Source organism: Ranitomeya variabilis, chromosome 6, assembly GCF_051348905.1.
Source record: "Ranitomeya variabilis isolate aRanVar5 chromosome 6, aRanVar5.hap1, whole genome shotgun sequence".
NCBI classification, from domain to species: Eukaryota; Metazoa; Chordata; class Amphibia; order Anura; family Dendrobatidae; genus Ranitomeya; species Ranitomeya variabilis.
In genome coordinates this window covers 505,446,436-505,507,383 of record NC_135237.1, presented here as the reverse complement: position 1 = coordinate 505,507,383, position 60,948 = coordinate 505,446,436, and the positions used below count along the sequence as shown (strand labels likewise).

The following is a 60,948-nucleotide window of genomic DNA, read 5'->3' as shown; positions in this document are numbered from 1 at the left end:
AGAGCACCGATTCTAGGCTGGTGCCTAGCAATGCCAGGCATGTTTTGGACCCGCTGATTGGCACGATTGATGATTACATCAAACGCGCCAATCACAGGGCTCAGCCGCAGTGTGACCTGTCTGTGCTCTGCCTAGGATCGGAGCTCCGATCCTAGGCTGTTGCTTGGCAACGCCAGCATCACCAGGGCCGGCTCTGATTGGTGGGATCAATGTCATCAATCGCTCCAATGACAGCATAGCAGCGGTATGACCGCTCTGTAACGGTGCTGCAGGTCCTCACAGCTGAGGATTTCTGCAGAGCGGTCACGCTACAGGATCTGCTGCTGTGCTGTGCCTTGTGGTGCCACAGCAGCCTGTGACACCACAATCCCTGCTGAAGAAAAAAGATAAAACAGAAGAGAGGCAACAAGTGTAAGTATTTTGATCCCTGCCTGATCTCTCCTCTTCCACCCCAATCACCCCCCTTTTGCGTCAACCCCGTGCACACATCTAGCAGCCGCCAAACTTTGATAAGTGACGCAGTTCACTCATCAGAGCTCGTGTCTGCTGTTTTAGACACATTTCTACTTCGCTACCTCCATGGCACATCCAGCAGCCGCCAAGCTTTGATTAGTGACGCAGTTCACTCATCAGATCTCGTGCCCGCTGTTTTATACTTTTATTTTCTCCCTGGTTGCAGTTTTTTTTCCTTTAGCTTTATCTTTTGAGACAAATAAGTTTATATCAAGCACTATCTCTCACAAACTTTTCTCTCTAACAAACAGTAAAGTACTGACACAATCATAACATTCATGAAAAAAATGTCTTCCCTTTCCTCCCAAAATATAGCAAGGGAGAGGATCCCATATTTCTTTATTTTTCAGATTCATCCTCTTCCTCAGGTGCTGCTGAACCACCATGCAAAAGTTCCAGGACAGAAGATCAAGCAGCACACCCCATTACGGACCCCATATGGACCTCTCCCCCTGAAAATTATGAGCCACTGATTCCTGATTTTGTTAACCTCATGGTGGGCCAAACTAATTTGTATGCTCATCAATTTTTGGCATAAAACCCCAATTCATCATTTTCTAACTGGTCTCCTGTAGACGCAGTTGAAATCATGCAGTTTTGGGCCCTGGTCCTTCACATGGGGATCCTGAAGAAGCCAGAACTTCTGCAATATTGGTGTGTTGATATTTTATACAACACTCCAGGGTTTCGAATGGTCACAGCCCGGACACGTTTTGAGGCCATCCACAAATTCCTACATTATAACGATAACGCATGTTGTCCTCCCCGACAGGACCCCAACTTTGACCGTCTGTTCAAAGTTCGGCCGGTCATCGAACACTTTGACAAAACGTTTGCTGAAGTGTACTTGCCCCAAAGGGACATCTATGTGGATGAGTCCCTAATTCATTTCAAGGGAACGCTCAAATTCCGTCAGTACCTGCCCAGTAAAAGGGCCAGTTATGTAAATTAAACTATAAGCTGTGAGAGGATACCTCAGGGTACACCCATGGGTTTAGAGTTTATGAAGGGAAGGACACCGAGATTGAACCCCCTGAATGCCTCCCTGTCCTGGGAGTGAGTGGGAAAAATGTGTGGCATTTGGTGCACCCTCTGCTGCATAAAGGTTATCACCTCTTCGTGGATAACTTTTATACCAGCATCCTACTCTTCAAAACCCTCTCTGTGCTAGGTTCTGTAGCCTGCAGTACTGTCCTCAAAAATCAGAGGCCTTCCGAAAACGCTAATTAGGCAGATGCTCAGAAGGGGTGACAGTAGAGCCCAATGCAGCAACCACCTGCTGGTGGTCAAGGAAAATAAGATGTCTTTTTCTTGACCACCGTACACGGTGATGGCAGCGCCCTCGGTACTGTACGAGGTACTTCTGCACAGGTCAACAAACCGGACGGTGTACTGGGGTACAACAAAAACATAGGTGTTGATCTCGCTGATCAACTCCTCCAGCCGTACAGTGCTTTGAGAAAAGCCAAGGTGTGGTTCAAGAAGCTTAACATTTTACCTATTTTCACTAAAATGTAACTTTAGACTATTTTTTTATTTTCACAAGGGTAACAGGAAAAAATGAACCCCATAATTTATAACACAATTTCTCCTGAACATGTCTATACCCAATATATGGGGAAAAACCACTGTTTATGCGCATAGCAGCGTTTGGAAGGGAAGGAGCGCAGTTTAACTTGTACCTGATGTGCCTAAACAGTGGAAACCCCCCACAAGTGACATTTTGGAAACTAGACTCCCCAAGGAACTTATCTAGATATGTGGTGAGCACTTTGAACCCCCAAGTGTTTCACTAAAGTTTTATATTGTAGAGTCGTGAAAATAAAAAATATGATTCAAGACTATTCCATCAAAATCTGTGTTCCAAAATGTCACTCCTTTTCTAAGTCCATGCATGCAAACAGTGGTTTCCCCTCCACATATGGGGTCCATATTCTGCTACTTTTGTGAAAATGAAAATAATTTGGGGCTAAAACAACATCATTGTAAGAAAAGTTTTGCATTTTCATGGCTCAATGTAAAATTCTGGGAAGCACCTCTGGGTTCAAGATGCTCATCACTTATCTATATAAATTCCTTGGGGGGTCTAGTTTCCAAAATTGGGTCACTCGTGGGGCGGTTTCCACTCGTTGGGCACATCGGGGGGCTCTCCAAACATAACTTGGCATACACTAATGATTCCAGCCAAATTTTAGTCCAAAAAGTCAAACGGTGGTCCTTTCCCAGCCCTGCCGTGTGCCCAAACAGTAGTTTTCCTCCAAATATGGGGAATCGGCGTGCTCAGGTGAAATTGCGCAACAAATTGTATGGTGCAATTTCATAATAAAATTTCAAAATAAAAAAAAAAAATTCCCACAAAAATGTTATTTCACAGCTCAATATGATAAACTTTTGTGAAGCACCTAGGCATCAAGGTACTCACCACACATCTAGATAAATTCCTTGATGGGTCTAGTTTCCAAAATGGAGTTACTTGTTGGGGGTGTCCACTGTTTAGGCACATCAAGAGTTCTCCAAACTGGATATGGCATCTGGTAATGATTCCAGCAAATTTTGCGTTCAAAAAGTCAAATAGCACTTTTTTTCCTTCCACGTTACAAAAATTCCTGTGTAGCACCTGAAGAGTTGATAAACTTCTTGAATGTGGTTTTGAGTTTCTTGAGGGGTACAGTGTTTTGAATCGTCAGTTTTGGGTATTTTCTTTCATATAGGACCCACAAAGTCACTTGTAAAATGTAATGTGGTGCCTAAAAAAATGGTTTTGTAAATTTTGTTGAAAAAATGAGAAATTGCTGATCAAGTTTAAACATAACAAAAAAAAAAAAACATGTTTAAAAATTGTGCTGTGCAAAGGAGACGTGAGAAATGTTATTAACTATTTTGTGTGACATATCTCTGTGATTCACCTGCGGTTTTTTTCTTGGATTCCTATTATAGAGCAGGTGTAAACTGCTGTGGAATCCACACAAAGAATTGACATGCTCCAGAATAAGCAACGCTACGTTTCTGCGTGTTTTTTTCCGCAGCATGTGCACTGCGGATTTTATTTTCCATAGGTTTACATGGTGCTGTAAACGCAGGGAAAACTGCTGCGAATCTGCGGCGGATCCGCAGCAAAATCCACAACGTGTGCACATACCCAAAAAAAATCTTAATAGCTGTCAGACGAATAACATTTGTCTCTCCTGAGTTATCCGCACACATGAATGTTTGGCTTAGGTGAGCAATGTATTTTCAATGAGAAGAGAGTTGAAAGAGCCTACAGGAAAGCTCTGGAAGTGACTTACCTCCAGGATAACAAAAAGGCCAGGGGGTTAAAGGGAATCTGTCAGCATATTTTTGCTATTTAATCCGAGGGCAGCATAAAGTAAGTGCACAGAGCCTTATTTCAGGCATATGTAATTTACTGGGCTCTGTGCTGTAGTTTCAATACCATCTGTGTTTTATCAGCAGGAGATTATCACTGTATACTAGATGCCATGTGCTATTCAGTCCAGCTAATCTGAGAAAACATACACATTTTTATTAATAAAGATTAAAATAATACACAAAGATAAGAAACATGAAAATGATAAAAAGGTGCCTCAAACCACAACACAGGAGAGACAGCTTTAGTGTCCAATGTTAAATTAATATAACTGCAGAGACTACGGAATTATTGCTACAATAACCTGTGAGTCAGTATATTAAATCTTAATATTGGCAGGTGTAGAGCTGCAGTGTAATTGTTACCTTAGTGTGTGGAAATGCAATCATCAAAAATCACCAAAATGAATTAAGTATTCAATCTCAAAAGGTATGAAAAATGTTTGGAGACATGATGTCTCCATTCGTGTATAAAGATGAAAAGCAATTCACACACAATGGCTGTTTAAAATAAATACAGATCGAGATACATTCAGGACATCTATGTGAAAATAAATGATTGTTGCAAGGGGGAAATCCCATGATACACTGTCAGCCTTGACAAGAGGAATGTACCAAAACAACACAGGCTACCAGGAGACATAGTATGCAAGACCCAACTGTAGTACAAACATGCTGGGCTACCTGTGAATGCCAAGAGTAATGGGTCACTGCTAAGCTGCACTCTGCCTCTCCTGAACCCCGACGCGCGTTTCGCTAGTGCTTCTTCCTGGGGAGCATATCTGGATGGGGAGCATCATCACTATTTAAATAATCCCCCAACCAATGAGAAAGGTTGGGGAGGTCTTATTTGGCAACTGCTTGATAGAGTCAGACGAGTACCCACGTGGTTGTTTGTGCCGGGCCGAAAACTCACAAGTCATGGCATACTATTTAAAGAAGGAGAGTAGTAGCCTAGAATTGTCCTTTCAGTATGAAGATAGTGTAATTTTCATTATGATTAATCGCCTACTGATAATGCCGTGCCACATGGTTAGATGTAAACAAAAGGGTGTGTATGTTAAGGTATAACAACACATCTACCAATGCATCATTGGTGCATATAGACGGGAGCAGCCAAAAGAGGCCGATAGTGGCATTCTCATGAACAAATCATATAGTGTAAGATAACCAATAACACAAGTGGCCATAATGGTGCCGTAATCAGTTGCATCACCCTAGCGGTAGAAACGCTAAAGTTAGCAAGAACCACAGTGTACACCCATGTATCTATGGCCGTAGAAGGATAAGTAAAACCCCATTTGCGCATGCTAACAGTGTCGTATACGCCGGTCTCTGACTCCTGGGCATGGCAAAGTCCAGCTAATCTGTATAACCCCGCCCCCATCTCATTGGCAGCTGAAAATATATGATAAAGCTGCCAATCAGGGCTAGGGGTGGGGAAGGGGGTTATACACAACTCAGTAGACACAGCAGTGTTACATCTACAGCAAAGAAAACAGATACCATGAAAACTACACCAAGCAACCCAGTAAGTGATACATCACTGGAATCAGGCTCTCTGCCCCAAAATGATGCTGCTCTCAGATGGGGTAGTAAATACTAGCCGACATTCCCTTTTAAGAGTTTGAAAACCCCATAAACATAAGATTTTTGACCAATTCTAATTTCAATGCACCTTTGCTGTGAAAACAATTTTTAGATGGCAGTGAATTTTTAGTTAATAAAATTGCACCAGGTTTCTTCAATTTCAGGACCCATGATATCCAGTGTACAGCTTGATCCAAGTACTAGATTTTTGTTTTGTGGCAGTGCAGCTCACAGTGATACATAGTGGATGCGAGCTCTGGGTGTATAGGTGTTGCTGTCTTTACTTGCTTTCATGTACCAACACAGCATCTGTCTTGTGCTTATTTCCTCCTGGTGCTTTTCTCTGTGTAAACAGCCTTTTTCCCCTGCCCTCAATGGGACTGAAGTTTCTCCCGTCTGGACACGGTGTACAACCCCTTTCCTGAGGCTAACAAAGAGAAGGAAGGATAGGAGCAAAGCGAGAGCTGTCAGAACTGAGCTGGACTGCTGACAGATTTGAAACATTTTTTGTAAAAAAAAGACATCCATATGGACTTCTGACACCATACCACTTGATCTAAACTGCTGGGTTTTGCTTGTAATATAGACTACTATGACATATTATCTTTTTTAGTCATTGTTATACACATATGCAGTAGCTCCTATATTGCGCACCCCATGCACACTTGCTCTTCATGTATGTATTTTTTCCTGTTCCCCCTACCTGCATATTTTACTACCTAATAAAGACCTGTTAGTATTGAAAAGTATATCTTGGACTTTTGCATCATTGTCTTTTTCTCTTTGAAAAAATAGCTGTGTGGTGTGCAGTTCCACCATTGCAAAGAAAATTAAATTTTAGAGTCTAATTTATATCTTCAGTTTGATTTCAAAGAGTAACTGCCATACACCAGCATGCTTCCAATGTAGTTGTTTCTTTTACTCAATTTGTATAGGAAAAAAGAAATGAGACTAACTCTATATGTATGGAGGTATTCTTTTCGTGAAGAAATGCTTCTGGAGGTGAATTTTTCCATTCATACACAAATATTGTGTTATAATAATAAGTGATCCTGACGGTTCCGGGACAGACTAGAGATCCTGACCCGTAGTCCCTAATGGTTCCTGCATGAGATGGCCCTAACCTCAGACTAGACAATGGAAACTCAGACCTATGCTGCCTGAAAGGCCGTCAAGCGCTTCACATTGCTCCTAAGCAAGCAGAAGGCAGAGCAGAGTGCAAATTACCTACAGAAGAGAAAGTATGCTGAAATAGAAAGAGATCCCAGAGTGAGTAATACAAACATCGAAATACAAAATAAAGGATTAAGTACGTACTGTTAGAGAATATGCCGCCTACTTCCTAAAAAGAAACAGAAGATAGGTGCAGGGTAAAGAACATAAACAGCAGAGTTAAACCCTAGCTGCTCTTTCAATGACTGGCTTAAACTACAGCTGTATGGCTAGACATCCCAATGAGACTATCACCAGCAAGACATACCAGCAGAGGGAAAGTATATATAGCCAGGGCCGGCTCCAGGTTTTCATGGGCCCTGGGCGAAAGAGTCCCGGTGGGCCCCTTTAACACATACCACAATTCATAATGCACGGATACGGCAGAGAAATATAGGTATAGTACAATGCCAAAGATTTCACTTCTTACATTACATGAGTGATATCTATTGTGCATTCTACATTAGCTCAGAAACCGGACAGTATAGTCCTCTATACCGAATAATGAACCCCATATATTGCTCCAAACAGAATAACGAGCCCCATACAGTATAATGGCCCCATATATTGCTCCATACAGTATAATTGGCACCACATTGTCCTCTATACAGAATAATGAGCCCCATATTGCTCCAAACAGAATAATGAGCCCAATATTATGCTCAATACAGAATAATGAGCCTCATATAATGTTCCATACAGTATAATGGGCACCACAGAGTGCTCCATACAGAATGAGCCGCATATATTGCTCCATACGGAATTGACCCCATATAATGCTCCATACAGCATAGTGAGCCACATATAATTCTCCATACAGTATATGATGGGCCCCATCTATTGCTCCATATATAATAGGCCTCATATAATGCTCCATACAGTATATGATCGGCCCCATGCAGTGTATTGAGTCCCATATATTGCTCCATACAGAATGGGCCCCATATGATACTCCATACAAAATGGGTCCCATATAATACTCCTTACAGAATGGGTCCCATATAGTGCTCCAAAAATAATTGGCCCCATAAGATGCTCCATGTATAATGGGCCCCATATAATGCTCCATATATAATTGGCCATATAAAATGCTCCATATATAATTAGTCCCATAAGATGCTTCATATATTATTGGCCCCATATACTGCTCCATATTAAATTGGCCCCATATAATGCTCCCTATAGAATTGGCCCCATAAGATGCTTCCTATATTATTGGCCCCATAAGATACTCCATATAGAATTAGCCCCATATAATGCTCGATATATGGGCCCCTTCTGATGGTCCCCATATATTGCTCCAAAATATAAAAAAAAAAAAGAAAAACCTCTCGTTGCTTGACTTTGCTCTGCTCTGGACTCCTCACCGTCGGCGTCTTCCTGCTCGCTGTGCTGCGACTGCTCAGGCAGAGGGCGCGCACTGGTGACGTCAGCATGCCCTCTGACCTGAACGTCACAGTCAGTGGATGGAAGACGCTGCAGGGCTGGAACTGGGAGAGGTAAGTATCGCAAGTGCCGGAGCAGGCGGCTGTCCACTCGGGGCCGGCACTATAGCGCGCCAGTGTCCCCGACGGCGAGTGGGCCCTCTGCCTGCTCAGGGCCCTGGCACTTGCCCATGTGCTGACGCCGGCCCTGTATATAGCCGCACCCGAACGGTGATAGCAGAAAAATGAGTAAATGAAAAGACCCGTTACCGTAAAATGACTGAAGCAAGGATAACAGAAACTAAACACCCATAAAAAAAGGTGTATCTGCTGTGGCTCGGCAGAGCGAGAAGCCAAGCACAAGCTCAAGGGTTTGAACCCAGACACATGACAGATTGCACAGGATTTATCCACTGTGGAGTGTAAAATAAAAAATTCATACTAAAAATCCTTAGCGACAATTAATATTCTGAGAATTTCAGTTCAGCACCGCAGATGAATTAATGCTTTGGATTTCCTTCACAATGTATGAACGAAATTTCCTAAAAATTCATCCACAATGCTGGTGCTATAAAAAGTCAATGTAAGTCTGCTGCACATCCACTATTCACAATAAGTAATTTCTAGAATCACTATCCTTTAATAAATTGCTGGGTACAATTCTGAATGTGTTTTTCAGGAACAATTGGAATTGGTCCAGGTAAGTGAAGGTATTCGGTTTGAATCACAGAAGAGATGATGCTAAAAGGAAAAAAAAAAATAGAAATATACAGTACTAGGCAAATGAAGGCAGATGTGGAAAAAAGGGCTGCAAAGTTAGAATCCTTAAAAAAAATAAACTAAATAAACTAACAAAATTCAAAGTGAATTAACAAAAATAGAAAACTTAAATGAATATTTGCTGTGTCTGCTCTTTTCCTTGTGTACAGCATTAAATCATCAATTTTTTAGTAGATACACTTGCTTGAGTTTTTGAAATAACTGCAGGGAGATCATTCCAAACATCTTGGAGAACTAACCACAAATCTTCTGTGGAGGTAGGCTTGTGCAAAAACTTGTCTATTCATGAAATCGCACACTCAAGGCTGAGATCAGGGCTCTGCGGGGGCCATATAATCACTTCCAGGATTATTTTTCTGTCGCCAAAGTTATTACTGACACGGGCTTTATATTTGTGGTCACTGCTCTGCTGAAAGTAAATTTTGAGTCAATCAATGCCTTCCCAATGGTATAGCAAGATAAGTATATTCTTGTATTTCTCAGCGATGAGAACAGCCAGAAAAAAAAAAGGGGCATCATTGAGGACAACAGATGCAATAGTCTGCAAATAAAACTTGGTGCAGCAGATGAGTGACAAATCATGCTTCCCTTTAAAATCAGAATGCGTCCAGTAGAGATGAGTGAATATTTCAATATTCGGTTTGGATCATGATCGCCAAATTTGCAATATTCACCGATTAAATCACCAAATATAGCCGAACACCATACACAGCACAAAAGCCAGTGTTTCCGCCGCTGTGTGTCAGATGTCAGAGTGACCCCGCAGAGATGTGACCCACAGTAAAAAGCTTACCGCCGATCAGTATGCTCCGGCTAATGAGATACTACTCCCATCAGCCTATGGCCGGCGTCACACTAGAGAGATTTACGGACGTATGAGAGGCGCAAAAACAACACATTGCACACGGACCAATGATTCTCTATGGGGCAGCTCCTATTTGGCGTATATTACGCATCCGTATTTTAAGGGCGTAGAAAATCGCACCATGCTGCGTTTGTCAGCGTATTGCGCAAAAAGTCTGCCAAAGAAAGTCTGGGTGCGCAAAAAATACGGATTACACACGGACCAACAGTGTGACTTGCGTAAAATACGCAAGAGTTCAGCAGGTGACAGGAAATGTGCCAAGCCCTCAATCAGGAAGCTTAGACATGCAAATTAGCTGAAAAAGCCAGACAGACATCCCGGAAGTCTGCCGCACGCCTCCACGGAGTCTCCTGCATCATGGCCAATATTATTAATGTCAAAATGCTGCTGGTCCTGGTGCAAGAGAGGCCAGAAATATGGGATCAGCGAGATGCCCATTATTCCAACCGGGCCAGAAAAGAGGCGGCATGGAGGAGCATATGTGGGATCCTTTTCCCAGAATATGAGCAGCGGCCACGTGAGGTCCAGAGGCACATAAGTAAGTACACATGTTTCTCTATGAATAATATGGCAAACTGCATTACCTACATGAATTTGGGCCTTTTGTTATTTTCATTAACCCCTTTCTGACATTAGACGTACTATCCCGTCGAGGTGGGGTGGGCCCGTATGCCCACCGACAGGATAGTACGTCATAGCGATCGGCCGAGCTCACAGGGGGATCGGGGCTGAGTATCAGCTGACTGTCGCAGCTGACATCCGGCACTATGTGCCAGGAGCGGTCACAGACCGCCCCCGGTACATTAACCCCCGGCACACTGCGATCAAACATGATCGCAGTGTTCCGGCGGTATAGGGAAGCATCGCGCAGGGAGGGGGCTCCCTGCGTGCTTCCCTGAGACCCCCGGAGCAACGTCATGTGATCACGTTGCTCTGAGGGTCTCCTACCTCCTTCCTGCAGGCCCCGGATCCAAAATGGCCGCGGGGCTGCATCTGGGTCCTGCAGGGAGGTGGCTTATCAGCGCCTGCTCAGAGCAAGCGCTGGTAAGCCTGCAGGAGTGCACGTCAGGTCGCTGATCTGACACAGTGCACAGCAAAGTGTCAGATCAGCGATCTTAGACTATAACATGATGCCCCCCCTGGGGCAATATTATAGTGTGAAAAAAAAATATTCACATGTGTAAAAAAAAATTCTAAAAAAAAATATCTTTATCTAAATTAAAAAAAACAAACAATAAAAGTACACATATTTAGTATCGCCGCGTCCGTAACGACCCAACCTATAAAACTGTCCCACTAGTTAACTCCTTCAGTGAACACCGTAAAAAAAAAAAAAAGAGGCAAAAAACAATGCTTTTTTATCATACCGCCAAACAAAAAGTGGAATAACACGCGATCAAAAAGACGGATATAAATAACCATGGTACCGCTGAAAACAACATCTTGTCCCGCAAAAAATGAGCCACCAAACAGCATCATCAGCAAAAAAATAAAAAAGTTATAGTCCTCAGATTAAAGCGATGCAAAAATAATTATTTTTTCTATAAAATAGTTTTTATCGTATAAAAGCGCCAAAACATAAAAATATGATATAAATGAGGTTTCGCTGTAATCGTACTGACCAAAAGAATAAAACTGCTTTATCCATTTTACCAAACGCGGAACGGTATAAACGCCGCCCCCCAAAGAAATTCATGAATAGCTGGTTTTTGGTCATTCTGCCTCCCAAAAATCGGAATAAAAAACAATCAAAAAATGTCACGTGCCTGAAAATGTTACCAATAAAAACGTCAACTTGTCCCGCAAAAAACAAGACTGCACATGACTGTCGACCAAAATATGGAAAAATTATAGCTCTCAAAATTTGGTAATGCAAAAAATATTTTTTGCAATAAAAAGTGTCTTTTAATGTGTGACGGCTGCTAATCATAAAAATCCACAAAAAAAAACGCTATAAAAGTAAATCAAACCCCCCTTCACCCCCTTAGTTAGGGAAAAATTAAAAAAATGTATTTATTTCCATTTTCCCATTAGGGCTAGGGTTAGGATTGGGGCTAGGGTTAAGGCTACAGTTAGGGTTGGGGTTAAAGTGAGGGTTAGGGTTTGGATTACATTTACGGTTGGGAATTGGGTTGGGATTAGGGTTAGGGGTGTGTCAGGGTTAGGGGTGTGGTTAGGGTTACCGTTGGGATTAGGGTTAGCGGTGTGTTTGGATTAGGGTTTCAGTTATAATTGGGGGTTTTTCACTGTTTAGGCACATCAGGGGCTCTCCAAATGCGACATGGTGTCCGATCTCAATTCCAGCCAATTCTGCGTTGAAAAGGTAAAACAGTGCTCCTTCCCTTCCGAGCTCTCCCGTGCGCCAAAACAGGGGTTTACCCCAACATATGGGATATCAGGGTACTCAGGACACATTGGACAACTTTTGGGGTCCAATTTCTCTTGTTATCCTTGGGAAAATACAAAACGGGGCTAAAAAATAATTTTTGTGGAAAAAAAAGATTTATTTTCACGGCTCTGCATTATCAAGTGTAGTGAAACAATTGGGGGTTCAAAGTTCTCACAACACATCTAGATAAGTTCCTTGGGGGTCTAGTTTCCAATATGGGGTCACTTTTGGGGGGTTTCTACTGTTTAGGTACATTAGGGGCTCTGCAAACGCAATGTGACGCCTGCAGACCAATCCATCTAAGTCTGCATTCCAAATGGTGCTCCTTCCCTTCCGAGCTCTGCCATGCGCTCAAACGGTGGTTCCCCCCACATATGGGGTATCAGCGTACTCAGGACAAATTGGACAGCAACTTTTGGGGTTCAATTTCAACTGTTACCCTTGGAAAAATACAAAACTGGGGGCTAAAAAATAAATTTTGCGGGAAAAAAATAATTTTTATTTTCACGGCTCTGCGTTATAAACTAGTGAAACACTTGGGGGTTCAAAGCTCTCACAACACATCTAGATGAGTTCCTTAGGAGGTCTACTTTCCAAAATAGGGTTACTTGTGGGGGGTTTCAATGTTTAGGCATATCAGTGGCTCTCCAAACGCAACATGGCGTCCCATCTCAATTCCTGTCAATTTTGCATTGAAAAGTCAAACGGCGCTCCTTCCCTTCCGATCTCTCCCATGCGCCCAAACAGTGGTTTACCCCCACATATGGGGTATCAGTGTACTCTGGACCCCAAAAGTTGTATTGTCCTATTTCTTTTCTTACGCTTGGGAAAATAAAAAATTGGGGGCAAAAAGATCATTTTTGTGAAAAAATGATTTTTTATTTTTATGCTGGTTAACTTTTAACTCTTATAACTCCCTAACAAAAAAAAATTTCATTCCAAAATTGTGCTGATGTAAAGTAGACATGTGGGAAATGTTACTTATTAAGTATTTTGTGTGACATATCTCTGTGATTTAATTGCATAAAAATTCAAAGTTGGAAAATTGCGAAATTTTCAACATTTTTGCCAAATTTCCATTTTTTTCACAAATAAACGCAGGTAATATCAAATAAATTTTACCACTATCATGAAGTACAATATGTTACGAGAAAACATTGTCAGAATCACCAGGATCCGTTGAAGCGTTCCAGAGTTATAACCTCATAAAGGGACAGTGGTCAGAATTTGAAAAATTGGCCTGGTCATTAACGTGCAAACCACCCTTGGGGGTAAAGGGGTTAATATTAATCTCATTTATTTATATAGCACCATTAATTACATGGTGCTGGCATGAGAAAGGGGTTACGTACAGAGTTTTACAGATGTCATTTTTATTAAACAAATTTACAATGATATACTGTTACAGAGGGGAGAGGACCCTGTCCTTATGGACTGAAATTCTATGTATTTTCCATTATATCGTATTGTGCTGTTTGTGTTTACAATATTTATGTTGATGATATTTTTTAAGAAATGCAGGTTACTAGGCCACATTAAAATCTGTTATATCACTGACACATTGTGGTACCACTGTGCACAATGGCCTTATACATTATTTTTTTCTCTTTCATTGCAGTGGAAGATGTTATGAGACGATGGCGCAGCATAAGGGACCAATATAGGAGGGAAAGACAGCAGTGGGCCAGGAGTGGGGCAGCAGCGCCTTAAAAAAAAAGGAAATATATTTATTATGACCAACTCTCCTTTTTAGATCCCAGTATGAATCTGAGACCGTAAGTAAAAACATAAATAAAAATTACACATATGTTTTATAAAAGGAAAAATTTAAATTTTTAATTATTCTCATACTTTACAAACAGAACACAGTCAAACCTCGCTGAGAGGGAGACCGGCTCAGACTCGGAGGCCCTGATAGATCCGGTTGGGGAAGGAGAAGAGGTGGCTGGCCCATCATCACATCCTTCCAGTGACATTCCTCCTGCAACATCTTCAGTTGCACCACAAGATGCGGCAACAACTGGCCAAGAAGCTGCACCACCACCCACAGCAGCACCACATCCAGGAAGTCAGGATGATCCAGGAAACAGTAGCAGCCCTACTGTTCCACTGGAGACATCCCCACACCCTGCTGTCATTTCCTGCCGTGGCCGCAGGAGGAGAGAGCTGCAAGAAACTCGCAGGAATGTGGACATTGAGGTCCTTAATTATTTGGCCAGGGCTGCACAGGATGATGGTGAGGAAGCCTATTCGAGGAGCCTGGCCCGGTACCTCCGTCCCATACCCTGTGAGGTGAGGATACGTGTGAGAGGGTGTTTTCAAATACTTATTGATGCATGTATCCCACCAAATGAACCCTATGAATTATTTGAGTTCATTGAGAGGTGGCAGCTGTCAGCACGTAACGTCCTGCGCCTTCCATCATCTCAACAGGTGCATGCTCAACAAGTATTTGAAGCACCCCCTCCACGTATGCCTACACCTCTACCTGTTCCCACCCAAAGCCCACCAAGGTCAGCACATTACCATATGCCAATGCATGGAGGATAGCTGCGGAGACACCATCACGTGTTTCTCAACGCAAGCAGTGAATAGCCAGGCCTTTCCCCGGGAAGGAACAACCACGGGAAGGGCAGCATCCAATAAAGGAAAACATCCAATACAGGAAAACCACCTATGCCAAGCATGGTATCCATCCACAGACAGCTGTTTCGGAGTGTTTGCCCCTCATCAGTGTGGAGTAGGAATCTGGCTATTAGGAGCAGTGCCTAGTAAAAGGCTGTAAAGGCACAGATGATTGGATGTTTTCCTTTATTGGATGCTGCCCTTCCCGCGGTTGTTCCTTCCCGGGGAAAGGCCTGGCTATTCACTGCTTGCGTTGAGAAATTTGCATATTTCCCATAAGGGATGGGGGCAGTGTTCTGGATCACTGCGTTGAGAAACACGTGATGGTGTCTCCGCGGTGTTGGATATTACCATATGCCATCATACCATCAACCTTCCCAATATGGCCACTTGTCCAGACCCAGTGCTGGAGGCTGTTCCCAACCTGGTTTTGGACGACATGGCCATATTGGGGGGTTATGATGCAAGGCCTTATTTTCAACCTCATGAGGGCCATACTCAAAACCCTTATTATAGCCAATACACAACTGGCCAATATGAGCAAGGGCATCATTTTGAGCAGGGACACACATCATACACACAGGATGATGGACAATTGGCACAACAGACCAGGACCCAGAGCTTCCGCCATCACCTCCACCAACTTACAGAAATCTGTAATGAGAATTGTTTTATGAGGAATCTTTTTTATTTTTGGTTCTAAACATGTTTTTGTTTGACTCTGCTGTGATAGCACTTTGTTATATTTATCTAACAAAATAGGTTATGACATGTCTTATGAAAAAGAAAAACCATATGATATTAATTTGGTGTTTAAAAACCCAAAAAGTATTTTGCTATAATAAAAAAATATAGTCAAAAGTCAATTTCAGTTTGTTGGACAAATAATTACAACATCATACTCAATTAATCGGTTGATAAACATCTGTTACATAAGTCAATGAAACACACATAGTTAAGTAATTTAAGTAATTTATGCATTTTTTCAGAAAATATATATAGATATATATGAAAAAAGTTACAACAAAGAAACAGCATTATCTTGCCAGGGAGTAGCTCCCTGAGGAGAAACAAAATAATTTGTAAAAATATCCCTAACTTTTATGCCAGGAAGGGGATGCCGCGGAGAAAGGACTTGTGTTGTAGGCCTACCCACTTTTTGCCAACATGCCTTCAACACTGTCAGCTGAGGAACACTCATGAATTCTTGTGAAGTTGTGTAGAACACCACAAGCTTTTATGACTTCATTGACATTTGCCTCACTCAGCTGAATGGCAGACTGGAGAACACGCCATTTGGATGCCATAATGCCAAAGGCGCACTCCACCAGTCGCCGTGCCCGGAAAGTCTGACATTAAAGACACGCCACCGGTGGTCAAGGTTGCGCCGGGGATAAGGCCTCATGACATGCCTGGTCAATTGGAAGGCCTCATCTGCCACAAGTATATATGGGACTGCTTCAGCATTGGAGCCTGGGAGTTGTTGTGGTGGGAGTTCCAACAGGTTTTCATGTAGCCGCCGACCCATAATGGACGCATTGAAGACTCTAGAGTCTCCAGTTCGCCCATATGCCCCAATATCTACAATTATAAACCTGTAGTTACTGTCAACTACAGCTAACAGAACTACAGAGAAAAATTGCTTATAATTATAGATTTGGGTGCCCGAGTTTGGCGGCTTACGCACCCTGATATGTTCCCATACAGTGCTCCAATACAGTGCGGAAATTGACAACAGTCAGAAAATTCATGGGCTATTTTCAGCCAATCATCCATTTTGGGCTTCGGCATCACAAGTTCATGTAGTTTGTCCCATATTTGAACACATGTATTACGCACAATGCCTGAAATAGTGGACCGCCCTATGAGAAATTCAAGATGTAGTCCCGCATAAGATAATCCAGTTGACAGGAATCTGAAAGCAAAATTAAAATTTAAAAATGAGCTATGTTACAATGCTTTAAAAAAAAACTAGTAAACCAAAGTAATATGAGGATCAAAAAAGGCAGGAGACCAGTGTACCTTCCTAAATTAACACTGGATACTAACATTTACCATTTAATACATATTTGTATATGATTTATAAAAAATTTATTAATATAATTTAAATAAGATGCTATGAAAATCAAAATAGTACAAAAAATATCATCAACATACAGTATGTGAGGATGGTGAATACATACCGTAAGGTAAGGAGAAGACGCTCCTCTGCAGATATGCATTTCTGCATCCTGGTATCCTGATACATAATTCTTGAATGTACTGTCTCCAACAAGATATCAAATGTGGGTATTGTCATGCGACAGTACTGAAAGAATTTATCCGGATGTATCCGCAGAGATGAATATAGCTGGTGAAAATGCCTTTTACTGAGGCGTTGCTGCAAAAGTGGATGCACCCACATTCTTCTCCTCTTTCGCGGATCAACTATCACGGGGTATGGCTGGCCAAAGAGGCGTGACAAGATCCAATTAAATAACACCCGCTGAGTTGGTGTGAATTGCAGGAGGTTACACATGTTGCCCAAGTACCACCAAAACACCTACACAAGCACAGCAACAAAATGGCCATATGGGAGGGTTTCAGATGTTGCAGAGTCCTTAAATAGGGTTTATGCTGATGATTTAAATTATTTTCAATCAAGCAAATAAGGCAGAACACTGCAGCGCTGAAACATGCAAACATGAAACACGAAAATTGAACTGCATTACTGCACTAGAAATATGAAAAATGAGAGCGTTTAGCGCATAAAAATGGCCAATTTTATGTGTACCTGGTAGCCACTTTACGGCATCTCTCTTATACCAGGTCCTACGCTTTCCTTTCCTCGCTGAGAATAAACGCCTCCATCTGAATGGGTACCTATGAAAACCTCTTAGACAACATTCTCTCTCTCTCTGGAGGGGTAATGGACCTGTTGCAATTAAAACACCTGTGGCAAGGAGGCGGAGTGCTCGGTCAGAAGGCTAAATAATACATTTGAAAAAACTGACCGTCACATCCAAACATAGACTAAGTGTGAACAGGTGCTGAACCTAGAGTCACCAACTCTTATACAGTCAAGCAAATAAGGCAGCACACTGCAGCGCTGAAACATGCAAACATGAAACACGAAAATTGAACTGCATTACTGCACTAGAAATATGAAAAATGAGAGCGTTTAGCGCATAAAAATGGCCAATTTTATGTGTACCTGGTAGCTACTTTATGGCATCTCTCTTATACCAGGTCCTACGCTTTCCTTTCCTCGCTGAGAATAAACGTCTCCATCTGAATGGGTACCTATGAAAACCTCTTCTTAGACTAACATTCTCTCTCTGTGGAGGGGTAATGGACCTGTTGCAATTAAAACACCTGTGGCTAGGAGGCGGAGTGCTCGGTCAGAAGGCTAAATAATACATTTAAAAGAAAAGGATAGAAAAAAGACCCGTCCCAGCGGTCATAATCGGTGGACTTAAATAACCACCCTGATTGCTGCTACTATCACAGACTGGTCTGTTTTGGGATGGCCCCAGATATAGTGGTATCAAAACCGAGAAGGGCATTCATATGATATGGACTGCTAGTGTGGAAATTTATATTACATCATATATACCAGTGTTGTGGATAGTGCATGTATCTCTGTTGTTGGGAGTATTATCAAAGTTTGATTACGGATATTTATTGCTGCTAGATTTTTTATATATTTTTTTGCTATACGATATCCCTGCTGCATTAGGTCCACCGAGCATGTTTATCTGAAAGACTCTCTTCATCCCTATTCTTTTTACATATTGTTTTCCAACCTTATTGCAAGTGCAAATTTGGTGGTCATTTATATATGGTATTTACCTGTTTTGTCTACACTGGGTAGGTGATTTTTTAAAATATTTAATTAAAAGTTAGTTTTATTGGGAGTTTATGTTCACTAGATTTAATCTAATTCCTTTATATATTAATTTCTGTTTACACATTAAAGGTGCCAGCCACCTCTGCAGTGGATCTAGTCTTCAGCCTCTTGATAATCCAGGCTTTGATCGCAGGGTGGATTTTTGGCATGTTGTCAGAGCTCAAGTTGCAGTTCAAGTGATGGTCTGGGGTGCTGGGTTTCTTTTTATACACACACACTAATTAACCGATCATTTACCGAGCACAGGTGAGGATGTAAACTAGGATTGGGTGCATTATATGAACAGGCGACAAAACTTTTGTCTTGCCAAAATCTGACCATTCTGTGTCCATTAACTGATCAATATTTCTGCATTGATGCCAACTTATTTTCTTAACCTAAACCACATTTCGGAGGGTTTCAGGTTTCAAAGGAATAATTTATACAACCAATGGATGAATTTAACATCAGGTTATAAGCTTTTGTTTGCATAACATGGATAAGGGACATAACTTCTGTCAAGGAGTGTAGTATTTGGAAACGTCTGGCCAGAAATGATATTCATAGAAGTATTGTGACTAATATGGCAGGTCTTAAACAAAGGCAAGTGATTCAATTCTGCACGAAAACAGGAATTGGGGTGTATAATATAGAAAGTAGGTGCTCTGGACTGATGAGTCAAAATGTGAAATATTTAGTTGTAACAGAAAACAATTTATTTGCCAACACGGTAAGAGCTGCAAAATAATGAATGTCTGCAGGCGACAGTGAAGCATAGTGGAAGAGTCCTTTAATGTTTGGGGCTGCAGTTCAGCAAAATGAGTTAGAGAGTTGGTCGGCATTAATTGTGTCCTCAATGCTGAGAAATATAGGCAGATACTTAACCATAGGCTTGGACTGTCTCACTGGGGAATAGGTAAATCCTCCGGTGGGCAATGGTGTAGGGCTTGCTCTGACCGAGATAGAAGGCTCCTCCCCCACAAACCCTAGCATTGCTCAGCTAATCCACATCCATAGTGGCACGCACCCTCCTTCCCCTGCTGTGCTGATGTGAGCAGGTTGCGGGATGCAGCAAAGGGCAGGAGACCAAGCAAGGGTTAATGGTTTTACTAATACAGGGATACTCCTTGCAGGGAGGACTACAGTTAAATGGGAAGGTGAAAGGCAAGTTGATTGTGGGAAAGGAATATGCAAAGTCAATGATGATCAACAAAGGATATTGTGATAGTAGTTCTTCCTGAATCCACTCAGCTTGTCAGTCACCTTGCAGGCTGCGGAAGTTCCAGGGCAGGTAATGGCGCCAACAATGGCTGGTGTGGTGCTTGTCCAACATGAGCTTGAGGGTAACTATGATCCGTCTTCTGGTGGCAGCGGTCAGTATCCGGTACCTTTCGCTGAGCCCCTAGTCCATATACTGATGTGGCTGAGAGGGAGCAAATGGCAGCTCTGTCTGAGCCCAACGTGGCCCAGCAGATATACACCAGGCATACACCCAGTCTATTTGGTGGCACGCACGCGTTACTTGCAGACCTGGAGTGCTGGGCACCTGGGTTTGTGGTGGTCAGCGGACGCGCTGTATGTCTCTCCTCACGGACTTGGCTGTAGGTGGTGGGGAAGCTCGGGCGTGGGACTGCGCTGTGACGATGCTCGGGGAACCAAGCACACACTTCTCTCTGCACGCTCTCTTCCCACAAGTCTGACCACTTCAACTCCCTATTCACTACCCCATTCTAGCCACACACCCTGCTCCCGGATACCAAGATCGGTCCGGTCCCTTAGACTTTCCCCCCAGACAACAGAGGTGACAGCCCCGACAGTTCCAGACCCGGCACAGAACAGGTACCCGCGGTCCGGTCCTTCTTCTTAGGGCTTGTTTCCACTTGCGAGAAACACGTCCGTGTCTCGCATGTGGAAACCAAGCTCTGGCGCCGGCACTCCAGAGCGGAGCGTGCGGCTCCATGTGTTGCTATGCAGCCGCACGCTCCGCTCTGGAGTGCCGGCACCACAGCTTGGTTTCCACATGCGAGATACGGACGTGTTTCTCGCAAATGGAAACAAGCCCTTACATTGACACTAGGTGTCCCAGTCACACTGACACTTGTGCAGGACAGGTGCCACTGACAGTAACAGTTTTTCTGCACATGTGTCTGTTAGAGTCCCACATCTAGCAAGAGCACAGCAGGAGGAGAGAAGCCTGTAGCTATGGATGCAGATTAGCTGAGCAGTGCATAGCTAATTAGTATGCTAAGTGACACCTCTGCTGCAGAGGTGTCAATCTGACCAGCTTCAATAGCCATGCCCCCTCCCTCACAGGGTACAGCTGGTGGGATGGTACAACAGCAGTCTGCATACCATCACTCCTCTTGCAGGAGGAGATTGATGAAGCTGTGCTGCATTGGGCTACTGTGTCATTGCCCAGCATCCAGCAGCTGCCCAGCTTCCTTCATCTCCTCTAATGCTATCATCAAGAAGACTCTCACATGGACTTCAGCAGACTGAGTGGAAGCAGTTTACATTTTTAAATATTTTATATGAAATTGATGTGAGGAACAGTAGTGGATTTATGTGTATCAATGTTGGCGGAGGAGGACTTGGCTATATATGATATGTGTGGTGGAGGGAGACTTGGCTATATATGGATGAGGGGAACATAGCTATATATGTTTGGGAGAAGGAGTTGGCTATATACACTGGAGAAGGGGGGCTTGGCTATATATGGAGGAGAGGGACTTGGCTATATATGCTATATGTGGAGGAGGGGGATTTGGCTATATACGCTATATATGGAGGAGGGGAACTTGGCTATATATGTTATACATGGGGGAGGGGGACTTGCAGGGTTGGACTGGCCCACTGGAGTCATATCACCCGCTCTCCCCGGTTGTATAACTGGGAAGAGCGGTAACATAAAAAGTAATCAGCGCAACAGTGCTATGTTACTTACAAAGAGTGAGCCGTAGTCTGACATGCACACTGCTCTCGCTTGGTTATTTAACTCTGGGAGGAGCAGCGAGCAGGATATCTTAAGAAGAATATAATGAGGTTTGCAGGGAATGCAGGGCAAGCGTTAGGAGAGCTAAAGCCAGTAATTAAGTGAGGCTTGCAAGGGAGACCAAAAGCAGTACAAAAGGATTTTCATATGTACATCAAAAACAATGCTATAGCATTTATACAGGATGAAATAGGTGAAGTGGTCAAAAATTATGTTGCGAAGGCCGAATTTTTTAATTCCTATTTTACATCTGTGTTCTCCAAGAAATCAATTGTAACATCACCTGATCTTGACAGTGCCATTGAAGGAATAAAATGATCCACACTATCCATATTCAGAGAGATGGTGAGGGGACTCTTAGCTAATTTAAATTAATTTATATCTGGTCCAGATGAATTACATCCTAGGGTGCTGAAGAGTAAGCAAAGTAAATTGCAGAACCACTAGCCAGAATCTTTAAAAAAAATCCCAGAGAACGGGAGAAGTCCCAGAAGATTGGAGAAGGGCAAATGCTGTTCTGATCTTCAAAAAAGGAAAGAAGATGGAGCCAGCAAATTAAAGGCCAGTTAGCATTACTTCTATACCAGGAAAGAACTTTGAATAAATTATTAAACAGCATGTACGTAAGTAATTAGATAAGAATACAGTAGTTAACCACAGCCAGCGTGGGTTTGTAGAAAACAAGTCATGCCAGACCAATCTAATTTCCTTATATGATTTAATCACTAACACCGTGGATGAGGGAAATGCAGTAGATATAGTATATCTTGACTTCAGCAAAGCATTTAATAAAGTATCTCATACTATCCATATTGAAAAAATGACCAAGTATGGGATCAATAAGTCTACGGTTAAGTGAATTCATAACTGGCTCAGTGATCCTATTAAAAGAGTGGTAATAAATGGTTGCACATCCAATTTGAAGTGTTTCAAGTGGGGTGCCACAAGTCCTGACTCCAGTGTTGTTTAACATTTTTATAAATGATCTAGGTAAGAAAACTGAAGGTAAACTGATCAAATTTGCAGACGATGCAAAGCTAGGAGGGATAGCTAACACTAAAGAAGATAGGATTCAGAAGGATCTAGATCAGCTTGAAAGATGAGGAGCAGCTAATAGAATGGTATTTAACAGGGAGAAATGCAAGATTCTACATTGGGCAAGAACAATGAAAATTACATCTATAGAATGGGAGGAATAGAACTAAGCAGCAGCACGTGTGAAAAAGTGTGTACTAATAGATCACTGACAGCATATGAGTCAACAGTGTGATGCAGAAGCAAAAAAGCAAACATCTATGACGTATTAAGAGAAGAATAGAGTCTAGATCAAGTGAAGTAATTATCCCCCCTCTACTCCCTCCTTGGTCAGTCATCATCTGGAATACCGTGTCCAGTTCTGGGCTCCATATTTTAAAAAAGATTATGAGTAAGTTCAGAGAAGAGCTACGAGGATAGTGAGCGGACTACAAAGTATGTCCTACAAGGAACGATTAAAGAATCTAGGAATGTTTTGCTTACAAAAAAAGGCTAAGAGGAGACTTAGGCTGTGTGCACACATTGCGGATTTAATTGCGGATCCGCAGCGTTTTTTTCCGTGCGGAATTGCATTAAATCCACAATGTAGTGCTAAAGTAATGTTAGTAAATGTAGATGTGCACATGCTGCGGCAAAATCCGCACTGAAACGCTGCGGTATATTTTCCGCAGCATGTCACTTCTTTTGTGCGGAACTGCAGCGTTTCTGCACCCATTGACTTCCATTGTGTGGAATCAAATGTGGATCAAATCCGCAGATAAACCGCAGATGTAAAAACCATCTGCGGATTATCTGCGGATTTGGGTGTCAAAAACGCTGCAGAAGGAAGTGATGTCAGTGATGTGGAGGAAGTGGGTGGGCGGAGTGTAGCGAAAATGGAGTCGTACTGTTGCATGGGGATCGATGTGAGGCGTATAGTTGAAATGGTATGTAGTGTCTGTCTGTGTGTCTGTCTGTGTGTCTGTATCAGTAGTGACTCATTGTTGTCATTCGTTGGATGGGACTACTCCCATCGAAATCTGATGATGGGAGAGTTGTCCCATCGTCAGGCGACTGACTACAATGGCTTAAAAACACAAACACATATAAAACATACATTACATACAACATATAACATATAGTACATACTCACCACATATGTCCCCGAAGGCCACCATCCACGATCATTCCGTTCCAAAAAAAAAAAAAAAAAACACAAACTTTTCCGTCGTAATCCATAATATCGCTTGTCCCACGACGTCCTCCGGTGATACACTGCAGGAGTTAATCGCTCCTGCAGTGTATCGGAGCTGCCCGTTCGTTAGATAGATAGATAGATAGATAGATAGATAGATAGATAGATATGTTATACTAGATGGCAGCCCGATTCTAAAGAATCGGGAGTCTAGAATCCATATATACTTTATTTATTCAAATGTAAGAATAATTTGGTGGGCGGGGACCCTCGGCCTCCGATTTGGTTGGCGGGGCCCCACGGCCTCCGATTTGGTGGGCGGGGTCCCTCTGCCTCCGCTTTGGTGGGCGGGGCCGCTCGGCCTTCGATTTGGTGGGCGGGGCTCCTCGGCCTCTGATTTGTTTGGTGGGGCCCCTCGGCCTCCGATTTGGTGGGCGGGGACCCTCGGCCTCCAATTTGGTGGGCGGGGACCCTCGGCCTCCGATTTGGTGGGCGGGGACCCTCAGCCTCCGATTTGGTGGGCGGGGACCCTCGGCCTCCGATTTGGTGGGCGGGGACCCTCGGCCTCCGATTTGGTGGGCGGGGCCCCTCGGCCTCCGCTTTGGTGGGCGGGGCCGGGCCCCTCGGCCTCCGCTTTGGTGGGCGGGGCCCCTCGGCCTCCGCTTTGGTGGGCGGGGCCGGGCCCCTCGGCCTCCGCTTTGGTGGGCGGGGCCGCTCGGCCTTCGATTTGGTGGGCGGGGCTCCTCGGCCTCCGATTTGGTTGGCGGGGCCCCTCGGCCTCCGATTTGGTTGGCGGGGCCCCTCGGCCTCCGATTTGGTGGGCGGGGACCCTCGGCCTCCGATTTGGTGGGCGGGGACCCTCGGCCTCCGATTTGGTGGGCGGGGCCCCTCGGCCTCCGATGTGGTGGGCGGGGCCCCTCGGCCTCCGCTTTGGTGGGCGGGGCCGGGCCCCTCGGCCTCCGCTTTGGTGGGCGGGGCCGCTCGGCCTTCGATTTGGTGGGCGGGGCTCCTCGGCCTCCGATTTGGTTGGCGGGGCCCCTCGGCCTCCGATTTGGTTGGCGGGGCCCCTCGGCCTCCGATTTGGTTGGCGGGGCCCCTCGGCCTCCGATTTGGTGGGCGGGGACCCTCGGCCTCCGATTTGGTGGGCGGGGACCCTCGGCCTCCGATTTGGTGGGCGGGGCCCCTCGGCCTCCGATGTGGTGGGCGGGGCCCCTCGGCCTCCGATGTGGTGGGCGGGGCCCCTCGGCCTCCGATGTGGTGGGCGGGGCCAGGCCCCTCGGCCTCCGCTTTGGTGGGCGGGGCCGCTCGGCCTTCGATTTGGTGGGCGGGGCTCCTCGGCCTCCGATTTGGTTGGCGAAGCCCCTCGGCCTCCGATTTGGTTGGCGGGGCCCCTCGGCCTCCGATTTGGTGGGCGGGGACCCTCGGCCTCCGATTTGGTGGGCGGGGACCCTCGGCCTCCGATTTGGTGGGCGGGGACCCTCGGCCTCCGATTTGGTGGGTGGGGCCCGTCGGCCTCCGATTTGGTGGGCGGGGCCCCTCGGCCTCCGATTTGGATGGTGTGGACCCTCGGCCTCCGATTTGGTGGGCGGGGACCCTCGGCCTCCGATTTGGTGGGCGGAGACCCTCGGCCTCCGATTTGGTGGGCGGAGACCCTCGGCCTCCGATTTGGTGGGCGGGGCCCCTCGGCCTCCGATGTGGTGGGCGGGGACCCTCGGCCTCCAATTTGGTGGGCGGGGACCCTCGGCCTCCGATGTGGTGGTCGGGGCCCCTCGGCCTCCGCTTTGGTGGGCGGGGCCGGGCCCCTCGGCCTCCGCTTTGGTGGGCGGGGCCGGGCCCCTCGGCCTCCGCTTTGGTGGGCGGGGCCGCTCGGCCTCCGATTTGGTTGGCGGGGCCCCTCGGCCTCCGATTTGGTTGGCGGGGCCCCTCGGCCTCCGATTTGGTTGGCGGGGCCCCTCGGCCTCCGATTTGGTTGGCGGGGCCCCTCGGCCTCCGATTTGGTGTGTGCTCTGCCTGGGGCCACTGTGCTCTGCCTGGGGCCCCATATGCTGCCTGGGGCCCCTGTGCTTTGCCTGGGGCCCCATATGCTGCCTGGGGCCCCTGTGCTCTGCCTGGGGCCCCATATGCTGCCTGGGGCCCCTGTGCTCTGCCTGGGGCCCCATGTTCTGCCTGGGGCCCCTGTGCTCTGCCTGGGGCCCCATGTTCTGCCTGGGGCCACTGTGCTCTGCCTGGGGCCCCATAAGCTGCCTGGGGCCCCTGTGCTCTGCCTGGGACCACTGTGCTCTGCCTGGGGCCCCATATGCTGCCTGGGGCGCCTGTGCTCTGCCTGGGGCCACTGTGCTCTGCCTGGGGCCCCATATGCTGCCTGGGGCCACTGTGCTCTGCCTGGGGCCCCATATGCTGCCTGGGGCCCCTGTGCTCTGCCTGGGGCCCCATGTTCTGCCTGGGGCCCCTGTGCTCTGCCTGGGGCCACTGTGCTCTGCCTGGGGCCCCATATGCTGCCTGGGGCCCCTGTGCTCTGCCTGGGGCCCCATATGCTGCCTGGGGCCCCTGTGCTCTGCCTGGGGCCCCTGTGCTCTGCCTGGGGCCCCTGTGCTCTGCCTGGGGCCCCATGTTCTGCCTGGGGCCCCTGTGCTCTGCCTGGGGCCCCATATGCTGCCTGGGGCCCCTGTGCTCTGTCTGGGGCCCCATATGCTGCCTGGGGCCCCTGTGCTCTGCCTGGGGCCACTGTGCTCTGCCTGGGGCCCCATAGGCTGCCTGGGGCCCCTGTGCTCTGCCTGGGACCACTGTGCTCTGCCTGGGGCCCCATATGCTGCCTGGTACCCCTGTGCTCTGCCTGGGGCCACTATGCTCTGCCTGGGGCCCCATATGCTGCCTGGGGCCCCTGTGCTCTGCCTGGGTGTAGGACACTGGTGACATCACTTATCTCCGGACATTAGCTCCGGACATTAGCTCCGGACATTAGCTCCGGACATTAGCTCCGGACAAAGCCACGGAAGTTGGCACAAATTGCAGGAAGTAGTATTCTAGGCAATTATATATTAGATATCTATACATAAAACATCGGTGTGTCTACATTTTCTATATTTTTTTTAGAATACATTTTTTTAATGTATAACTATTACATATGAGTATGTTTTTTAATTACATTTTGTTACCCATTATAGATAAGGGACATGCCCGCCATCTGGGACCCGGCCGATGAGGCATACAAAGACAAATATGCACGGGATAACTGCTGGACCAGGGTTTTCCGTGACCTTTATCCGGATTATGATGGCTACAACTGTGCACTGCAGCTGAAAATTAGTAATTATTTTTTTACGGCCTTTCATAACAATAATTTTTAAAGGGAATGTAATGATCATATTATTGTATTCTTTTAGATAAAGATGTCAAACAACGGTGGAGGTCGGTGCGAGATCGGTTTCAAAAAATGCAGAGCAACCTTTTGAAAAGCGGGTCTTCCCCAACCAAAGGGAACTTCAGTCTGTATGAAGACCGAACTTTCTTGCTCACCAGCAGGACTTTGAGGAGGTGATTTGTTAAAAGTAAATGCAGTAATGATGAATATAATTTTTTCTTTCAAACTAAAAAATTCCTTGTCTTTCCTTTCACAGCACTGAAGGGAACATTCCGGCTCCTGAGCCCGGAGAAGACTCAACCCCAGAAACATCTGGAACATCGGAGTCAGCAGATGATGCACCAGGCTCAATCCCTGTTGTAGCATGAGCTTCTGCTGCATTATGTTCCAGTTCAACATCTTCTGGGATGGCTTCGGCGGACCAAAATGATGCGACACCAAACCAACAAACCTCTGTCAATCCGGTGCCAATAACTGGGCCCCCCCCAAAAAAAAACAAAACCAAAAAAAAGAAGATCAAACAACAAAAAGGGTCAATGATACAATTGATCTTAACAAATCAGCAAAAGAGGATTACATGGATCTATTTGGCTCAAGTATAGCGAGCAAGGCCCGGTTATTGGCACCGGATAGACAGAGCAAATTTATGAGCTCTGTGCATGCTCTTTTGGATGCGCTTGAGGAACCTGCACCAATTGCCCCCCTAGCGGACATTGTAATGAGTATCACACAGAGTGTGAGACCAAAACCACCACAGCCACTGCAGCATGAGCAACGCTATCACCGGCCTACCAGCCATTATTACTACTCAGATAGCAACTCCGAAAACTTTGGATTTGGCCCGGACTATACTAGTATAAATTAGTGAAAAGGTTGACAGTCATAATGCAGGTCCATTTCATACAGTCTGCCACACTGTTTTTGTACACCCATACCCGACTTGGTTTTTCAATCTATATAAAAATCAACTCATTTGCTATAATTGAGATTTAGTTACAATTAAAAATTTTTTTTAGAAAAGATTGAAGTTTAACTAAGCAATGACAACTTTTTTCATACCGTGTTTGAATGATTTATAAATAAATTTATATTTTCACCATCCCATAGCGTATTTATTCTACAATACCATAAGGGGTATATGACATAGCTTTTATTAACCCCAAAATTTGTTATCAATTAATCAACTCCCTAAAATTTTGCCGTTTTTTTTAAAAATAGAATATACGATGAAAAAATAACTTCCTAGGCCTACAACACATGACTGGGCCCTGATGAAGCCACTATGGTAACCCTCCGTTCACGGCACCGCACACACACACAACAATTGGCCCCCAGCATTATATAACAATCACACAAACAGTGATGGAGAACAGAACAATGTGACGGTCTCTTTTTCCCATCACTCATAATTATACTAAAAAGAAAAAATAACAGTATAATTTGAAATAAAGCAAAAAATAGTAATATTATTAATATTTTTTAATAAACGAAAAGATAATACAAATGTTTGGCCAAAAAAAGTGTAATAATTTTTCTTGGTCTTCAGTGTAGTTTTCAGTCTTCGGTTTAGTTTTCGTCCATCCTCTGCTGGTCCGGCTGCACATCACCGACACAGGAGTATTGCCAGTGCACGGAACCTTCTGGACTCATAAAGTAGTCAGTGAAGGTTTCTCTCACACACGCACCGGAGCTGGATGGTCTTCCCAGACCCACGTTGACCACTGGATTAAATACTGACTGCTGGTACTCCACATCTATGTCAGTGCTGTAATCACGAGCATAGTTGCGGAGCACACAGCAAGCCTTAATCACAGTGTCAACGGTGTCAGTATCCAGCAGGATGCGTGTGTGAAAGATCCTCCACTGACTGCTCATGATACCAAAGGTGCATTCCACATATCTTCATGCACGACTCATCCGATAATTAAAAATCCTTCGTCGGGCATCCAGTCCCCTTCGTGGGTATGGACGCAGCAGGTTGGTTGTTAAAGCAAAGGCCTCATCTGATACCATCACAAAGGGCACTGGATGTGTGGAACCCGGCAAAGGTCTTGGGGCTAGGAGCGTTCCGCCATCTTGAAGAATTTGCATCCCAATTTGTGAACGTCGCAACACCCGAGAATCCCCAGTACTACCATAGGCACCAACATAAATGGCAACAAATTTGTAATGGGCATCAGCCACCGCCATCAGGACCACTGAGAAATACTTCTTATAATTAAAGAAGAGTGATCCTGATCGTGGTGGCTGCTGAACCCTTACATGTTTACCATCAACTGCACCTATGCAGTTTGGGAAATTGGCCACAGACTGAAAGCCTGCTGCAACCTGCAGCCAAGTCTCCTCAGTTGCGGAAGGCATCACGGTGGGCTGCAACTTCTGCCAGATGACGTTACATGTGCACCTCCCAATTTGAGAGATAGTAGATTTACCAACTCTAAATTGGAGGTGTAGGGATGTATAGCTCTATCCTGTGGCCAGAAATCTGCAAGGAAAAGAAAAAATTATCAGTAATGTCACCTTCAAGTTAAAGGAAACCTGTCAGCAGTTAAGGCCACTATGCCACCGCCTTTCTGTTTTTTTCAAGAACATCTTCGAATGCTGTCAATAACTCCTAAGTCAAACTTTTTTATAAGGCCCAAAATTTAGAGCTGACTTACCTTAGGTGAAGTGCACAGTCACATGAGTTTAGCAGGTCCATCGCCTCACCGACACCATCCTGCTATGTTCATGGTTCTACTGCGCAGCCGTACTTCTCTTCATTGTGAAGGGCAGAGCAAATTCCAGCATGGTGCAGGCACGGGAAAAGTTTGAGTCCCAGCACATGCGTACTTCAGTATTTTGCTCTATCCTCAGCATGGCAGAAAAGTGCGCATGCACATTACAACAATGAAGCAAGCAGGAGGCTTGCATCGCAAAAACATAGGAGTCGTGTGAGCCACACCTGCATCACCCATGTGAGCATACGGCCCCACAAGTAAATAGTTTTGTTGTTTGAGCTGCGTGGCTACACAATCAGTTTAACAATGCAGTAGATAGGTCCGTTTTCAGCATGTTCTATAGCGGCCAAAACGGCTGACAGGTTTGTTTCACATGTCACAATACTAACGGTAAGGACAAATTGACCAGTGATATCTGTGTACAGGTGTGTAACTGTTAGGCATTAGTAACACATGGATGGCCACCATGGAAGAAGAAAAGCGCTGGTCACCAGCAGCAGGTGATAAAGAGTTCGTGTGCTGAGCCGGGGAGAATAATGCGATCCTCTTCATCACCTTCCGCCGGGGAACAGCGCTTTGATTCTTTCGTGGTGGCCATCCATGTGTGTACGTGTTTGTGTACCATGCGCCCCGGAAAATAAAAAAACAAAAAAATAAATAAATAATTTCCATAAAACCAAGCTGACCTGTGCGTACACCCAATCATTTAAAGGGAACCTGTCACCCCCAAAATCGATGGTGAGGTAAGCCCACCAGCATCAGGGGCTTATGTACAGCATTCCAGAATGATGTAGATAAGCCCATGATGCCGGTGGGCTTAGCTCAGTGTCGATTTTTTGGGGGGACAGGTTCTTTTTAAATGGTCATCTGTCAGTGTCTCCAGGACATGGGAAAACTTTCACCACACGTACCAGAGACATTGACGTGTCAAAGAGGACTTATGACATACAAAACAAAAAATCTAAAATTACAGGTTTATAAAAAGACCTACCAAACAAATCTAAATGTTGTTTAAAGGGAAAAATGCTAAGAAACATTTTTCCTTCATAATTACATGAATATAATGCAAAATAATTTTTTAAAAAAACTCCCCTTTAGCATCTGTTCACACGGAGCGTTTTGGCTTTAGTTTTTCCTTTAACATTTGTGAGGGCTCTCACGCCTACATTTTCGGAAATTGTTAGCTACATAGTGCAATACATATTCCCCATCCATTTACAATGTCAGCTTAAACATGTCCATTTGAATATGGGCTTTGCTGCCTCCACCACCACCCCCATTTTCAGAGGGCCAGCAGGTGCTGTGAAACCTGAGTTTTGTAAGCTTGACAGTTCATTTTGGATACCGGATCCCAATGGAGCACAGTCATAGCAGGTGAAGCCACTGTAAAGTGAATATAATACAGGAGTTGGGGGAGCTGTATGATCAGTGTCAGTAAACTGAATTCTACCAGACACCAAAGTATTAGAATAAAATTACGAATACAGTGTATGTAATTGAAGGGCCAGTGGATTCACCCTTAGACACAGATTTTGTACCCAGGCGTTCCCCCCAGTTACTGGGATGCTTGGCTGCAATGTGCTTTTGCATGCTGGTTGTGCTCAGGTTGGCAGTGTTCTTGCCTCTTCTTAGCTTGGTTTGGCAGATGCTGTAAATTACAGTTGTTTTGTCTGGAGGACTTTCAGAAAAATCTGCCATACAGGGGAACAACACACCCTTGGCCAGTTATCTAGCTGAGTGGGGGAAGGAAGCTCTGTGGAACAGTTGACCGAATTATCCCTCTGGTCAAATCACTACCTCTTCTTGCCTGTTTTCATGCTACAGATTCAGCCTCTGAAGCATCGGTCTGTAACACAAATTCTTTTTTAAAGTCTAGTGCGACAAGAACCGGATGCCTACACAGAGCCCGCTTGAGTTCCTGAAACGCCCTCTCTGTGTCAGGAGTCCATTTTACAACAGTCAGCCTGGTGCCCATGAGGAGGTCCCTTAACGGTGCGGTAATCATGGCAAAGTTCGGGATAAACCACCAGTAGTACCCCACAATCCCAAGAAATGCCCACACTTGCTTCTTGGAAAGCGTTTGTGGCCACTCCTGAATCGTCTCTTTTATTCAATTGGGGCTGGATTACGCCTCTTTGAATGATGTAGGCCAAGTACCTGGCCTCTTCATTCCCTATGGCACACTTCTTCGGGTTTATTGTAAACCTTGCTTTCCTCAAGGCATTGAGGACCGCCTGCACTTTTGGGAGATGCAAACTCCAGTCAAGGCTGAAGATGATGATGTTATCCACATAAGCTGCAGCATACTTCATATGCTGTGCCAAGATCCAATCTATTGCCCTCTGGAAGGTAGCGGGGCCCCCCTGCAGACCGAATGGCATCCTGATGTAATGGAAGCAGCCATCTGGCGTCAAGAAGGCCGTCTTCTCTATGGCGCTTTGCGACATGTGGATCTGCCAGTATCCCTTTGTTAGGGGTTAGACACTTTTTGATTCCTCTATTACCCTGAGGTCCAGGATCCTCTTTACATCTTGTGAAATTATCTCCCAGCGTGCTTCGGGGATTCTGTAGGGCTTAAGGTTTACCCTTACATGTGGCTCTGTTAGTATGTCATGTTCCACAACCTGTGTGCGCCCTGGCAATTCTGAGAACAGATCATGGTTCTTTTAGAAGCCAAAACAAAGAAAAAAACACCTCCACACAGCTGCAATACGTTAGACTCTGATATCTCAAACCTTTTTTGTTATAGCCGTAATGATTTTCCCCTTGTACCAATAGGGTGCTGCATCCAAAAAAGAAGTCCACAACAATCCATAGAAAAAAATGAAAGGAATGGAGCGCACGTACCCAAGTAGAATTGTCACCACTTTATTTGGACATACAACAATACTGCAGGGAGGGATGTGAAAACTGACGGACGACGGCCGTTCGTGCCCGTACCCGTTGAAGTGCCGTGGGCACGAAACGGCCGTCGTCCGTCAGTTTTCACATCCCTCCCTGCTGTATTGTTGTATGTCCAAATAAAGTGGTGACAATTCTACTTGGGTAAGTGCGCTCCATTCCTTTCATTTTTTCTATAGATCATGGTTCTGCTGCAGCAGTTCTTGCCATTGCTACTTCTGGGCTGGCGTCAATGTCTCTGCACTTACGACCTCCTCGACCTTGGCTGAGACAGGTCCCCAGGCAAGGAGCTTCCAGCTGTCAATGTCCTGCCAGGGTTTGAGCAGATTCACATAGTACATCTGGTACGGCTTCCTGCGACCGGGCTGGTGTATCTTATAATTCATATCCCCGAGTTTCTCCACAACCTCATACGGGCCTTGCCACTTGGCCAGGAACTTTCTATCCACCATTCGTATAAGTACGATCGGTTGTACACCCTTGCCTGGGCCTCCTGCACCTTGAGTAGATGTTCCTTCATGATAGGCATTACATGAGCCATTCTCTCCTGCTGCTGGGTAACATGCTCTATCACGCTTCGGTGTGGCATGACTTTGGCCTCCCAGGTTTCCTTGGTGATCTCCAGGAGCTCTCGTGGATGTGGACCGTACATAAGTTCAAATGGTGAGAACCCAGTGGATGCCTGTGGGATTTCTCCAATGGAAAAGAGCAAGAATGGGAGTAAATAGTCTCAGTCTCGACCATCCTTCTCAAGACCCTCTTGAGCATGGCCTTCAAGGTCTTGTTGAAGCGCTCCACCAGGCCACTGGTCTGCGGATGGTACATGGAGGTTCAAGCTGGGTGATCTGGAGGACTCTGCACAGCTCCCGCATCAGTTTGCTCATAAATGGTGTTCCCTGGTCCATCAAAATTTCCTTGAGCAATCTGGTCCTGTCAAAGATGTGTACGAGCTCCCACACAATACTCTTAGCTGAGGAGTTCCTCAGTGGCACTGCTTCGGGGTATCGGGTCGCATGATCCATGACAACCAAGATGTATTGGTGGCCACTTGCCAATTTAACAAGAGGCGCCACCAAGTCCATAGCAATTCTGTCAAAGGGAATTGCTCTCACTGGCAAGGGAACTAAGAGGCTTCTGAAGTGAGACACAGGGGCAGTTATCTGGCAGGTAGGGCAAGACCTACAATACTCTAGAATCTCACGCTGACAACCTGGCCAATAAAATCTCTGCAGTACCCTCTCCTGAGTTTTCTCTACCCCTAGATCACCCCCCAGTATATGTGCATGAGCCATCTCTAGGACCCTCTGCCGGTACGATGTTGGAACAGCTTTTCCACAATTTCTTCACCCCTCAATTTGGTCACCCGATACAGCAGTTTGCTAGTCACTGCAAAATGAGGGAACCTGGTGTCAGCCCTCGGCTCTTGAGCAACCCCATTATATACATTGCCGTTTTCAAAGGCATATTTCAATGTGAGATCTCGAAGCTGAGCAGTCCCGAAGTTCTCTCCTCTAAATCAGGGAAGCTGGGATCCTCAGGTACAGTCTCGTCCTCCTCTCCAGCAAGGACACAAATGGTAAACTATCACCTCTGATCCTGACAGAGATACCTCATGAGGGGCCTGGATTTGAACCGGGACACTCGGTACAGTCGCCTTCTGCCACAAGTCTCAGAACAGAGAAAAATCATGATCCAGTATGACAGGATGGATCAAGTCTCTTACTACCCCAACCTCATGGGTCTTATCAAAAGTCTGTCCCCATGATTACTCTGACTACAGTTTAGTCCTTGGCGTCTCCATGTATGCAGCGGACACCCACTTATTGGGAATTAACTGGTGGGGCAGTGCAGCACTGATTAGTGTCACCAGACTTCCAGAATCCAACAGCCTGAGGACCCTCACCCCATTGACGGAGACAGCACATGACTGGGGACCGTCACCGGGTTTACATTCCATGCTGCAGGCCAGGTAAGCATAATATGAGCACCGTCTGCCGAGACTGCAGTCCATAGGTTCAGGGGGCATATTACACCAGGCGGCTACATGCCCAGGATTGTGATACCACCAACAGACCACATCCTTCAACCCAGTCTTAGAGGTTCCCTCAGCAGGATTTGGACATCCCTCAGTTATGTGCCTAGCCACCCTCTTTAGTGAGCCCGCCCCTTTTGGATATCCCAGTACAGGAACATAGTAACTTCTGGTTTCCCCAGGGCTTTCTTCACCACCTGGTACCTCTCAACCAGATCGTCTGCATTCTGGGGGTCGCCATGGGTAACCCAGGTATTGGCCTGGGTAGGGAGTGGATGAATCTGTCCATCACCACACGCTAGACCATCTGGGCTGGAGTGGATGACTCTGGCTGCAGTCATTTTTGAATCAGGTGTAGCAAGTCAAACATCTGTGAACAGGTTGGGTTATCACCAGCATATGCCCAGCGGTAGGCTCGATGAGTCCTTACATTGTCACCCCCCTGGCGTGCCAGTATCTCAGTTTTTAAGTTCCCATACTCCTTGGCATCCTGGAGAGATAAGTCATAATATGCCTTCTGGGGCTTCCCGTCATATATGGTGCCAGCACCTCTGCCCATTGCTCCGGTGGAAGTCTCTCCCGTTCAGCCACCCGCTCAAAAACTGTCAAGGCTTCCACATCATCCCCTGGGGTCATTTTCTGCATAGCTCGCCTTACTGTTTCCAGGTTTATGCATCATCTTCCGGCCTTACCCGAACCGCCTCTGCGAGGAGCTCAATTTGTTGAGTTAGCGACTCCTGCTGCTGAAATTGCTGTGCCAACACTTTATTTGTCTCTTGGTGTGCTAGCTGTGCCTGCTGACTAGCAAGTTGGTGTTGCTGATGTGCCTGCATGAGATGTTTCATCAGCTCCTCCATGTTGCCGGATGTCTCATGCTGGATGGCGGATTTCACCCAGGACATGTAGTTGTCCTCAGCCTCTATCCGTGTACCGGAATCGCTGCCCGCACTCAATACACCACATGTGAGGGGTTGCCACTCTCGGTAGAGGCCTTCAGGTAGACTCAGGAGCTCATGCACTTGAAAACACCAGTGGGTTTACTGTGTGCAGCATAAACCACGGTGCTTAAAAAACAAAACAGCCCTCTGGGCATGGTAGAAAACAAAACAAAATTATAACATACAGTTCAGTCCTCCTTGGTGCTGGTTCCTCCCAAACATGGTTAGGGAAAACCACTCTTAAGCAGGTGTTACACTTGTGAGTGCAATGCGAGAAACTCGCGCGAGTCTCTTGCATCAATTGCCGGCACTCGGGACCGGAGTGTGCGGCTGCATGTATTTTTATGCAGCTGAGCGCTCTGGTCCAAACTGCCGGCAGCAGTGCCAGGAATTGGTGCGCGAGTTTCTCGCATTGCACTCGCAAGTGTGACACCGGCCTTAGTCCTTACTTCTGTGGGACGTACAACTTCTCCCCACAGCACCACACACAGACTAAACCACAGGTCCAGGTATATCATGTCATGTGCTGGTCACATGATTATGACATCACTGCAGGTCCTGCAGGGAAAGGGGTACGGTGAGCACCCTCTCACCCGCACTGCGCGTGCTCACATGAAACCAGTCCATTAAACTCTGTACACTGCCTTTCAGCACCTAGTGTGCTGGAAGCACAAAAACACTCTGGTTTCACATCACTGACCGCTGCATGCGCAGTGACACATACATCCCTCCCTCTACAAAGCCAGTGACTATCACAATATATCTCCACACATACATACATGTCATGTATATATTACATAATCTGCTTTACTATGTATATTGCCGTCCCTTATTACACAGTGCCCCCTTTTGTCCCTTACTTATCGTATTATATAGAACCCTGTCTTTATTTCATACCATCCTGTCTTCTTAGCTGTATAATGCAATGAAGGCTAAAGGAACATGGGAAAGCTTCTTTTCTAATGGAGGAGGCTGTAGGACTGGTCATCTGGTCACTGACTGCTCCATCAGCAGTCATTTTTATATCTAACAAAAGAGGGGACTATGCAATAAGAGAGCGTGCTGTGAATAGCAAAAATAAACTATGTAAGAGACAGCACTGTACATAATAGCAGAGGAAGCTATATAAGGGACGGCACCCTATATAACTAGAGAGGATGGTAGGCAACAAGGGACGGTGTGATATATAATAAGAGGAAACTATGTAACTAAGGACAGTGTTATACATAAGTGAGTACACTATATACTAAGGGACTGTGCTATACACAATAAGTGAGAACACTATATACTAAGGGACTGTGCTATATATAAGGCAACATCCCTGTAAGTGTGCAGTGTTGGTGTTCTGCCGGCTTTTACAGACGCATTGAGCATGTCCTATTCTGATCCTCAAAATCGGATCAGAAGAGGACATTCTCTGACACTCATGGATCTCATTCTCAGATATGTGATTTTCATGTACTGTATGTGTGAATGGACCTATAAAACTCTACAAGCCAATGTGCCGTATGATAAAAAAAAAACCTGGAAGCACATGGACATTTCACACAAATGTGAGAATGTAGAATAAGGGATTTTACAGATAACATTATCACTCCACGTCATACAGTGCAGATACAGAATAATATTTATATCCAGGCACTTACCGCTGACGGCTCGTCTGATTAGAGCCGCTTTCTCCTGTTTGTTCTCCATCTAGTCAGACCTTCATGTCAACATTTCCCAGCCACAACTCGTCCTGTCACGATGATCTTCGCAGCCCTGAAAATAAGGTCACATACATTGTATACGTACTTGTCTCCCCCTGAATACAGATATCTACCCCACATTAATATACTATTAGCCACCCACCAATATAAATATAAAGTGATAAGCAGCACTGTGCCTCCATTAACTATAATATCTAACTCCCAATAATATAAATTATTCAGTCTGAGACTCTCCCCAATTACCTGTAAGGCTATGTGCACACAGAAAATATGGAAGGTTTTCAGTACAGGAAAGTGAATGAGATCCCTGAAGTCTCATGCACACTCTGCTTATTTATTCCTTGCAGTTTAAAATCTGCATAATCTCAATTCTTGCAGCGCATTTTACCTGTTATAATGGGAAGAAATACGTAACAAAAGCATGGCAAAAATGTGGAAAAAATACATGTATTTTACACAACTTTATTTCTGCCAACACATTAGCATATGCAGCAGAATTTTCTCCTGCAAATCCTGAACATGTGCACATAAGCTTAGTCCCTGTCCTGTGTCCCCCTACCCTATTCATTATAAGTCCTTGATAGCATCATAATGAATTTGGGGGTGGGAGAAGACGCCATCAGTCACCTCTCAATTCATTGCAAGTCCCTGACAGCGTCTTCTCCCATCTTTCAGTTCATTATAAAGTGTCCTATGCACCTCACCCCCTCCTCTCCCACTCCCCAATAAATTTTAAGTCCCCAGATAGCATCACAATGAAAAGTGACATGGGGGAGGACACTATCAGGGGCTTAACACCCTCCTCCTCCACCACCCAATTCATTTTACATCCATATCCAACATCTTCCTCCCCCTCCTTCTGCTCATAAGTCCATTATAAGTCCCCCTTCCTCACATCCAAATCCCCCACACCCCTCATTGTCCTCCTCCACCTGCATCCCATCATTGTCCTCTCCCCCACCTCCATCATTGCCCTCTCCACCACCCTAATCATTGCTCTTTCAACCACCTCCATTACTACACTGTCCACCACCTCCTTCATTGCCTTTTCCTCCACAACCCCATCATTGTCCTTTCCACCACCATCACTGCCTTCTCCCCCACCACCCCATCATTGCCCTTTCCAACACCCCATCATTGCCTTCTGCCCACCATTGCCCTTTCCACAACCTCCATCAATGCCTTCTCCCCACCATTGCCCTTTCCACCACCTCCATCATTGCTTCCTCCCCACCACCCCATCATTGCCCTTTCCACCAGCTCCATCATTGCTTCCTCCCCACCACCCCATCATTGCCCTTTCCACCAGCTCCATCATTGCCTTCTCCCCAACACCCCATCATTGTTCCTTCCACCACCCCATCATTGCCTCCTCTCCACCAACCCCATCATTGCCCTCTTTACCACCTCCATCATTAACCTCTTCACCACCCCAATCATTGCCCTCCCCATCACATCATTGCTCTTTCAACCACCTCCATCATTGCCTTTTTCTCCACAACCCCATCATTGTCCTTTCCACCATCACTGCCTTCTCCCTCACCATCCCATCATTGCCCTTTCCACCACCATTGCCCTTTCCACCACCTCCATCATTGCCTTCTCCCCATCATTGCCCTTTCCACCACCTCCATCATTGCCTTCTCCCCACCATTGCCCTTTCCACCACCTCCATCATTGCTTCCTCCCCACCACCCCATCATTGCCCTTTCCACCAGCTCCATCATTGCCTTCTCCCCCACCACCCCATCATTGTTCTTTCTACCACCCCCATCATTGCCTCCTCTCCATAACCCCATCATTGCCCTCTACATACACACGTCACCTCTCAGCATGTTCCCTGCAGCCACACACACACAGACATACGCAGACAGGCACACATACATACCACACACCTCTCCGCACATTCCCAGGCATTCACAACATTTTCATCGCCAGCATTCTCTGTGGCACAGCTGCGCGCCGAATGCTGACGTCATCCAGCTGCGATACTGTATCAGACAGGAAGCACAGGCAGGAAGCAGGATGGATCCATGCAGCTCCACTCCGCTGCCATTTTGTAGGCAGCAGAGCTGCAGGGATCGCTCCCTGCCCATCGCACATACATGAGAGCAATCTGGCCAAAGGTCCCTCTGTCCAGATTGCCCTCAGTGTCAGCCACCCTGTAGGGGCCCCCCCTCCACCTCTGGGCCCCGATGCAGCCACACTGGCTGCACATACGGTGTGTCCACCCCTGCCCTAATGTGAGGATATGACCCCCACAGAGACCTGATCGCAACATCAAGTCTGTCTGGGATTATATGAAAAGGTAGAAGGTTTTGCACAAGCCTTACATTAGAAAATCATCAAAAAGTTAATTTATTTCAGTTCCCCAATACAAAAAGTGAAACTCATTATATAGAGTCATTACAGAGTGATCTATTTCAAGTGTTTATTTCTGTTAATGTTGATGATTATGACTTACAGCCAATGAAAACCCAAAAGTCATTATCTCAGTAAATTAGAATACTTGATAATACCAGCTTGAAAAATGATTTTAAAATCCGAAATGTTGGCCTACTGAAATGTATGTTCAGTAAATGCACTCAATACATGGTCAGGGCTCCTTTTGCATCAATTACTGTTAATTATTCTAATTTACTGGAGATAATGACTTTTGGGTTTTCATTGGCTGTAAGCCATAATCATCAACATTAACAGAAATAAACACTTGAAATAGATCATTATGTAATTACTCTATACAGGAGTTTCACTTTTTGTATTGAAGAACTGAAATAAATTAACTTTTAATGATATTCTAATTTTGTGAGAAGCACTTGTACATCCCCAGAAGATCTGTGGTTAGTTCTACAAGATCTATATATAAGTGGAACACACAAGCGCTAACTCATAAGTAATACCCTCAGCAGCTGGGATCAAGACAGGTAGGTGCCAACACTGTCATACAATATAACCAATAATTCTAGTGAAACTGAAACCGCGAGGATATGACAACCGTAAAAAGACTTGCATTAAAAGGATGCTCCCCCTGATACCCTTCTGGGAGATCCCTAAGCCAGACACTTTCTAAGCAAGAGTAGTTGTCTGTGTTTGGTAATCATACACTGAGGCTCCCACTGGATGTGCCTAAATGATCCTGTAACGTGTACAAGTGGTGTATATCCACTGTGATGCACCCAGGATATGCCCCAAATAACACTCCTTGTGAGTTGTAAAATGTGAGGCGTGTATAATTACATGCATCGGTAAAACTGTCTGGGGACTCACCAGGGTCTGGATGCGTGGTGCATGCGACGATGTCTGGTACGTTGCTACCTGTCAGGTCCCGTGGTGGCAGACCTGGCGTTCGGGTGGTAGGTAGAGAGGCGGGCTTGGTTCAGCCGCCGCACAGCAGAAATACGAGAGCTGCGCAGAACCAGGGAAAGCCACGGCTGGTGGTGTCCCTGGATACGAGCAAGGAAAGATGGCCAGTGGAGGTGCCTAGCGTGTGACGTCACAGAGGCTACAGAGCGGCGCTGGGACCAAAAGAGTAACGGACGCGTTTCGAAGGAACTGCATCCTTTTTCATCAGGGTTGCCTCTCTACCTACCACCCGAACGCCAGGTCTGCCACCACGGGACCTGACAGGCAGCAATGTACCAGACATCGTCGCATCCAGACCCTGGTGTGTCCCCAGACGGTTTTACCGTTGCATGTAATTGTACACGCCTCACATTTTACAACTCACAGGGAGTGTTATTTGGGACATATCCTGGGTGCAACACAATGGATATATACCACTTGTGCACATTACAGGATCATTCAGGCACATCCAGTGGGAGCCTCAGTGTACGATTACCAAACAGACATCCACTGTTGTTCAAAAGGTGTCTGGCTTAGGCTACGTTCACATTTGCGTTGTGCGCCGCAGCGTCGGCGCCGCAACGCACAACGCAAACAAAAACGCAGCAAAACGCATGCACAACGCTGCGTTTTGCGCCGCATGCGTCCTTTTTTTCATTGATTTTGGACGCAGCAAAAATGCAACTTGCTGCGTCCTCTGCGCCCGGACGCGGGCGCCGCAGGGACGCATGCGGCGCAAAACGCAAGTGCGACGCATGTCCATGCGCCCCCATGTTAAATATAGGGGCGTATGACGCATGCGGCGACGCTGAGGCGCCCGACGCTGCGGCGCAGACCGCAAATGTGAACTTAGGCTAAGGGATCCCCCTGAAGGGTATCAGTGGGAGGATCCTTTTAATGCATGTCTTTTTACGGTTGTCATATCCTCAAGCGCAGTTTCAGTTTCACTAGAACTATTAGCTCTACAAGATGTCTGGAACAGTTTCCCTGTCAAGTTCCTTGCAAAACGGAAGTTCAAGCATACATAGAGAAATTGTTGCTGTCCTGAAGACAAAGGGCATTCACACCAAATACGGATTTGATTTTCTCTTTTGTTCACTCAGTTTGCATTTTGTTAATTGATAGAAAAATGAAAATAAGCTATTAACATTTCTAAATATTCTTTCCACCCCAGCATAAGCTTTTGCACATTACTGTACAAGGTGTTATCAATAATTCATCTACTTGAATATGAAAACTATTTTCTGAGAAAATTGAACTTACTACTTTCAACGTAATCGCCCTGGACTTCAACACACATATTCTGCTTCATCTCCAGTGATCGGAAGCCCTCAGAATAGCTGGAGACTTCTTGCTGCTGCATGAACCCTGGTACTGCCTATTTCAATGAATTATCTTCAGGAAATAGTTTCCTAAGCAAAAAACTTCTTTGGGTTCTGAAATAGAAAGTGATCACTGGGAGCCAGGTCTTTCCTGTAGGGTGGATGGTTAGGCTCCTTGAAGCCATATTCCCTTATAGCAGCTTGCAATTTGCAGGTTTGGAGACTTGGTGCGTTGGCATGAAGCAGTAACACACCTGCAGACAACTTCCCATGTTTCTTTTTGATTGCCTCACAGAATGCCATCATTGCTGAAGAATAGGCAGCGTCGGACTGGAGCACCTTGGGCCCACCAGAGAAAATCATTCTTTGGGCCCACTATGTAGCTACATAGAAATAGAAGTGCAGCACCCCAGAGTCCTGGTTGCTGCAGTAATGTCGCTCTTCCACCAGGGGGAGTGATATTACGTCTGATGGCACTAAAGGAGTTCATCTTTCCAGGTATCACAGCATCACAACACATTTCACACTCCAATCCACCAGGGGGAGCCATGCTCCTATCTAGTAGGGCACTCCTCACAGAAGGGTAAAACTGGTGGGTTGGATAGAAAGTTAGAGAGAAGCTGACTGGGCTTTGCCCAGGCAACACCTGTCAGGCAGACAGGGGGAAAAGGAGGAACATCTGAGCTGCAGACAGAGGGTCCCTGTCAGGCGTGGGATCCTGGCAGAGGCCTAGCACGAGATAGATAGCTACGGAGCTGCGCCTGCCCCACGTGCGGCAGCATCCTAAGAAAGGACACGAAGAGAAGTGTATTGTGGAGAGTGAGAAATGAAGTCACAGCACAAGGAGATAATACCGGGAGGAGTTCTGCCCCGAGATCGGCAGCCTCCTTCTGAGGCGCGTAGCCGGTGGCCGGAACACCGAGGGAGTAATACTTCAGAGAACGGCAGGACAGGCAATTCCAAGTTGGCTGCCAGACCTTAATACCTAAGAAGACATGGCAAATTGTGGGGGTCGGGGCATCTCTAGGGTCCCTACAAACAAGCCCCAGGCTATCCCAGTCATACGGGTTGTCCTATCCATACCATCTGGGGGACAGAGGGAGAGATCAGAAACATCTACGAAAGTTGTGAGGACTATCCCGTGGTGCTCAGCAGGGAGGTACTACAACACACAGGCGCTAGTAGGAAGGCTACTGATTTCCACCTGGTTAAGAGAACTCTGGATATGCCTTTGGACCAGCCGGACTCTGCCTGCCCTGTGAACGGTACTATGGACTGTGGACGCTGAAGTCTTCAGTAAAAGGTAAAGAGACTGCAGCCTTTGTGTCCTCGTTATTCATTGCACCTTACATCGTCCACCATCACCACCTCCACATCTGGGAAGCCCTGGGGACATACTTCACCTGTGGGAAGGTATACCATCTAGCTGCCATTCCTTCACCCCAGCGGACCCCTAAGCAGCGTCGGTCACCCTGACCGAATACCACAGGTGGCGTCACGAACACCAAACTTCACCTTTAATTGGATGCCCCTCAGAAGGGCCACGGACCGGGTCGGGCCACCGTGACATCCCCACAACCGAGAGAGATAGACCCGGTGCCGAGTAACCCAATTGCCCTTAATGTGGGGGCGCTCCAGATACAAGACCACCAATTATGCGGTAAAAAGCGCTAATATCAGGGTATAATATAAGGTAGTTCACATCTTAATTATGTAGCAAGGGTTGGGGTAGCCCCCTCACAGAATATAATGTAGCCCCCTCATAAAATATAATGCGGTCCCCTCTCATAGAATATAATGCAGCACCCCACAAAATATAATGCAACCCCCTCAGGTATGATGCAGTCCCCACCATAGAATATAATGTAGCACCCCCATAGGGTATAATGCAGCCCCCTTCATATAGTATAATGCAACCCACCACAGAATATAATGTAGTCTCCTGAGAATGCAGTTCCACCACAGAATATAATGCAGCCCCCCCATAGAGTATACCGTAGCCTCCTCATATAGTATGATGTAGCCCCCCATAATATAATGTAGTACCCTGAGTATAATGCAGTCCCCCCACAGAATATAATGTAGCCCCCCCAGGGCCGTATTTAGAGTTTCTGCTGCCCTAGGCACTTTTAGTGCTGCCTCCACCTGGTGAGTATGACACTATCGGCAGTGACTTTGGCAAGAATCGCTGATGTGAAAGTCGCCTTTTGCAGCAGATCTGGCAGTTTTTCTGTATCTGCCGTGTAACGGATCACTTACAGCAACACTGCGTTCGGCCTCATTCATTCCCTATGGGATTTGCGGCACTTGCCGTGATCTGGTAAATGCGGTACCATACCTCCCAACTTTTGAAGGGAAGGAGGTATAAAATTTGGGGCGCACTTAGTGCGCCGCGGCAAATTTTAGGCCACGCCTCTGACCACACCCATTTCACAACTAGTCACACCCATATCCACGTCCCAACCACAGCCATTTAGCACTGCTGATCACACTGTTTTATATACAATAATTATAAACAAAAAAAAATATGGCCACACAGTGCTCCATACTGTATAATGGCCACACATGATACTCAATACTGTATAACGGCCACCACACATGATGCTCCATACTGTATAATGGCCACACAGTTCTCCATACTGTATAATGGCCACACATGATGCTCAATACTGTATAATGGTCACACATGATGCTCCACAGTGTATAATGGCCACACATGATGCTCCATAATGTATAATGGCCACACAGTGCTCCATAGTGTATAATGGCCACACAGTGCTCCATACTGTATAATGGCCACACATAGTGCTCCATACTGTATAACAGCCACACACAGTTCTCCATACTGTATAATTATCCCACATGATGCTCAATACTGTATAATGGCCACAAATGATGCTCCATACTGTATAACGGCCACACATGATGCTCCATACTGTATAATGTCCATTGGCCACACATGATGCTCCATACTGTATAACGGCCACACATGATGCTCAATACTGTATAATGGCCACACACAGTTCTCCATACTGTATAATGATCCCACATGATTCTCAATACTGTATAATGACCCCCCTTCCTGTATGCATGGCTCATCTCCCTCCCATCCCATATGCATGGCTCATATTCCCCCTCCTGTATGCATGGCTCATATCCCCCCCTGTAAGCATGGCTCATATTCCCCTTCCTGTATGCATGGCTCATATTCCCCTTCCTGTATGCATGGCTCATATTCCCCTTTCTGTATGCATGGCTCATATTCCCCCTCCTGTATGCATAGCTCATATTCCCCTTCCTGTATGAATGGCTCAAATTCCCCCCCTCCTGTATGCATGGCTCATATTCCCCCCATGCATGGCTCATATTCCCCCCCCTGTATGCATGGCTTATCTCTCCACCCTCCCGCTCCCATCTTGCATGGCGCGCCAGCTTATGTCCTCCTTCATCCCCCCGTCCCTCATACTCACCTGTCCCACACTGCACGGCCACGCCGACATCCCTCTGGCTCTGTTCCGACGCAGCACCTTCTTCCTGCGTGAGCGGTCATGTGATACCGCTCATTAAGGTCATGAATATGCGAATATTCGTGACCTTAATGCGCGGTACCTCGTGACCGCTCATTCAGGACGTGCTGCAGACGCCGAGACCAGGCATCGCTGGAGCAGGGTGAGTATCGTCTTCAAGGAGGGTGGGTGGGAGGTGGGCGGCCGGGGGGGGGGGGGGGCCTGGAGCAGTGGGGGCCCTAGGCAGCTGCTGGCCAGTATGCCACCAGGTGTCAGTGCCTGGGCCCACCGGAGAATCCTCCGGTTCTTCGGTGGGCCAGTCCGAGCCTGAGCATAGGTGTCTCCAGTAATAGTCTTTTGTGGCATTCTAGTAATAAAAGCCTTCTATATCCCCCGAAACTTGCCATTAATTTTTCCCATGACTGCTGGACACGGAATTTCTTTGAAGCTGGTGACCCCATGTGCTTCCATTGTATGGAATATTGCTTGGTTTCAGAAACATGATGGTGGACGCATTCTTCACCACCAAAAATAATTTGAAAACAGAAATCTCCTGGATTTTCTCTAAGCATTAGTCATAATTCTTTTGCATGACAACATATTTAGTTCCTCTGGCGTCATTCGTAGCACCCAATGGGAACGGACCTTTTATATCATGAATGACACTGGAATCTAGGCCAACTGAAATGCCCAATTCATGAGCTACAACCCCTGGCAAAAATTATTGAATCACCGGCCTTGGAGGATGTTCATTCAGTTGTTTAATTTTGCAGAAAAAAAGCAGATCACAGACATGGCACAAAACTAAAGTCACTTCAAATGGCAACTTTCTGGCTTTAAGAAACACTAAAAGAAATCAAGAACAAAAAATGTGGTAGTCGGTAGAGTTGAGCGACTTTTACTTTTTTAGGATCGAGTCGGGTTTTGCGAAACCCGACTTTATCAAAACTCGGGTCGGGTGAAATCAGCCGATTATTGCGAAAAGTCGGGGGGCCGACTGAAACACGAAACCCAATGCAAGTCAATGGGGAATCAAAGTCGGCAGAGAGTGGAGGACAGGAAAACACCTACAGTGCCTATTTTTATGCCAAAAACATCAATTCTTATTACTGAAGCTTGTCAATCTTAATTTACTTTATAATAATAGTTAGGCATTGAAAATTGGGGGTAATTTGGCTAAAGTTGTGGGCGGGTAGGGCTGGTTCAAGTTTTTCGTGGGCCCAGGAAACGAGGACTACATCATGGCGGTGGAGCAGGGAGAGGTAAGTATTTCAACTTCCTGTAATCCTGAGCAAGCAGGGGGGGCCCACTCGTTCGCATTGGCACTGGCACAGGGCCCCTCAAAGTACGGCAGTGTGTTTGACGGCGGGGGTGCCTCCCACCGGCGGAGAAACTTTTGCGTACTATGAGGGGCCCTGTGCCACTGACATTGCCAACGAGTATGCCCCCCCACCTGATGAAGGAACCTGCCCTTTCATCTGCACCTTCCTGTTTGTCCCCGTGTAAGGTGGCATAGTATGCGGGAAGGGGAACCTGACTTTCAGCAGGGTCAGATTCTGGCTGTGCAGAGTGCAAGGGGAATGTCGTGGTCTGGGTCAATGTACCAGCAGACTCATCTAGCAGTGGCTGGGCAATGGGCAGGATGAGGAGGAAACACAGATATAGGCCCAAATAATAAAGTGGGCTAAATGCAGTTCAAAATTGGTAATAGGAGTAATCTGGCGGCATAGCTTTGTTCAGTGGAGGACAACTGTAAGGAGTGGCAGACAGTTAGTAGGGCCAAGTAATAAAGTGGGCCAAATGCAGTTCAAAATTGGTAACAGGAGTAAACAGGTGGCTCAGCTTTGTTCAGTTTGTGCAGTTTAATATTTGATATAGGCTGAAAATGAAATCTCAGCTTTGTCCAGTGGAGGAGGAGAACAACAAGCAGCGGCAGACACCGTTAGTAGGCCCAACCAAACAAGTAGGCCAAATGCAGTTTAATATTTGATATAGGCTGAAAATTGAAGCTCAGCTTTGTTCTGTGGAGGAGAACAACAAGCAGCGGCAGACACCGTTAGTAGGCCCAACCAAACAAGTAGGCCAAATGCAGTTTAATATTTGATATAGGCTGAAAATTGAAGCTCAGCTTTGTTCAGTGGAGGAGAAAAGCAAAGAGCGGCAGACACCGTTAGTAGGCCCAACCAAACAAGTAGGCCAAATGCAGTTTAATATTTGATATAGGCTGAAAATTGAAGCTCAGCTTTGTTCAGTGGAGGAGAAAAGCAAGGAGCGGCAGACACCGTTAGGCCCAACCAAAGTAGGCCAAATGCAGTTTAATATTTGATATAGGCTGAAAATTGAAGCTCAGCTTTGTTCAGTGGAGGAGAAAAGCAAGGAGCGGCAGACACCGTTAGTAGGCCCAACCAAACAAGTAGGCCAAATGCAGTTTAATATTTGATATAGGCTGAAAATTGAAGCTCAGCTTTGTTCTGTGGAGGAGAACAACAAGCAGCGGCAGACACCGTTAGTAGGCCCAACCAAACAAGTAGGCCAAATGCAGTTTAATATTTGATATAGGCTGAAAATTGAAGCTCAGCTTTGTTCTGTGGAGGAGAACAACAAGCAGCGGCAGACACCGTTAGTAGGCCCAACCAAACAAGTAGGCCAAATGCAGTTTAATATTTGATATAGGCTGAAAATTGAAGCTCAGCTTTGTTCAGTGGAGGAGAACAACAAGCAGTGGCAGACACTGTTAGTAGGCCCAACCAAACAAGTAGGCCAAATGCAGTTTAATATTTGATATAGGCTGAAAATTGAAGCTCAGCTTTGTTCGGTGGAGGAGAAAAGCAAGGAGCGGCAGACACCGTAGTAGGCCCAACCAAACAAGTAGGCCAAATGCAGTTTAATATTTGATATAGGCTGAAAATTGAAGCTCAGCTTTGTTCAGTGGAGGAGAAAAGCAAAGAGCGGCAGACACCGTTAGTAGGCCCAACCAAACAAGTAGGCCAAATGCAGTTTAATATTTGATATAGGCTGAAAATTGAAGCTCAGCTTTGTTCAGTGGAGAAAAGCAAGGAGCGGCAGACACCGTTAGGCCCAACCAAAGTAGGCCAAATGCAGTTTAATATTTGATATAGGCTGAAAATTGAAGCTCAGCTTTGTTCAGTGGAGGAGAAAAGCAAGGAGCGGCAGACACCGTTAGTAGGCCCAACCAAACAAGTAGGCCAAATGCAGTTTAATATTTGATATAGGCTGAAAATTGAAGCTCAGCTTTGTTCTGTGGAGAACAACAAGCAGCGGCAGACACCGTTAGTAGGCCCAACCAAACAAGTAGGCCAAATGCAGTTTAATATTTGATATAGGCTGAAAATTGAAGCTCAGCTTTGTTCAGTGGAGGAGAACAAGCAGTGGCAGACACTGTTAGTAGGCCCAACCAAACAAGTAGGCCAAATGCAGTTTAATATTTGATATAGGCTGAAAATTGAAGCTCAGCTTTGTTCAGTGGAGAAAAGCAAGGAGCGGCAGACACCGTTAGGCCCAACCAAAGTAGGCCAAATGCAGTTTAATATTTGATATAGGCTGAAAATTGAAGCTCAGCTTTGTTCAGTGGAGGAGAAAAGCAAGGAGCGGCAGACACCGTTAGTAGGCCCAACCAAACAAGTAGGCCAAATGCAGTTTAATATTTGATATAGGCTGAAAATTGAAGCTCAGCTTTGTTCTGTGGAGAACAACAAGCAGCGGCAGACACCGTTAGTAGGCCCAACCAAACAAGTAGGCCAAATGCAGTTTAATATTTGATATAGGCTGAAAATTGAAGCTCAGCTTTGTTCAGTGGAGGAGAACAAGCAGTGGCAGACACTGTTAGTAGGCCCAACCAAACAAGTAGGCCAAATGCAGTTTAATATTTGATATAGGCTGAAAATTGAAGCTCAGCTTTGTTCAGTGGAGGAGAAAAGCAAGGAGCGGCAGACACCGTAGTAGGCCCAACCAAACAAGTAGGCCAAATGCAGTTTAATATTTGATATAGGCTGAAAATTGAAGCTCAGCTTTGTTCAGTGGAGGAGAAAAGCAAAGAGCGGCAGACACCGTTAGTAGGCCCAACCAAACAAGTAGGCCAAATGCAGTTTAATATTTGATATAGGCTGAAAATTGAAGCTCAGCTTTGCCGCTCCTTGCTTTTCTCCTCCACTGAACAAAGCTGAGCTTCAATTTTCAGCCTATATCAAATATTAAACTGCATTTGGCCTACTTGTTTGGTTGGGCCTACTAACGGTGTCTGCCGCTCTTTGCTTTTCTCCTCCACTGCACAAAGCTGAGCTTCAATTTTCAGCCTATATCAAATATTAAACTGCATTTGGCCTACTTGTTTGGTTGGGCCAACTAACGGTGTCTGCCGCTCCTTGCTTTTCTCCTCCACTGAACAGACACCGTTAGTAGGCCCAACCAAAGTAGGCCAAATGCAGTTTAATATTTGATATAGGCTGAAAATTGAAGCTCAGCTTTTTTCAGTGGAGGAGAAAAGCAAGGAGCGGCAGACACCGTTAGTAGGCCCAACCAAAGTAGGCCAAATGCAGTTTAATATTTGATATAGGCTGAAAATTGAAGCTCAGCTTTGTTCAGTGGAGGAGAAAAGCAAGGAGCGGCAGACACCATTAGTAAGCCCAACCAAACAAGTAGGCCAAATGCAGTTTAATATTTGATATAGGCTGAAAGTTGAAGCTCAGCTTTGTTCAGTGAAGGAGAACAACAAGCAGCGGCAGACACCGTTAGTAGGCCCAACCAAACAAGTAGGCTCAATTCAGTTTAATATTCGAAACAGGAGTTAACAGGCGGCATAGCTTTGTTCAATGGAGGACAGCTGTAATGAGTGGCGCAGACAGACACAGGTAGTAGGCATGTAGTAGGCCTAAAATAAAAAAGTAGGCTCCAAGCAGTTCAAAAATGGTAACAGGAGTAAACAGGCGGCATAGCTTTGTTCAATGGAGGACAGCTGTATTGAGTGGCGCAGACAGACACAGTTAGTAGGCAGGTAGTAGGCCTAAAATAAAAAAGTAGGCTCAATGCAGTTTAAAATTGGTTACAGGGGTACACAGGCAGCATAGCGTTGTTCAGCGGAGGATGATTGTAATGAGTGGCGCAGACAAACTTAGTAGGCCTAAAATAAAAAAGTGGGCTCAATGCAGTTCAAAACGGGTTGCAGGAGTGAACTGGCGGCATAGCGTTGTTCAGCGGAGGACGATTGTAATGAGTGGCGCAGACGGACTTAGTAGGCCTAAAATAAAAAAGTAGGCTCAATGCAGTTCAAAACGGGTTGCAGGAGTGAACTGGCGGCATAGCGTTGTTCAGCGGAGGACAATTGTAAGGAGTGGCGCAGACACAGGTAGTAGGCCTAAAATAAAAAAGTAGGCTCAATGCAGTTCAAAACGGGTTACAGGAGTGAACTGGCGGCATAGCGTTGTTCAGCGGAGGACAATTGTAAGGAGTGGCAGACAGTTAGTAGGCCTAAAAAAGTAAGTAGGCTAAATGCAGTTCAAAATTGGTAACAGGAGTACCCTGGCGGCATAGCTTTGTTCAGTGGAGGACAATTGTAAGGAGTGGCACAGACACAGGTAGTAGGCCTAAAATAAAAAAGTAGGCTCAATGCAGTTCAAAACGGGTTACAGGAGTGAACTGGCGGCATAGCGTTGTTCAGCGGAGAACAATTGTAAGGAGTGGCAGACACAGTTAGTAGGCCCAAAAAAGTAAGCAGGCTAAATGCAGTTCAAAATTGGTAACAGTAGTAAACTGGCGGCATAGCTTTGTTCAGTGGAGGACAACTGTAAGGAGTGTCTGACACAGTTAGAAGGCCAAAATAATAAAGTGAGGTAAATGTCTGCCAAATAAATTTTCAAAAATAAACAGGTGGCATAGCTACATACAGGGGTGGGCTCCTCTGCTGAGCAGCAGACAGTGGTAGTTGGCGCAAAGTATTAAAAATGGTCTAAATGGAGGCCAGGGCCCCTGTATATTTTAATTATCATCTATCATTTCAACAAATTTGTATTGGCAGTGCCATTGAAGGATTTATCAGCACAGACTACACTGTGGTGGAGCAGGGAGAGGTAAGTATTGCAAGTGGTAGAGCACTGTTCGACCAGGGGGAACACTCTCATGGGCGGCGGTACTGGCACAGGGCCCCTCATATTACGACGGTGTGTCTGACGTTGGTTGTGCACCACCACCGTCAGAGACACTTCATTGTACTATGAGGGACCATGTGCCAGTGCCGTCGCCCAAGAGTGGGCACACCCACCTGTCCAGGCAAACGGCACTCGCACGGGTCAGCCCATTAAGGGAGGTAAAAAAATGGCCTATGGTGGACATTCAGCAGCTGCAAATGGAGGAATTGGAGCAGTCAGTAAGAGGAGGCCAAAAGCAAGACATTTTTCAAGCAAGCTACGTGTCAGCAGGGGAAGGTGGGGCAAAATAATTAGAAATCCATGATTGGTTCATTTTAATGAAGGTTAGATCATCCACATTTTGGGTAGCCAGACGAGTCCTTTTTTCGGTCAGTGTTGAACAAGCAGCACTGAATACTCTTTCTGATAGCACACTAGCAGCTGGGCAAGCGAGCTCCTGTAATGCATATTCTGCCAATTTAGGCCAGGTGTCTATTTTAGATGCCCAGTAATCAAATGGAATGACGTGTGAGGGAGAACATCGATAAGGGAGGAAAAATAGTTCGTAACCATACTGGACAAATGTTGTCTCCTGTCACTTTGAATTGATGCATCAGTACCTGTCGTGTCTGCGGCATTGCGAAATAACTCCACAACCTGGTCATAAAACCCCTCTGTCCAATGCCACTTCTGATTTGTGCACCTCTAACACCTCTGCCATGTTGCCCCTTGCAGCTCGTGTGAGAACCATCACCACCGCTGTGTGCTGGGAGGAGCACTTTCTTGCAAATCAACATCACTTGTCTCCCGCAAAAACCCTGTACCTGACCTTGCAACGCCACCAGTTTCTATTGCCCCCTGAGAAGCATCCTCCTCCCATAAATATTCATCCCCATCATCCTCCTCTTCGTCTGCCACCTCGTCCAGGAGAGCTCCCTGAGCAGACAATGGCTGACTGTCATCAAGGCTTCCCTCATTCTCGGCTGCAGACGCCTGCTCCTTAATGTGCGTCAAACTTTGCATCAGCAGACGCATTAGTGGGATGCTCATGCTTATGATGGCGTCTGCACTTACCAACCGTGTGCATTCCTCAAAACACTGAAGGACTTGACAGAGGTCTTTTAGCTTCGACCACTGCACACCTGACAACTCCATGTCTGCCATCCAACTGCCTGCCTGTGTATGTGTATCCTCCCACAAATACATTACAGCACGCCTCTGGCCTCTGTTCGCACAGCCTCTGAAGCATGTGCAGTGTGGAGTTCCACCTTGTTGCAACGTCGATTATTAGGCGGTGCTGGGGAAGCTTCAGCGATCGCTGATGGTTCTGCATACGGCTGGAGTGTACGGGCGACCGGCGGATGTGCGAGCAAAGTCTTCGCCCCTTCAGGAGCAGGGCTGGTAACCCCGGATAACTTTTCAGGAAGCACTGCACCACCAGGTTCAAGGTGTGAGCCAGCCTCAAGCCTCAAAGTGTGAGCCTCAAGATGTACACTGCCCAGCCATGACTGAGTTTCTTGCTGCAAGTACTCGGCCAGTACTTCCGCGGTGTCTGTTGTCGCCCAAACACTTCATTTCCAACACAGCCTGCTGACGCTTACCACTAGCTGTTCCATAATGTGACACCTCGTGTGCAACACTGGCAGCTGCGGATGGAGTGGTAGGGCGACTGCGCTCTGTGGATGAGCTTTCGCTTCTGGAGGAGTGTCGAACGCCTACTGCCAACTGTTTCCTAGACCGTGGGCTAGGCAGACCTGTCCCACTATGGCTGTCCCCTGTATCCACCACATTAACCCAGTGCGCAGTGATGGACACGTAACGTCCCTGGCCATGCATCTGTTGTGAGGTGCACCTTTCTACTGACTGATTGCCTGAGTGCATGGACAATGCGGTCTTTGACATGCTGGTGGAGGGCTGGGATGGCTTTTCTCGCAACGAAGTGTCGACTGAGTAGGTCATAGCGTGGTACTGCGTAGGCCATCAGGGCTTTGAAAGCTTCGCTTTCAACCAACCGGTAGGGCATCATCTCTAACGAGATTAGTCTAGCAATGTGGGCGTTCAAACCCTGTGTACACGGATATGAGGATGAGTACTTCCTTTTCCTAACGAGAGTCTCTTGTAAGGTGAGCTGGACTGGAGAGCTGCATATGGTGGAACTAGCAGTGGTGGACATGGCAGATTGAGAGAGGGTTGGTAATGGTATTCTCGATGTTGGCCTACATAGTGTTTCCTACCAATAACCTTGTGATTCCCTGACTGCTTTGGCCTTGCAACGATACCTCCACATTTGCTGCTGGTGGTGTCCTAACTGGTGGGCTTACAGTGAGGGAAGCAATGTAGCGTTGCTGACTACCTTCATTCTGAGCGGGTGCACCAACGGTACGGGACGTTTGGTAGTTAGTCCAGGCTTGCAAGTGCATGCTGGTTAAATGTCTACGCATGCACATTGTATTTAAATTTTGGACATTCTTCCCTCTGCTAAAGGTCTTTGAGCATTTCTTATAGATAACTTGGCACTGATCATTCGGATCTTGGTTAAAAAACTCCCACATTGCACTCTTCCTACTATCAAAAACCTTTTCAAGCATTGCACGTTGTGCTACTTTAACTGGATGGCCATGCTGTCCTAAAAGTGTTTTTGGTTTTGTCAAACATTTTTGGCCAGATACGGGCCTGCCAGATGAAAGCTGTTGTGATGTAGATGCCTGCTGTGGATCATCCTCTTCCGCTTCAGAGCTACTGCCAGCGGCACCCGGTTCCCCCAATGGCTGCCAATCTGGGTCAACAACTGGGTCATCTATCACCACCTCTTCAATGTCATGTGCACCTTCCTCTGTGTCACCGTGTAAGGTGCTATAGCGTTCGGGACGGGGCACCATAGTCTCATCAGGGTCACATTCTGTCTCAGTACACTGCGAGGGCAATGTAGTGATCTGAGTCAATGGAACAGCATAATAATCTAGCTGTGGCTGTGCATCTGTGCACTCCATGTCCGGCTCATCTTGCAATGGGCTGTTAACCATTTCCCTTTCTAACCCTGGCACGGTATGTGTAAAGAGCTCCATGGAGTAAACTGTAGTGTCGCCTGCCGCATCCTTCACTTTTGCTTTGGGTGAAGGACACAAGGAAGCAACTTGTTCCTGACCGGGAGCATGCACTGACGACTCGCTGCTTTTATATTTCGAACTTTCTGAAGAGGAGGCGAAAGAGCTAGAGGCTGAGTCAGCAATGAAAACCAAAACTTGTTCCTGCTGCTCTGGCTTTAAAAGCGGTTTTCCTACTCCCAGATAAGGGAGCCTTCGAGGCCTTGTGTAGCCAGACGATGACGCTGTCTGAACAACTCGAGCCTTAGGTGCTATTTTGCTTTTCTCACTACCACCAGATGCTCCACCACCACCACCATCATCATTACCAGCTGGCAATGACCGCCCACGGCCTCTTCCACCAGACTTCCTCATTTTTGGAAAAATGTAACCAAACTAACAACCATTATATGGTACTGTAAAACAAGGTAGGTGTATATAAACTTGTTGAGAATTTAAAGCTCCCTTTTTTTTTTGGGGGGGGGGGGGGGGGGAGACTGCATCCAAACTCAGGCCCTGTATATTACACTACACAATGTAAGTGGCAGAACGTGGCTGGCAGATATACGACAAACAGAACTGATGCAGATCCACTTAGTGGCAATTTAAATCTCCCTTTTTTGTGTGGGAGACTGCTGCAAAACTCAGGCCCACTGTATTACACTACACAATGTAAGTGGCAGAAAGTGGCTGGCAGATATACGACAAACAGAACTGACGTAGATCCACTTAGTGGCAATTTAAATCTCCCTTTTTATGTGTGGGAGACTACTGCAACAATCAGGCCCAGTGTATTACACTACACAATGTAAGTGGCAGAATGTGGCTGGAAGATATATATATATATATATAGAAAAAAAGGGACTGTACTACAATAACAATCTGCCTGCAATGATCTCAGGACCAGTATGGCAGCCAGCAATAAAAAGGACTGCTGCACACAAAAGTGTGGACAAATAAACAATAGAACTGTGCAGAAAGGAGCAACAGGATTTTTGCTTTTAAAAAAGCAGTTGGTTTGCACATCGGCGTACAAACAGCAATGCAGCTATCAGGGAGCCTTATAAGGCAGCCTAATAAGCTACAGAGCTGATGCACAAAAATATAGCCTCCACTGTCCCTGCAAAGAAAAGGTGTTGGACAGTGGAAATCGCTACAGCACAAGCGGTTTGGGGGTTAATCTTCCCTCCCTAAGTATATCCCTGCTTCTGACGAAGCTGCAGCCTCTCCCTATGCTCAGATCGGCAGAAGATGGCGGTCGGCGTGCACGCCCCTTTATAGCCCCTGTGACGCCGCAGAAAGCAAGCCAATCACTGTCATGCCCTTCTCTAAGATGGTGGGGACCGAGACCTATGTCATCACGCTGCCCACACTCTGCATCCTCCTTCATTGGCTGAGAAATGGCGCTAAAGCGTCATACGAAACGCGACTTTGGCGTGAAGATCGCCGACAGCATGGCCGATCCCACACTGGGATCGGGTCGGGTTTCATGAAACCCGACTTTGCAGAAAGTCGGCGATTTTTCAATTTGTCCGATCCGTTTTGCTCAACCCTAGTAGTCGGTAATGGTTACTTTTTTTTAACCAAGCATAGGGGAAAAAATATGGAATCATTCAATTCTGAGGAAAAAATTATGGAATCACCCTGTAAATTTTCATACCCAAAACTAACATCTGCATCAAATTAGATCTGCTCGTTAGTCTGCATCTACAAAGGAGTGATCACACCTTGGAGAGCTGTTGCACCAAGTAGACTGACATGAATCATGGCTCCAACACGAGAGATGTCAATTGAAACAAAGAAGATTATCAAACTCTTAAAAGAGGGTAAATCATCATGCAATGTTGCAAAAGATGTTGTTCACAGTCAGCTGTGTCTAAAATCTAGACAAAATACAAAACATGGGAAGGTTGTTCAAGGCAAACATACTGGTAGACCAAGGAAAACATCAAAGCGTCAAGACCGGAAACTTAAAGCAATATGTCTCCAAAACAAGAAATACACAACAAATGAGGAATGAATGGGTGGAAACTGGAGTCAACGTCTGTGACCGAACTGTAAGAAACCATCTAAAGGAAATGGGATTTACATACAGAAAAGCTAAACGAAAGCCATCATTAACACCTAAACAGAAAAAAACAAGGTTACAATGGGCTAAGGAAAAGCAATCGTGGACTGTGGATGACTGGATGAAAGTCATATTCAGTGATGAATCACGAATCTGCATTGGGCAAGGTGATGATGCTGGAACTTTTGTTTGGTGCCGTTCCAATGAAATTTATAAAGATGACTGCCTGAAGAGAACATGCAAATTTCCACAGTCATAGATGATATGGGGCTGCATGTCAGGTAAAGGCACTGGGGAGATGGCTGTCATTACATCTTCAATAAATGCACAAGTTTATGTTGATATTTTGGACACTTATTATCCCATCAATTGAAGGGATGTTTGGGGATGATTAAATCATTTTTCAAGATGATAATGCATCCTGCCATAGAACAAAAACTGTGAAAATATTCCTTGAAAACTGACACATAAGGTCAATGCCATGGCCTGCAAATAGTCCGGATCTCAATCCAATTGAAAATCGTTGGTGGAAGTTGAAGAAAATGGTCCATGACAAGGCTCCAACCTGCAAAGCTGATCTGGCAACAGCAATCAGAGAAAGTTGGAGCCAGATTGATGAAGAGTACTGTTTGACACTCATTAAGTCCATGCCTCAGAGACTGCAAGCTGTTATAAAAGCCAGAGGTGGTGCAACAAAATACTAGTGATGTGTTGTAGTGTTTTTTTGTTTGTTTTTCATGATTCCTTAATTTTTTCCTCAGAATTGAGTGATTCCATAATTTTTCCCCTATACTTGGCTAAAAAAAGTAACCATTACTGACTACCACATTTTTTGTTCCTGATTTCTGTTAGTGTTTTTTAAAGCCAGAAAGTTGCCATTTGAAATGACTTTAGTTTTGTGCCATGTCTGTGATCTGCTTTTTTTCTACAAAATTAAACAACTGATTGAACATCCTGTCATGGATTTCTTTGGACTTTTCTTCCTTTGTAAGGAAATTCATCAAAGCTCCAACCCCTTTTTTTTTTTTTTAAGAGACGCCCTGTACTGCACTTGCCATCCTGTCACTATCAGTGCTTTCATCAGACCAAACTACTGCGTGTGTTGCATGTCCAGACAGGTCTCAAAATGTACAGAGAAGCTCAGCTCTCACAGAAAATACTGGGGTAGATAACTTCTTGAACACCCCTCATACATCTTCCCGGTATACTTTTTCCCTCCCTCATTAACTACAGCAATAATCAAACTTTCCAGGTAATAAACTTTGCAATGGGCAGCTACCACTTTCTAGGCTAAGTCAGGTCTGATCATCTGGGTTGTTGGTACTAGCATGCAGGGCAGATCACACAACCCTCCCTCGCACTGAAAGCATGAGATCTCACACTGAACAAAACTACATCTACTGCACCCTTTACCAAGTAGTTACAGACCAGTAAAATCATTAGAGAGATAACTATTCAGCAGCGGTTTGGTTGAGGTAGCAGTAGAGCTGGTTTAGTTAAAAATGCAAGGCTCACTCTTTCGGTGAGGAGGGCCACAGAAGGGTGTGGGATTCCACGATGCATGCCAGGAACCCACATACAGGTGCTTCTCACAAAATTAGAATATCATCAAAAAGTTCATCTATTTCAGTTCTTCAATACAAAAAGTGAAACTCGCATATAATAGAGTCATTAGAAACAGAGTGATCTATTTCAAGTGTTTATTTCTGTTAATGTTGATGATTAATGATTGTTTTACAGCCAGTGAAAACCCATAAGTCATTATCGCAGTAAATTATATCAACAAAAAAACACCTGCAAAGGCTTCCTAAGCTTTTAAAAAAGTCCCTTAGGGTATGTGTCCACGTTCAGCATTACATCCGGATTAGCTGCGGATTGAATGCTGCGTACAGCCGCAGCGTTCAACCCGCAGCGTCCAGATGTTACAGCATAGTGGAGGGGATTTTATGAAATCCCATCTCCACTATGCATGTGAACACACATCCGGCGGCCCTGCGTTTACGGACATGCGGCGCATCTTTTTAGAACTCAGCATGTCTGTCTACCTTGCAGCGATGCTCCTTCGCCGAAAGGTAAATCACAGGGCCCTACGTATGGGGTGCGGAGATTCCGGATGTGTGCAATGAACATATCCGGAATCACCGCGCGTACAGAAGGGTGTGGCGCGGGTTTTCCGCTCCGTCCAAAGCGCCGTGACTACGGACCGTGGACAAGCACCCTTAGTTTGTTTTAGTAGGCTCCACAATCATGGGGAAGACTGCTGACTTGACAGATGTCCAAAAGGCAGTCATTGACACATTCCACGAGGGTAAGCCACAAGAGGTCATTGCTAAAGAAGCTGGCTGTTCACACAGTGCTGTATCCAAGCATATTAATGGAAAGTTGAGTGGAAGGAAAAAGTGTGGTAGAAAAAGGTGCACAAGCAACCGGGATAACCGCAGCCTTGAAAGGATTGCTAAAAGGCCCTTCAAAAATTTTGGTGAGATTCACAAGGAGTAGACTGCTGCTGGAGTCATTGCTTCAAGAGCCACCACACAGGCGTATCCAGGACATGGGCTACAACTGTCACATTCTTTGTGTCAAGCCACTCATGACCAATAGACAATGCCAGAAGCGTCTTAGGCTACTTTCACACATCCGTCTTTTTGCCTTCGTCGCAATGGCAAAAAAACGGATCCTGCAAATGTGCCCGCAGGATCCGTTCCCCTCCTCCCCGCTCATCACAATAGGCAGCGGATGCGTTGTAAAACTGCATCCGCTGCCCACGTTGTGCTAAATTTAGCACAACGTCCGTCGGGCCGACGGTTTGCGACGGCCTCATACCGACGGATGTGTGAAAGTAGCCTAACCTGGGCCAAGGAGAAAAAGAACTGGACTGTTGCTCAGTGGTCCAAGGTGTTTTCAGATAAAAGTACATTTTGCATTTCATTTAGAAATCAAGGTCCCAGACTCTGGAAAAAGAGTGGAGAGGTCACAATCCAAGCTGCTTGAGGTCTAGTGTGAAGTTTCCACAATCAGTGTTGGTTTGGGGAGCCATGTCATCTGCTGGTGTAGGTCCACTGTGTTTTTTCAAGTTCAAAGTCAGCGCAGCCGTCGACCACAAAATTTTAGAGCACTTCATGCTTCCCTCTGAAGACAAGCTTTTTGGAGGTGGAAATTTAATTCTCCAGCAGGACTTGGCACCTGTCCACACTGCCAAAAGTACCAATACCTGGTTTAAAAACAACAGTATCACTGTGCTTGATATGGGGTATTGTTAAGAGGAAGATGAGACACCAGACCCAACAATGCAGATGAGCTGAAGGCTGCTATTAAAGCAACCTGGTCTTCCATAACACCTCAGTAGTGCCACAGGCTGATCACCTCCATGCCACACCGCATTGATTCAGTAATTGATGCCAAAGGAGCCCCGACCAAGTATTGAGTGTATTTACTTAACATACATTTCAGTAGGCCAACATTTTAACAGAAATAAACACTTGAAATACATCTATTTATAATGACTCTATATATGAGTTTCACTTTTTGTATTGAAGAACTGAAATAAATTAACTTTTTGATGATATTCTAATTTTGTAAGCACCTGTATATTTAAAAAAAATAAAGTTCAATCCCAACTTGCTAGGAAGTCAGGTCCTTTAAAAGGCCGTTAGGGGCACTTACCATTTTAAACAGGTGATAGCAAAATTGCCATTCTATGACTGCCCATTGCTTTCTTAAAAACAGCAGCCACAGATTGGGGACAAGTTCTCTTTGAAGTGAACCTGTCAAATGCTGACTAATTAACAGAAAGCATGTTATAGAGCACGAGAAGCCGGCAAGAAAATATGAAGCGTTAAACGTCTGCTCAATCTGGACTTAGAACGCTGCATCTATAAATCATTCATTTGACATCCATCATTGATTAAAACCTCCTGTGCCCCAAAAGAGCAAAGAAATGAAAGCAGAAGTTACGCATTTCATATTTTCCTACTGAACTAAATATCAGTCTTA

The 60,948-nt window shown here is 45.8% G+C and overlaps 1 protein-coding gene across 1 annotated transcript; it reads left to right on the top strand.

Moving 5' to 3' along the window:
* Positions 1–251: 251 nt before the first annotated feature.
* On the top strand, positions 252–28,292 carry LOC143782897 (uncharacterized). Its single transcript, XM_077270863.1, has 4 exons — positions 252–2,927; positions 26,998–27,139; positions 27,217–27,367; positions 27,451–28,292. The coding sequence occupies exons 2-4, from the start codon at positions 27,007–27,009 to the stop codon at positions 27,560–27,562; spliced, it is 396 nt and encodes a 131-aa protein (XP_077126978.1). The 5' UTR covers positions 252–2,927; positions 26,998–27,006; the 3' UTR covers positions 27,563–28,292.
* The last annotated feature ends 32,656 nt before the right edge of the window (positions 28,293–60,948 follow it).

What these genes read in the sequence shown, in the direction of transcription:
- LOC143782897 (XM_077270863.1), top strand. Translation starts at nt 27,007, where the DNA reads ATGCCCGCCATCTGGGACCCGGCCGATGAGGCATACAAAGACAAATAT. An exon ending in TGCACTGCAGCTGAAAATTA is followed by an intron (nt 27,140 to 27,216) that starts GTAATTATTTTT and finishes GTATTCTTTTAG; the next exon opens with ATAAAGATGTCAAACAACGG. An exon ending in ACCAGCAGGACTTTGAGGAG is followed by an intron (nt 27,368 to 27,450) that starts GTGATTTGTTAA and finishes TTCCTTTCACAG; the next exon opens with CACTGAAGGGAACATTCCGG.